This window comes from Anabrus simplex, chromosome 3, assembly GCF_040414725.1.
Source record: "Anabrus simplex isolate iqAnaSimp1 chromosome 3, ASM4041472v1, whole genome shotgun sequence".
NCBI classification, from domain to species: domain Eukaryota; kingdom Metazoa; phylum Arthropoda; class Insecta; order Orthoptera; family Tettigoniidae; genus Anabrus; species Anabrus simplex.
In genome coordinates, this window is record NC_090267.1 from 386,936,817 (window position 1) to 386,997,499 (window position 60,683).

The 60,683-nt window shown below is 42.0% G+C and overlaps 1 long non-coding RNA gene across 1 annotated transcript; it reads right to left on the bottom strand.

The window, feature by feature from the left end:
• Positions 1 to 18,517: 18,517 nt before the first annotated feature.
• Positions 18,518 to 51,687, bottom strand: LOC136866416 (uncharacterized). Its single transcript, XR_010859545.2, has 3 exons — positions 51,563 to 51,687; positions 35,184 to 35,349; positions 18,518 to 18,641 (listed from the first exon to the last, which is right to left on the bottom strand). It is a non-coding gene; the product is annotated as an uncharacterized lncRNA (long non-coding RNA).
• Positions 51,688 to 60,683: the final 8,996 nt, after the last annotated feature.

Below are 60,683 nucleotides of genomic sequence, written 5' to 3' on the forward strand. Positions count from 1 at the left end.
CCAGCCTTCAGATCCAGGCAAATGTCGTTAACCTGGCTGGTAATCGTAGGCTACCCGGGACACCCGGGTAAGAGGCAGGCACTCTACCCCTACACCACAGGTTTGGCAATACATCACTATAATAATAATAATAATAATAATAATAATAATAATAATAATAATAATAATAATAATAATAATAATAATAATAATTGTACCGGTTGGTACACCTCTACGCCGCACTTTTGAATTTTCCGCCTTAAAGTACTCCCCTACAGCAGAAACTCGGAACTTTAAAAACTGAATTATCTCAATAGTTTCTCAGAAGATGTCACTGTGTTAATTTCGAACTGCTTTTGTTTACTAATTATCAAGAAGTGTGGACATTCTCTGATAGATGTCTCTACAAAAACTATGACCATGCACCCTGGTGCGAAGTGGTAGAACTTTATTTGAAGAAATTTTGTATTCATAAGTTTGTTCCTTACTAAATTTCGTTCTTTCATTTGTGGGTTGGCAATATAAATCTTTTCTTTCCGCCAGTTTTGAAGTCAGCCAATCAATAATTTCTGTCATTAATTTTCATCCAATTGTGTCCTTCTCCAATTTTGATGTGTAAATTTTAGTCAGCCAATAAACGCCTGTGGGTGTGTCTTAATTATTCATGAAAGGTCTCGAATCTTCCACGTGGGTAAAAAACTGCTGGTTTTCACGGCTCTTGGCCATTTCAACAACATCTAGCTTAGTGTATGGAAGTATAGCAGGGGGCGGGTAGCGCCTCTTCCTTCGGGCAGCAGCTCTTCAACAAAGGTAATGGCCTTTTAACATATTTATTTCTTGCTAGCTCAGCAGTTGAACCCTCGGGGAAGGTCCGAAAACTTTTCAATGTAACCTACCTGTCTAAAAATGTAACTTAGTGCCGGCTTATGTAAAATTTTCTTATTACTTCAACTGTAAACCGGGGATGAGAGATTGCTTTACCCTCTCGAGCTCCCCTCCATTTTTGATTTGAGGTGACTACGTTTCCATAACCGATTTTCTACTCTTAATGTCTTAAAATTTTCTTATACGAGTCACCTCCCTAGTTTGGGAATAGCCCCTGTATCATCGGCCTAGTGCCCCTTAGGTTTTATAAGGTTTCATGCAGGAGTGCGAGCCACGCCTTCATTCATCTTGGTATTTTGGGCCATTTAATTAATCTGTTCTTTTCCACTGAGGCCCAGTAGGTTGGGTACGAGATACCCCCGTTTCATTTTATGTAAGTGGTGCCTTGATGGCAATTTGTGTAATAGTCTGGTATTGCCTTTAATAGGCTTGAAAAATTGAGAGCGGCTCAGCTCTTTCTTGTGTTTGAAAAGTGCCTCTGGGAGGCTTGGGGTTAAAAGTTGGGAGCAAGTGCTCCTTGAATGAAGGGGTTTTCTGCCCTTTGAATAAATGAGTGTACCTTGGTAATGTTGGGCTAGATGCTCAAGGATTGTGTAACGCACGCTCGAAGCCAGAACTTGTAATGATCCCCTAAAACTTGTGCTGTCGTGCTCTGATTTTGTACCTGATTTTGGCTTGTTGATTTGTTACTTGTTGAATTTTAAAAGTCTATATGAAAATTGTTAAGTTCTGAAAATATAACCTTTATTGAAATTTTAACTCATCTTTCAGCTTTATACTTAGATCCATTCCAGCCCGCACCTTCTTTCACCTCTGCATTCCACGGATAACTACGTACAAATAATAATAATAATAATAATAATAATAATAATAATAATAATAATAATAATAATAATTGTACCGGGCGGTACACCTCCACGCCGCTTATTTAAAATTTGCGCCAATTGAAACTACTCTGCTGGAGGAAGTCTGAACTTTAACTACGGTATTAATTTTCAAGTTTCTCAGAAGATGTCACTACTGGGAAATGTTGTAGTTTCTGAACTGGGTCGTTTTCGACGCATTTTTGTTTCCCTATTGTAAGAAGTGTGAACTTTCTCTTCTAGAGGACACTACTGAAGATCAACAATAGTGCACCCTAGTGCGAAGTGAAAGAACTGGGTTTTTTTTGAGAAATTTTTATTTCAAAAGTTTGTTTCTTGTTAAATTTCTTTCTGTTATTGTTTAAGTTGGCTGTATACCCCTTTCTTTCCCCTTGTTTTGTATTTAGCCAATCCCGAATTTTTAAAATTAATTTCTAACCAATCAGGCGTATCTTCTCCAAAGGGGATATGTTGCTGTACGCTAGCCAATAAAGTGATTGTGGGCGGGTGTTTTCTTCCCTGAAACGCCTCGAACTTTCCGCGAGAGTATATAAACTGCTGATTTTGGGGTCTCTGGGCCACTTCTGTACCATCTTTCAGTGTGTAAAGTACATAGCAGGGGGCGGGAAGCGCCTCTTTCTTCGGGCAGCAGTTCAACAATAAGGTAATGGCCGTATAATAACTTCTTTTCTTGCTAGCTCAGCAGTTTAACTCTCGGGGCGGGTCCGAAGCGTTTCCACCATGTAACTTTCCCTAAAATGTAAAGACACTCTGTATTTATCCTATCTTTTAAACTACATATTGGGATAGAGAGTGCTTAACCCTCTCGAGCTCCCACTCATATTGTTCTGAGGTGAACTTATTTTTCTCAACCGATTCTTCCGTAACAGTAATGTAAATTGTTTCTTTCTTAAGTCACCTCTTTAGTATGGGATTAGCCCTTGTATTAACGGCCTAGTGCCAAGTAGGTTTTAAACAAAGTGTATTAGGAGCGCAAGTTCGCCTTCTCTCAAATTGTTATTTTAGAGGTCATGTAATTAATCTTTTTCTCACTTAATAGACCTCAGTAGGTTGGGTATTTTACCCCTGTGTCTATGTCCTGAGAGGACAACTTGAAGGTGGAGTTTGGTGTGGCCTTTGAGAGGCTTAAAGTTTGAGAGCGAGTGGCTCTTTCTTGAAAATTGAGTGTTGTATGCCTCGAGGAGGCTTTTCTGTGTAATTTGGAGCAAGTGCTCCTGAGAATGAATGGGGTTTTCTGCCCCTCTGTTAAAACTTATTTTGGAGTAAGGTTGGGCTGATTGCCCAAGAATTGTGAAGTCGGGGCGCGAAGCCCAAATCCGGTAAATATTGTAACTATACTTTGTTGCCTTACTACTCTGTATCTGCCATGCTTGTTATTTCTTAATTTTGAAAAGAAAATATAACCTGGTTAAATTTTACATTAACCTTAATTTCGTAGTTTGAGACCCGTTCACGCCCGCACCTTCTTTCACCTCTACCTACCGCAAAAACACGGTAACAAGTGGTAGCAGAGCGTGGTTAAATGGGTCTCAATTTAACCCCTTTTGACGGCTAAACATTGCTTTGATTCAAACTCTAACAATTTTCTCAGTTGCTGGAATTTTTGATCTTTCCTGTTTCAAAATTGTTCTGTCATCATGCCCGGCCCTCGCGATGTTCTCCATCCTAACTATTTGCGCAAGGAGGAGTTGATCTATGAGTTAACTATCAGAAATGTGCAATCTGGAGGCACGGTTGCGATAGACACCAACAAGCTTAGAGAGTCCCTTGATTTGCCCATTTCCATCCCCAATTTGGGAGAGAAAGAAATTGACGACACTCTTTCCACGATCACCGAGAATTCTACTGGGCTAGCATCGGTAGTTAGTTTTTTTGACGAAAATGATCCTTCTCCTAATCAAATTAAGCGTGTGCAAGCCAGGCTATATCATTTTTCAAATAGAGTTAACGATCTGTTGTCTCTGAAGTTGAATGACGTTCAGAGGAAGGAAGCTAGTACGTTGCTTGAAAGTATTTCTGAATTATCTAGCAAGGTCACTCAATTGTTAACTGGGGAAGTTCCTCCCAAAATTGATCAACCCACCACGATGAATGTAGGTAGCGAGGAAGAACCTCCTAAGGGAGAAGCCAATAGGATAACCGTTGCTGCTCAAACTATCTCTGCCCCATTGGACAACGAGTCTGAACGCCGTGCATCGTTGAATAATATACGTTCTGAATTAACTTCCTTGCCACTGAAACCTTTACCTACTATGTCACCCGGGTTTAGCAGCTTGCCTCATTCATTGGCAATGTTGCTCAGAGGTATCTCTAAGTTTTCCGTTAATGCCACCAGTGACGTAATTTCATTTTTAAGATTTTTAGTTGAATTTCAGGATCATGCCCTTGTGTTTTCTCTTTCTCCATGTCAAATTTTGCAAATCATCCATCCTTATGCAATTGGTATTCTCTCTGACAAAATAGTAAGAGAGATAGCTGAACAGTCATCTATTGAAGATTTTCATGCACACTTGCTTGCAAATTTTATTCCTGCCCGCGCGAGGTCATCTCTGATTCAGAAGTACTATTATCGAGTACAGAGATTGGATGAAAATCTGGCTGATTTCATACAAGACATTAAGTTTTATACTAGGGTGTTTGCTCTTCATTTTCCTGAAGATCAGATTGTACAGGCCATTGTAGAAGGAATTTCACCATCCTATAGGTCATATTTGTGTTTTGCGGCGTGCCCGCAAACCTTCTTTGAACTTGAAGCATTGACCGTCTCAGCGGAAGGAGTTAGATACGCCGATTCTTTGCGTGTCGCGAAAGAACCCCCTCCTTATTTTGGTAATCCTCGGCCTCCTCCTCCTCGCCGACCAGTCACACCTCGTAAATGCTATGCTTGCGGGCCGCCCGACCATCTTCGGAACAAGTGCCCATTGCTCAAGTCTAGTGGGACAAGGAATGGAACTGGTTCATCACAAGGCTGTTTTAAATGTGGGGCTTTCTCACATATCGCCAAGAATTGTCCCAATTCGAATAGCACCCCCTCCTGCTCAACTTCAGGTGCAACTTCCAACAACAATCAAAAGTGACTAGTGGCTTCGGCTGAGGCGACTAATCCATCTTCCCGAGGCTCAGCCCCTGGCAAACAGGTCGTAAATTCAGGGAATGTTCAATCTGCAAATCTATCTTTTGAATGCCCCAAAGAGTGTCTTAGGATTGCGGCGGATACCCCCGCACCGGTCCCTTTTCTCAAACTTGAGTTAAATAATGAACCTGTAACAGCTCTTTTAGATTCAGGCAGTGTTTGTTCGATTATTTCGGCTGAATGGTATTCCAAATTGAAATCTGTTTGTAAACTACCTGACTATGTCTCATCTCCTGTTCAATATGTTTCGGCTAATTCATCTCCATTGGAAATCCTAGGTTCCGTAAATGTCAAAATTCGTATTTTTAAATTTACATGGAAAATCAAATTGTTTGTGGCTACGCACCTGTCTTGCCCCATCATATTGGGAGCTGACTTCATTTCTCACACTGGTCTTGTGCTCGATCTTCAGAGTAAGTCGTGCACATTCAAATTTGCGTCCAATTGTAAAATTCCCTTGTTAAAGTGTAATTCTGTATCATGTTCATCTATTTCGCCTACCCAGGATGAGATGTTGTTAGACCTTAGACATCTACCTGAGGAGCAGGCTCATAGTATTCGTAAATTATGTCAGTCATTTCCAGAGGTGTTCTCTGATACTCTTGGTGTTACTGACCTTATTGAATACAAAATTGAGGTCACGGATTCAATTCCTGTCCGTTTTCCACCTTATAGGCTATCTCCACCTAAAATGAAGGCTCTGAAAGAAATCATCGATCAGATGTTGAAGGATGGTATTATTAGGCCCTCTAAGTCGGCGTATTCGTCACCTATTTTTCTAGTCCCGAAACCCCAAGGGGGCTTCAGGCCTGTCATTGATTATAGGGCTCTCAATCGGAAGGTGGTGTTACAATCTGTGCCCCTTCCTGACCTTCATTCTTGTTTTTCATGGTTTCGTAAGGCCAAGTTCTTTACTATCTTGGACCTGAATCAGGCCTACAATCAAATTCCCCTTGCGGAAGAGTCTAAACATCTTACAGCGTTTGCCACGGACTGGAACTTATACGAATACAACCGCGTGCCTTTCGGGCTCCCCACGGGAGCAGCTGTACTCACTAGGCTGCTAGATAGGGTCTTCTCCGACATCAAATTTGAGTACTTGTATCACTACTTGGATGATGTCGTCGTATTTTCGGAGACCTTTGAAGAACATCTAGATCATCTGCGAGAAGTTCTCAATCGCCTTCGTAAGGCTGGGTTAACTGTCAAGTTGTCCAAGGTTGCCTTTGCTAAGCCCTCTATGTCATTCCTAGGGCATATTGTGTCACCCGATGGTGTTGCAGTCGATCATTCTAGAACACAGGCCATCCGTGATTTTAAACCTCCCAAGGACATCAAAGGTATCGCCAGGTTCATTGGTATGGTGAATTTCTTCAGGAAGTTTATTCCTAACTTCGCTAATAGAGCGGCGCCCTTGAACCTTCTTCGTAGGAAAGGCATCAAATTCGAGTGAGGACCTTCTCAACAAGCCGCTTTTGAAGATCTTAAATTAGCTCTCTGTAATGCCCCTGTCCTTGCTATGCCTGATTTCTCAAAGAAATTCATCGTCCAAACCGACGCGTCGTCGTCAGCAGTAGCTGCAGTCCTTCTTCAAGAGACTGAACTAGGGAGGCGACCCATCGCCTATGCATCTAGGACCTTGTCGGCTCAAGAAGCCAAGTATTCCATCTATGAGCTCGAAGGTTTGGCAGTCTTATTTGCCTTAGAAAAGTTCCGTCTCTATCTGGAACATGTCAAATTCTACCTGGAGACAGATAATCAAGCCTTAAGCTGGGTCTTAGGTAGGCCGCGTCGTACTGGTCGTATAGCCCGTTGGGCCATCCGTATTTCTGCCTTCCAATTTGACGTCAGGCATATCCGAGGTACCGAAAATGTTGTCGCTGATGGACTCAGCCGTATGTTTTCCAACGACGTCGAGACCCATGAACCGGTCGACAGTTCATCACCTCCCGAGTCAATACTATCTGATGTTAATGCCATCTTAACAGATGCTCCCATGCTCTTTAGGGATATCGAGAAATACCAACGTGAAGACCCGACGCTGGCTCCGATAATGGAAACCCTTTCCTCTGGGGATCATGTCGTCCCTTATGTTCTGAGGAATGGTGTTTTATGTTGCCCATCAAGGCATGATAAGATGATGAAGGTTGTCGTTCCAGCGGTTCTCGTACCTATGATCTTCAAGTATTATCATGAAACCCCACTAGGAGGGCACCTAGGCATCTTTAAAACTCGTGAGAAGGTTCGTGAAATGTTCATCTGGAAGGGTATGGACGGTGACATCCGTGAACTAGTAAAGGCTTGTAAATCCTGTTTGCTTAGTAAACCAACCATGTCCACCAAGGTAGGCCTTTTGTCTTCTCATGAAGCGTCGCGCCCCATGGAACGCCTGTATTTTGATTATGTAGGACCCTTCCCCCAGTCAAAGGGAAATGCTAACAAGTTCATCTTTGTATGCGTAGATGGTTTTACAAGATTCTCCTGGTTATTTCCGACTAAGCTGGCTACCGCTCAGTCCACCATTACTTGCCTAAATTCTATTTTTGCTTCTTTTGGTCCGTGCCAATATATTGTGTCTGATAATGCTAAGGCGTTCACATCAAATCTTTTTCGTAAATTCTGTTTTGACTTGTCCATCTCTCATGTAACTACTTCTGCTTATTACCCTCAACCATCTCTGGCTGAACGGGTTAATCGTAATCTCAGGTCCGCGCTTATTGCCTATCATCATGAAGATCATTCCAGATGGGACACGTCCCTGCATTGGTTAGCTTTTGCTTTGAATTCGGCGGTTTATGAATCACATAAATTTACTCCAGCTTCTTTGATGTTTAAGTTCGTTCCCAACACGCCGCTCTCTAATCTTTGGTCTCTGAGTGACATTCTACCTGAAACAATAGACCCAAACAACATTAAAGATCTTTAGAAGAAGGCTAAAGCCAATCTTAAAGTCTCTCATGAAAAGGTTAGGGAAAGGTATGATCGTGGACGGAGACCCACCCATTTGAAGGTAGGTGACCAGGTGATGGTCAAGAACTTTGTTCCCGCGGGCAAGCTTGCCCCCAGATTTCATGGGCCGTGTATCATTCTCGATTTCCTCACGCCGGTTACGTTGTTATTAAGTAATCCAGCCACCGAGAGGATATTTAGGGTTCACCTGTCACAGGTGAAACCAGTGTAAATTTTGTGTTAACTTGCTTCATATAATTTGAAAGGAATATGAAGGTTATATTTTGTTTTGAGTTTTCACTCTTAAGGCATTCTGCCCCTCCTATAATATTTTGTTTTATATGTAAGCATTTTTGTAAAACCTTCCCCGATCCGGTAAACTGCCATCCTGTCGTTGCTACGGCCATTACCACGCTCCCGTCTCCTGCCCCACTACACACAGTGGCTTGTACGTGAAATGAATTTCTCCACGCCGCTGGCCCCTCAACCTCACCACAATGAATGTACCCTATTATCATTCTGGTCCAACAAAAATTCTGCCGTCGAGCTTTAATGTTTCAGTGCCCCCGCAGCAGCGCGGCGCCGTACCGCTCCTGAGGCAGGGTACGGGCCCGCCCTTCCCCAGTGAGGCCAACCTGTGTACGGCGAGCCGGAGCCCTCCTCCCGGCCAAGGCTGATGTGCGGCGCACGACCTGCTACTTGCCCGCAGCCTGTATATGCTCACCGCGGGCGCGGCGTGCTTCAACTCCACTACTCCTCTCATAGTGCGGGCGAGCGGTATCTCAGGGTACTTGAGGGGTCCGAGCGGCCTCCTCTGGACATAAGCTGCAGCGGCCGGTCTGGCCATCCAATTTAATCAACTACATGGACATTTACTATCAGCAATTACTACACTTGGGAATTCTACTGCAATATTTGGTGGACTTTGAAAATTTTTCTTCACTTTCAAGTATTAAAAGATTTTCGTCTGAATTCAATTCCTACAAACTTAAAGTCATTAATTCAACGGTTACTACAAGTATTTTGAAACTGGATCAAACCAAATTTAGAAAATTTTTATAAATGCTTCTGCAGTTAATCTCCATATCAACATTATAACTTGGACCTTATTTTCAAACAAAAGTTTATGTTCTTCTGTGTTACCCCTTGGAGGAACTTTTGGGGGGGGGGGGGAGGTCTGTATCGGGCGGTACACCTCCACGCCGCTTATTTAAAATTTGCGCCAATTGAAACTCCTCTGCTGGAGGAAGTCTGAACTTTATCTACGGTATTAATTTTCAAGTTTCTCAGAAGATGTCACTACTGGGAAATGTTGTAGTTTCTGAACTGGGTCGTTTTCGACGCATTTTTGTTTCCCTATTGTAAGAAGTGTGAACTTTCTCTTCTAGAGGACACTACTGAAGATCAACAATAGTGCACCCTAGTGCGAAGTGAAAGAACTGGTTTTTTTTTGAGAAATTTTTATTTCAAAAGTTTGTTTCTTGTTAAATTTCTTTCTGTTATTGTTTAAGTTGGCTGTATACCCCTTTCTTTCCCCTTGTTTTGTATTTAGCCAATCCCGAATTTTTAAAATTAATTTCTAACCAATCAGGCGTATCTTCTCCAAAGGGGATATGTTGCTGTACGCTAGCCAATAAAGTGATTGTGGGCGGGTGTTTTCTTCCCTGAAACGCCTCGAACTTTCCGCGAGAGTATATAAACTGCTGATTTTGGGGTCTCTGGGCCACTTCTGTACCATCTTTCAGTGTGTAAAGTACATAGCAGGGGGCGGGAAGCGCCTCTTTCTTCGGGCAGCAGTTCAACAATAAGGTAATGGCCGTATAATAACTTCTTTTCTTGCTAGCTCAGCAGTTTAACTCTCGGGGCGGGTCCGAAGCGTTTCCACCATGTAACTTTCCCTAAAATGTAAAGACACTCTGTATTTATCCTATCTTTTAAACTACATATTGGGATAGAGAGTGCTTAACCCTCTCGAGCTCCCACTCATATTGTTCTGAGGTGAACTTATTTTTCTCAACCGATTCTTCCGTAACAGTAATGTAAATTGTTTCTTTCTTAAGTCACCTCTTTAGTATGGGATTAGCCCTTGTATTAACGGCCTAGTGCCAAGTAGGTTTTAAACAAAGTGTATTAGGAGCGCAAGTTCGCCTCCTCTCAAATTGTTATTTTAGAGGTCATGTAATTAATCTTTTTCTCACTTAATAGACCTCAGTAGGTTGGGTATTTTACCCCTGTGTCTATGTCCTGAGAGGACAACTTGAAGGTGGAGTTTGGTGTGGCCTTTGAGAGGCTTAAAGTTTGAGAGCGAGTGGCTCTTTCTTGAAAATTGAGTGTTGTATGCCTCGAGGAGGCTTTTCTGTGTAATTTGGAGCAAGTGCTCCTGAGAATGAATGGGGTTTTCTGCCCCTCTGTTAAAACTTATTTTGGAGTAAGGTTGGGCTGATTGCCCAAGAATTGTGAAGTCGGGGCGCGAAGCCCAAATCCGGTAAATATTGTAACTATACTTTGTTGCCTTACTACTCTGTATCTGCCATGCTTGTTATTTCTTAATTTTGAAAAGAAAATATAACCTGGTTAAATTTTACATTAACCTTAATTTCGTAGTTTGAGACCCGTTCACGCCCGCACCTTCTTTCACCTCTACCTACCGCAAAAACACGGTAACAATAATTATAATAATAATAATAATAATAATAATAATAATAATAATAATAATAATAATAATAATAATAATAATAATAATTCCTTCACTATTTCCACACCGTCGTAGGGTCACGGGTGCAAATGGTCTTGCATATGCCGACTTGGCCCAACTTTATGGTCGGTTGCCCTTCCTGGCGCTATCCCTATGTCGAGGGATGTATTGACTATTCCGTATGGTGGTTGGTACTGTTGTGTATGCATGGGGGCAAACAAAAGTACCTCGCCCCTGAGTAGGAGGAATTGACAAGATGCAGCTAAAATGCCGACCTGTCCGGGTATTGAACGCAGAATCCCCTGAATTGAATGTTCGACGCTGACCGTTCAGCCAAAGAACCGGTATAGTAACAATAAGGAGTGGAAGAAGAAGGCAACATCGAAGAAGAAGAAGAAGAAGAAGAAGAAGAATCCTGGCAGGCAAGAAATGCAGTGGACCAAATCTAGATGATCACAACCCAACTACTCTTACGGAACTGAGCCCAGGGCAAAACATCCTCTAAATGAGATAGTAAATCATTTAAGGGAACCTGTTTTCAGTTATCACTAATATAGCTTTCTCCCTCAATAATGTTACGAGGGTAAGAGTTAGTCAAATAGTTTACCATAAGTCAGTATAAGGAACGCTGCTAGTTTCGGCATCGCTCGTTCATATCTGGCACCAGATATGCATTAAAAATACAACGAACCTCACAGGTCTAACGAATTTGTACTTTCAAAAGAAATACCTTCCTACAGGAAATTGATTGTGCCATATTCACCATGTTTATGCCCACATTTCCATCCATCGACATGAGTTTGAACTACGCCGAACTGTTGAGTTATTTCGCCTGCGACAACAATACTTATAAAACGAGAAGGATGACATTGGGAGGATATGGGTGAAGAGCTGGTTGGTCGGTCTTCTAGTACACATTCAAGTCAGGAGACCATGAAAAGTCGTTCCTTTCCAAACTGCGTCAGTGAAGTTTTGTCTGACCCTGTAACAGTTGAGAGGGAAGTTCCTCAGGGCAGTGTTATCGGACCTTTATGTTTTCTTATATATATAAATGACATGAGTAAAGGAGTGGAATCGGAGGTAAGGCTTTCTGCGGATGATGTTATTCTCTATAGAGTGATAAATAAGTTACAAGATTGTGAGCAACTGCAACGTGACCTCGAAAATGTCGTGAGATGGACAGCAGGCAATGGTATGTTGATAAACGGGGTTAAAAGTCAGGTTGTGAGTTTCACAAATAGGAAAAGTCCTCTCAGTTTTAATTACTGCGTTGATGGGGTGAAAGTTCCTTTTGGGGATCATTGTAAGTATCTAGGTGTTAATATAAGGAAAGATCTTCATTGGGGTAATCACATAAATGGGATTGTAAATAAAGGGTACCGATCTCTGCACATGGTTATGAGGGTGTTTAGGGGTTGTAGTAAGGATGTAAAGGAGAGGGCATATAAGTCTCTGGTAAGACCCCAACTAGAGTATGGTTCCAGTGTATGGGACCCTCACCAGGATTACCTGATTCAAGAACTGGAAAAAATCCAAAGAAAAGCAGCTCGATTTGTTCTGAGTGATTTCCGACAAAAGAGTAGCGTTACAAAAATGTTTCAATGTTTGGGTTGGGAAGAATTGAGAGAAAGAAGAAGAGCTGCTCGACTAAGTGGTATGTTCCGAGCTGTCAGCGGAGAGATGGCGTGGAATGACATTAGTAGACGAATAAGTTTGAATGGCGTTTATAAAAGTAGGAAAGATCACAATATGAAGATAAAGTTGGAATTCAAGAGGACAATCTGGGGCAAATATTCATTTATAGGAAGGGGAGTTAGGGATTGGAATAACTTACCAAGGGAGATGTTCAATAAATTTCCAATTTCTTTGAAATCATTTCGGAAAAGGCTAGGAAAGCAACAGATAGGGAATCTGCCACCTGGGCGACTGCCCTAAATGCAGATCAGTATTGATTGAAATGATTTTTTTACACGATCGTGCATTGTTAATGGCAATGTCTTCTCCTAAATTCTCCATTTTTTATGGGACCATGGATTTCGCGAGATCTTCCTTTTTCTTTCTTTCTGTCTTTCTTTCTTTCTTTGATTTTTTTGTTTTTCTCTCAGACCTCTCCTATTCATTGCCAGACATTCGGCTACAAATAAGGCCCCCAGTCGGATGACTGTGTGGAAAGTCTGATTTGGCGCTAAGGAATATACAAAGTATAACTGTTGTTGCGGTATGATTTCATACTTAGGCCTACTTAATTACTTAATAACTTAATTACTTACTTACTTATTCTCTTACTTACTTACTCCTTCGCTCTACGGCCTTCTGAGAACCTTGTCCTCCTTTAAGATAATAGTCCATTCTTCTCTATCTACTGCTCTACTTCTAGCGCTTCCCCGCTTTCCCGCCTGGTCGTTTATTCATTAGATCAGACCAGTTATCACCTATTGGCTTTTCAGTGGTGGATTTTGTACGGCGCGAGGGTGTTAATCGCAAGCTCAAGCCCGAACCTGGAGGAAACTCTTCTGTTAAGGTTACCATATCTTAGCCAAGATACCTCCGTTTTATAGCGCCGGAAACTCGCCCTTGGCCCCTCCACCTTTCAGGAATAGGACATGCTTGAAGCACTAACAGAAAGACCGCCATCTATGCAAATCTCGAGTATTACCAGAGGCACGGACTGGGCATGTGTGAATCCCTGAAGAACAAAATACCAACCTTTAACTCTCTCCATTTATCCAGCCTTGAAACCAGCGCCTAGTAGGATGGGAATACCCTACAGGCGTCTGGGTTATACAGTGAGTTTCTCTCATTGGTTGGCCGGCAAGCACTCCCAGCTTACCTGCCCCCCCCCCCCCCCCCCCCCCCGTTGACTCATCACTTCCCGTTACACAACGCAGCGACAGTACTTCGCACTTCGCAGTTCAGGTTCGTGCTTAGAACGTGTATTAAGTGTTCATCTGTCGCTCCAACTGTTCTCGAGTTGTGAAGTGGTACTTCGGGGTATAATTCTCATAATGCCTCCACATGTGTACTCGGTAGAGAAAAAGGGTATATATGTACGGAAATTATGTGCAAATAGAGTCTGGCAGGGAAGTCGTTAGGCGATTTGTAACACAATTTCGAGGTGTACTCCCTCCACGTAGAGAGACCGTGAGAAATATCAACAAATTGAGATAAACCGGTTCTTTACTCGATAAGAAGCGACGTGTTAAGAGAACATGTCCTTGATGAGGAATAGAACATACGCCTATAAAATCCCTAAGATGCCTTGGACAAGGAACCGGGGTCTCGAATAGCTCAGCGTGGAGAGCTACGAAAATGCTAAATGTGTGTATCCAGGAGGAGAACATTTGCAACGTCTCCTGTCATGTCCTGTCATCATAGCAGCCAACACGTGCAGGTCATGAAGAGGGCAACAAACACCTCGGTTCATGTACTAGAAGAAGAATGCAATGAAACTATTCGCCAAGTACTTCAAAATATAGACAATACTCAGACTCCAGTCGGCATGGAACTACCTCCCCAGCACTCAACAGAGTTCACATCGAACAAGAAATCTACACGGAGAGCCTGTTCAAGTGGGACAGAGTTTACTCACCTCAGTGGCTGTGGCACAGAAATTGAGATCATACAGCACAATATTATGAAAGGCTGCAAGCTGAGGGCCTATCAGGGAAACCCTAGCAACATCTTTGCTGCCATGTAGGAAGCTATTGAAATGATAGTGTTTTCCTTATATTAAATTATTGGTTAAAATATATCAAATTATAATCATTATAAAATATCAAAGCCATTTTGACAGTGCTGATATAATTATTTTATTATTATTATTGATATATACAGTCGTATCAGCACACACGTTTTTAAAACATAACCGGTTTTCGGACACTAAGGTCCATCATCAGTGTTAATATTTAAATTTAATTGTGAAATTGTGAAATTAAATTTAAATATTAACACTGATGATGGACCTTAGTGTCCGAAAACCGGTTATGTTTTAAAAACGTGTGTGCTGATACGACTGTATATATCAATAATAATAATAAAATAAAATATATCATGTATGTTCCAAGCATAATTTGAAATCTACGCAAATTGCATTCTACTTGCGGGACTTTGGCTAATCGGGATCTAATGTTTAAAAATATAGGGTTACACACATTTTCCTAGGCATATCGCGGTTGTAAGGAAGAGGGTTAATACAATCTTGAAATTAAATTGACTGACGAGAAAATGTGATTCGTAGTTTTAGCGTCAGACTGTGTTACTATTAAACACAGCTTTTACCGTTTACGAAATAAACATAATATTCCAGGTTTCTTTGAATTTTTAATGGTTTTAATATATTGTCATTATAGTCAGAGACCTATTTTCCTACATTTCTTATGTTATGGCGTCTTTGGGAATTACATGATGACTATGTATTACAAGTTTTAAAAAAAATAGGTGTTATTAATAAAACCTGCCTCTCATTATTGAGAATTGAATAACCAGTGTTAAGTATTTCAAGACCTGCCTAGTCTAATTTCGATAAATATGAAATGTATTACTCACATTTAAATATGCCTTGACAAAGCGTCGTATATTGGATTCTACCTTTGACATACACATGCCTATAATAACGGCACTCCGATATCGTTTAAGTCCAAGTTTAGCCACCATCGCCATGGGGGTGAGAAGTGGTGAAATTATTACATTTTCTTTTGAAAAATTCAAATGATAATAGACATGTCCTTCAATCAAATGTGTCGTGCGATGTTACCAAGCAACAGTGCTGGCTCTGATGTGAAGTGTTGATGGACAGCCATAATATACTGATCTACGGCCTGTGCGGGTCTCAAGGTACTGTTATTAGGTAACATCACTTCACACAGATTGATACATAACACTATTTCGTTACATACATTGTCGGATGTTAACAAGCTCTGGGACATACTTATGTTTAAAAAAATGTAATTTTAAGAGCAGTTATACGATTAAAAAAAAAGACTGGAATTAACTGCCTACGGGTTGCAAGCCTGCCTCTTATCCGGAGGCCCCCTGTTCGATTCCAGTACAGGTAAGGGAGGGTTGGTTCGAGGACCACTCAACCTACGCGATTACATTTCAGGAGCTATCTGACGGTGAGATGGCGGCCCCAGTCTAGAAAGCCAAGAATAACGGGCGTGAGGATTCGTCGCGCTGACCACACAGATGTCGTAATCTGCAGGCCTTCCGGCTGAGCAGCGGTTGCTTGGTAGGCAATGGCCCTCCCAGCTGTTGCGCCATGGGGTTTTAGTGAGAATAACTAAGCGCCTTCATATCCTCTATTTGCAACTATCTGTGTTGTTTCCTTCGGTAGCACTCTTCTTACCAATAATTCATTAAAGACAGTCTAATCGTCGCCGCTTAGATGTCTCTCTGTTTCATTTACCCTCCCTTATCGGTTCCATGATTTTCCTATGTAACCTAGTCTCCTTCATTCGCATCACATGACCCCACCACCAAAGTCTATTTACACACACTGATTCAATGCACCAAATTTATTTCAATTGTAGCCTTTATCTCTACATTCCGAGTACCCTCTTGCCATTGTCCAATCTATTCGTACCAGCAATCATCTTCCCCATTCCTTCCAGCTTATGAATAAGTTATCCTGAGTCCAACCAGATTTTACTTTTTTCAGTAAAATAAATATTAAAAAATTAAGTCCAGATATTTAGAAACCTTTCTCGTAAATATGGGTACGCACATAACTGAGTGTTTTAATCAACCTATAAGAGTACAGAATACCAGATTCATTCCTGAGAGCGAAGATGTCCGTTCTATCCCACTTAGGGCAGAGTTTACGTTTTACAGAGGCCTTTACTCAGCGAAACTCAGCCTCATCCTCATTAAGGACACGTTCTCTTAACACGTCGCTTCTTATCGAGTAAAGAACCGGTTCATCTCAATTTGTTGATATTTCTCACGGTCTCTCTACGTGGAGGGAGTACACCTCGAAATTGTGTTACAAATCGCCTAACGACTTCCCTGCCAGACTCTATTTGCACATAATTTCCGTACATATATACCCTTTTTCTCTACCGTGTACACATGTGGAGGCATTATGAGAATTATACCCCGAAGTACCACTTCACAAATCGAGAACAGTTGGAGCGACAGATGAACACTTAATACACGTTCGAAGCACGAACCTGAACTGCGAAGTGTGAAGTACTGTCGCTGCGTTGTGTAACGGGAAGTGATGAGTCAACGGGGGGCAGGTAATCTGGGAGTGCTTGCCGGCCAACCAAAGAGAGAAACTCACTGTATAACCCAGATGCCTGTAGGGTATTCCCATCCTACTAGGCGCTGGTTTCAAGGCTTGATAAATGGAGAGAGTTAAAGGTTGGTATTTTGTTCTTCAGGGATTCACACATGCCCAGTCCGTGCCTCTGGTAATAGCCTACTCGAGATTTGCATAGATGGCGGTCTTTCTGTTAGTGCTTCAAGCATGTCCTATTCCTGAAAGGTCACTGATCATTCTAATCGTAGTCTGCATATCGACTGTATGAGGTATTTTTCCGAACACTCTCCTATTAGTAGGTCTACGTACACAGGTAGCAATGATACGAAAATTGAGAAAATTGTGGATTAATCTCTCGGTGTTAAAATGTGAGTATGTTAAGAACATAAGAGTTGTTTCTTCAGAATCGCATAGGAAACTCCAGAGTTAATTTCCCTCGTGATAATCTGAGAAGCACGAATGTCACCATGGTATCATCTCAGTTCATGGCGTGCTTTAAGGAACAATATCGAGCGTTGCTGTCATGGTTGCACGTTGCTGCTCCCAACGCTGCCGGCGGTTATTGTATTGAACGAGAGGAATATAGCATGGGGGAGTGAAAACGTTTGTCCGTTTTGGTGAAAATTTTAGTGGTGCCTATGAGGCATGCAGTTAGCACGGCAGTATTCTAATACGGGTCTCTCATATAAAATAAGACCGCCAAAGTGGCGTCTTTACTCTCGGATTTGTAAGCTGAAAATTGGGAGGAGGGCGAATAGTTCTTGAACTTGCAAGCAGCCTGCAGGTGTTCGACCTGGCAAGCATCAGTCGCCCGTCTGAATCTCAGCTGTTAACATGGAGAGACAGTTATCATTGCAACACCATATTTTCGTATGTAAAATATTTTGTTTCGTCTTAATGGTAGTGTGAAGTCATAACTCTCGGTACTGGTCTGCAGAAAATCCCAATAGTGTTTATGAAATCCCGCATTATGACACGAAGACTGGCGTTTGATGTGCTGTTAGTGCAAGACGGATAATTGTGGCTATGTTTTTAGAGACGACAGTAAATGCAGATAAGTACCAAGATGACATTTTGACGCCGTTCTCCCATCAATTAACGGACGAAGAAAAATCGCATTGGATGGTTTCAACAAGATTCAGCCCCTGCTCATACAGCAGAAGATTTCCTTCTTACAATCTCGGAAGTGTTTGCAGTCAGAGTGATCAGCGCTGATCTATTGCCCCCTCGTTCCCCAGATATAACAGTGTGTAATTTGTTTTATTTGTGGGGTAAAATAAAGCAAAAAGCGTATGGAATAAATGTTCACACATAGGAGGAACCGAAAGAAAACATAAGAATGAAATCAGGAACACTGCAGTGGAAAAACACACTCGCGCGTCAGCCAGAATGTGGTTACCAGGTACAGTGCCTGTATAACACAGGAAGGACGATATTTCCAGCATCTTTTATGATGTAAGATTTCGTGTAAGATTGTATACACGCTTAAAGCAGGACGGGTAAGTTCGTCTGAGGCAGCTGCCGTAGCGCAGAGTACAGACACCGTGGGTTTGGTCTTAGTTTATTTGAGAAACTGTGTAGAGCACTGTTAAATCATCTAACATATAGAGTGCTGAGTGTCTTGGTTTCGACCGAAGCACGACTGGAAATTGAATCTCGGAACAGAGTTCCAGAGACTACATTATATTACATTCTATTCACTTTAATAGATATGGGTGGACAAATATATAACCTTCAGTTCCAATAAGGATTTATTCAAACAGGAATATACACAAATGTTATATCATAATTCATGTTGCAATAATGTGCTGATTTAGATGTATTCTGCTGTACTTGCGCAGTAGTGGTTCAAAACACCTGAAAAAGAAGAACGACAACTTATCAGTCAAGAACTATTTTACTTGTTATTCATATTATGTATATTATGCACACGCTTTAAGTAAAGATAACTGAAGTTACTGAATAATAGCTTAATGAGAATTATGTGTGTCCTTAAACACAAAGATATTCGTAACAAAGATTGTAAGGTTGATGGGAGAGAAGGTGTAATGAATCGGCTTAGGTGGATGGGGTGTGAAGTAAACGAAGACAGGTAGATTATCTGAAGCATCAAACGAAGATACAAGAAACTTAGAACGACGTAGGAGACGATGGTGAAATCGTACATCTACGTAAGTGGTATAGAAGCAGAAAATGCCACAGACTCAAAGATCTTTGGGACCAAATATTGAAAGGAAATACTGTGTGACTGATACGAACTATTGTGGTATAAACTGGATATTGATCGTATCTATTTTCAGTATTCAAAATAATTGACCGGGCGAGTTGCCCGTGCGGTTAGGAGCGCGCAGCTGTGGGCTCGCATCCGGGAGATAGAGGGTTCGAATCCCATTGTCGATAACCCTGAAGATGATTTTGCGTGGTTACCCAATTTCACACCAAGCAAAAGCTGAGGCTGTACCCTATTCAAGGCCACGTCCGCTACCTTCCTCCTCCTATCCCCTTCCTGTCCCATCTTCGCCATAATATATATTTGTATCGGTGCGACTAAAGCAATATCTAAATATATGAAAATAATTGTCTTTTCAGCTTCTCTCACAATATATTTTAAAATTTTCTGACTATTTGCTTTACACGGAACCAACACAAAGAGGTCTTATGGGGGCGATGGGGAAGGGAAGGGATAAGATTACGAAGGGAGTAACCGTGATCTTAAAATTTTACAGCCTGGTGTGAAAATGAGAAGCCACGGGAGAATCATATTCTGAGCTGCCGAAAATGGGATTCGAATCCACTAGCTCCAGGAAACGAACTAACTGTTACACGACCAGAACAAGACAGCCAAAAGGGGAACAGCACCGATTTTCAGAAAGGTGGATGTATCGTCAAAAGAAATGAATGGGGTACAAATGAAAGAGTCTCTATGTCTTGTTAACCTAATACCATCGTGATCGGAAGAGAACGAGAGTGGAAGTAGAGAGGCTGGAGAGGAAGAATGAAAGCAGCGAGACTAGCACAAGTAGATGGAAGCAGTGTTGCACTCAGCTAAGTGTCCTGTGGTCACCAAGGCATACCTCCAAGTTGAGAGCCACTGACGGTTCACTGCATTGTTGCGTGGATCTCAGATCAGTGCTTTTGGCTTACTCTTATTATTATTATTATTATTATTATTATTATTATTATTATTATTATTATTATTATTATTATTATTCTATCGATTTTGGCTAGCTGTGGACCACGTAAATAACTCCTCATGATTTAAACTTTCTTTGGCGCCAGTACTCCTTCATCCTCCTGCTTGCTGCTTCTTTTCTTTCAGCCGTCCATTGTTGTTTCTTCTTGGTCGCTGTTTCTGGCTCTAGGAAACCCTTAAATGTGTGTAACTTGTTTCTGAAGGTGGTTCTATTGTGGATGTCTTGATGTGTGATGTTCATTTCTTGCAAATCCTTCTTCGTGTTAACAAACCATTTTTCATAAGAGCTGCCTTTCCTATTGGGCTTATTGAAGTGGTTAAAGATTTTCTTGGCAAGTCTGTTATCAGGCATTCTTGAAATATGTCCAAAAAATTTAACTCTTCGCTTTCGAATGACATCTGAAATCCTACTGCATGTTTTATATATTTCTTTGTTACTGCGTAATCGATATGTGTCCGTACATTTCTTTGGACCGAGGATTTTTCTTAGAATCTTTCTTTCCTTCTTCTCGATTTCTTCAATGTCTTTCCTGGTTGTTAATCCCAGGCATTCTGAAGCATATAAGCACTCTGGTTGAATTACTGCCTGATAGTGGCGTAGTTTTGTCCTAATAGAGATCGCTTTCTTGTTATATGTGTTTTTTGTAAGGTGGAATGCAAGCTCCATTTTTCTGGCTCTCTCGCGGTTTGCTTCTTTATCAAGCCCATTAGGTTGTATAATCTCACCAAGGTATTTGAATTTAACAACTTTATCTATCTTATCATTGTTTGTTGTTACTATGTATCTTGGGGCTTCTTTAATGTTGGTCATGAAATGTGTCTTTTCAAATGATATCTGCAGGCCAGTTTTCATTGCTACCTCTTTTAAAGTGTTAACTTGTATTATCGCCGATTCAATATTTTCTGATAACAGTACAAGATCGTCAGCAAATGCTAAGCAGTTGATAGTGATGTTCTCTTTCTTGTATCCTATCCTTATTTGGTCTTTAATGCCTTTTTCTGCGAGTTCTTTTTCCCATTCTTTGATGACTTTATCCAGGACACAATTGAACAGCAGTGGGGATAGGCAATCTCCTTGCCTTACACCTGTCTTGATTTCAAAGGGTTCAGATATCTCTCCCATAAACTTAACCTTTGAGTATGTGTTTGTTAAGGTCTCCTTTATTAGTTGTAATGTCTTGTTATCTGTACCCATTTCTCTAAGGATGTTAAACAATGTGCTCCTATCAACTGAATCATATGCTTTTCGAAAGTCAACAAAAACTGCTACATACTTCTTGCCCCTGGCAACTCTGTCCTTCAGTATTGTCTTGAGGTTCCAAATTTGTTCCACACATGATCGTCCCTTCCGAAAGCCTCCCTGGTATTCGCCGATTTTGTGTTCAACTTGTTGTTCTAATCTTGATAGCAATGCCATAGATAGTATCTTGTATGTCTCTTGAAGGAGTGAGATGCCTCTGTAATTGCTGACATCTGTCCTGTCCCCTTTCTTGTGTAGTGGGTGTATTAAGGCTAATTTCCAATCATCAGGAATCTTACAAGTGTTCCAGATTTCTTGCATTAACTGGCATAGGTTCTTGATCATTTGGAGGCTCACATGCTTCCATAGTTCACTCGTTATTGAGTCTTCACCAGCTGCTTTGTTGTTCTTAAGCTTCTTGATTAGATTTGTGATTTCTGTTTCATCTGGCGGTGTGGAGTCTGGGTTCTGTTGAGTATGTTCTGTGGCGAGCTTCTCCTCTGGAACTGGGCAGTTAAGTAGCTGTTTAAAGTATTCTGCTAACAGTTGGCAATTTTCTTCATTGTTTGTTGCGATGGTGCCATCCTCTTTCTTGAAACACAAGCTCGGTGGTTGGTATTTAGAAATACTCCTCTTAAATGTCTTGTAAAAGTCCCTCGTGTTATTCTTTTGGAAGTTTTGTTCTATAGCAGCCAGTTGTTCTTTCTCAAATTTTCTTTTTTCTCCTCTTATGATTTTTGCTGTTGATTTTCTTTGTTCTTTGAAGCTGTTGTAATCTTCCTCTTTCTTTGATGAGTACCACTTCTTCCATCTTTGTAGTCTGAGTGATATTGCCTGTTCACATCTTTCATTCCACCATGGATGTTTTCGTGTTTTCTTGAGTAATGCTGTTTCTTTGGCTGCTCCTATCATGGTCTGCTGCATTTGCTTCCATTCAGTTGTTTCAATGTTCGTCAGTTCTTGGTACTTGTTGCTGTTCTGTTTCAGCTTTTGAGTGTCGAATCTTAGTACTCTGTTGTTTGTGCGTTTCTTCTTGCTGCTGGGAATAAACTTTATCTTGATGATTGTTAAATAGTGATCTGTTTCTATGTTGGCTCCTTTCTTAACTTTAACATTCATGATTTCTTTTTGACTTCTATGGGAGATTGCAACGTGATCAATTTGATATTCTCCTAATAGTTTGTTTGGTGATGCCCACGTCGTTTGTTTCCTAGGAAGCTTCTTGAAATGAGTGGACATCAGTTTCAAATTAAAGTTCCTACAGAACTCTATAAGTCTTTGCCCATTTCTGTTGGTTCTTCTATGAGCTGGGAAATCCCCCACTATTCTCTTGTAGACTTTTTGTCGTCCTACCTGTGCGTTGAAATCCCCAAGTAGTATTTTCACATGATTATCAGGTATTTCTGATGTCACCAATTCTAATTCTTCCCAAAAATCATCTACCTTTTGTGGGTTAGTTCGATTGTCGTCATTAATTGGCGCATGAGCATTAATGAGGGTGTATATTTTCTTTGCATACTTAATGGTTAGTAGTGAGAGCCTTCCATTTGGAGACTGGAAGTCTATAACCGAATTTAGAATCTTTTTATTGATTACAAATGCTGTTCCTAAGTGTGGCATATTCTTCATGATCCTTATGCCAACCTTGCCTTTCAGGATTCTATAGTTGCTTGATTCCATCGCGATGTCATCCACGAATCTTGTTTCTTGAAGTGCCATGATCAGAATATTTTGCTGGTCCATTACGTCTGTAAGTTGTTTAAGTTTTCCTGTTTTTAGGAGTGAATTTATGTTAAGCGTGCCAAAAAAGTGTTTCCGTTTAGGTTTTAATTTTGTTGTATTCAGTCTGGATGTGTCTGATGGCAATGGGTTTCCTAGATGCTCCGACTCATCTATGCATGGTGGTTTGGGCTCTCCAGAATCCGATGGCCCAAATGCACTGCTTGTAGCAGTGGTGGATTTCCTCTTGAGGCTGCCACCTGGAGTAGTTTCCGTAAGAAATGTTTCCATCATGCGAGTTAATGGGAGTTGTTGGGGGAGCCGTCCGGGGTCAGCTCATGATACCACTAAAGTTGTAAGCCTTAGGGTTGCTCCTTTCCAGCAGATGTATCTGGATTGTAGCTCAACTGTCGGGGATAGATTATTCTTCACCTTCAACACCATTGAGGTTATTGAGGGTATTCTATTTCTGTGAAAGCTGTTGATCGCCTTCTTCGTCTGTAACCCAGACAGGGGCCCTTACAGGGTGCTATCATCCGGAGCCAGATGAACCCTGGTTTTTTTACGAGGTGTTACTCCTCCCCCTCCTCCTTCTTCATCACTTGCGAGATTATTATTATTATTATTATTATTATTATTATTATTATTATTATTATTATTATTATTATTAATAACAAATACATTGCAACGGGGAAATATCCCGGTGGTAATGTTACGATAATAAAGTATAGTTAAAACATAATTAAAAACACAACATCAACAACAACAAAACTACAGCAACAAAACTTAAAACAAGCAATTACGTGGAAAGAAAATACGACAAGAAATGCCACTAGTTTAACATTGTAAATCCACCATCATCATATGCAATTTCACACACAGCTTAAGTATTTCCAGTGCTTAACACCACGGCTAACAATACTATAGGCTGAACTTACTACTAGCTAAAGTAATTACCCAGCGAAAACAATAACAACAAGAATACAGCAAACAATTACATGGAAATAAAATATTACAAGAAATACTACTATTTTAACATTCTAAATCCAGCATCATCATATTCACCGACTGGAAGCGGTAGTGGCGTGGTGTGAGGGATACCATACCATTTTGATAAACATTGGTACATTATTGGACAGGGTTTGGAATTAAGCTCACTCCCTTCCTGACATACGCACCGCACAAAATATTTGCACTTGAATGGCAACACATCTCCCTTAAATAGGATTATATTAAATTTCCATTTTTAATAAATTTCCCATTAGTAAATTGAATGTTGCTTTCATCCCGCGACGTTTCTTGAGAGCAAGTGAATGAATACCAAACCTATGAGCAAACTGCGGAAATGCTAGTTAAATATAGTAAAAACTTCCTTACTTACAAATATTTGGTTAAATTTAAGAGCATTTTCATTTCCTGATCGATTTCTGATACTACTAATAACCTTAATACCCATTAGACATACAATCTTCTGATTTCTCCTGATTGGTGTTAAGAGGGGAGGACGATCAACTGTACATCCTCTTAACCTGGCACAGGAGGCGAGCTTACTAGGAACGGAAGCGGGTGCGTGGTGATATTTTCCCTCAGCCATGGAATAAATGAAGATAATCATCTTTATTGTACATTGTATATTTAATTGGTTAAGTAAAGCTTTCTATATTTGTTTTCATAATAATTATTGCAGCTTTACAATATTTTAGTTACAAATATAGGGTATTGTACATTTTTAATGTGTATCACGAACATCTCTTCCACGTGTTACTATTTTGCGCATTTTTGCCGATTTGAGATTGTATAATGAACAACATTTGTATAGTGTTTTCAGGGAAAAACAAATACTATGCTTCCATTGCCGAATTTACTGTTTGAATACCTGCCGGCAAAAACGTTGTAACCCTCACTTTTCTAGAATACTGGGTTTCCATACATAAACGATGTATGCGGTCAGAGTGAGGCATGTAGGAAGTTATGTCGGCAAACATGTACGTTAAGCGCCTTTTTTCTTTTGTTTAAGTTTCGCCACGGCTCGTGCGGGTGCAGAAACATTGTATCAATGGAGGAGGAATGTCGTGTGTCGCTAAGTCCTAGTGTGTGCAACGATATTAATAGGGGAAGAAAACGCAAAATTAAATATAGTAAATGGAAGAGGAATGAAAAGAAATACAAGCGGAATTCAGGGCAACCATATTTGGCCCACAATAACAAATCAGCTCCTGGGAAAATCCCTGCTGAACAGGCGGGTAAAAAAATGTTGTAAACCAATGGAAGAAAGCCTATTATAATAATCTTGGAAGGACTACCCAGCCTGTATTAAGACCCATTGCCTGTATCTGCGGAAGAGAAAACTAATCTGCTAGACATGTGTCGATACATTCCTAAAAAATATCGACATTTTTATGAGAACCTAAACACAAAGTGAACTGACAATTATTAATAAGGAAAGCGCACAAACGTGCAGAGAGTTAAGGTTCATTTTTCTTTGCTATATTCCATTAGTGATTTAGTTCGCTTGTGGCACTCGCTGAAGTGGTAGCGCTTACAGGCCTTCCCGCAGAGGCTGCATACACACTCTGGTGAGAGTTCGTGGAAACCGTTTCTTGTGCATAGCTTATGGTGGAAACCGTGCACCGCGAGCCTTGTTATGGCGCTTCGTAAATTCTTGTTTGGTCCCGTCCAGTTCCGATCTAGCATCGCATCCGTTGCGTAGAATTCGGGCCAGATATCCGCTCTCTTGTTTTGTCTGTCCCGAAGTAGGTCCGACTCTTGTTTCGTCGCTGGCAGCTGTTGACTGAACCTCAAGTCTTCTATGACGAAGCTCGTTTTTGCAAGTTCGTATGCTAGCCTTGAAGGGGCGTATTTTGTTATTCCCAAAGTTCTCTTTAGGTATCTTGCTTTCACACACTCAAGGGTCGAGAGGTCTCTAGCTGTTGTCAGGTTGTTCCATATGAGCTCAATGCCACAGGTCAGAATAGGCATTACCTTTGCATAGAAAAGTGTTAATGCGGTGTCTAGTGCTAGTCTTGTCAGATTTTTAATGTCGTAAATGGCTTTTATGGCGGCGGCTGCCCTCTCCCGTATGTGAATTTTGTAGGATGTTCCCGATGGCTGTAGGGTGATGGCTCGGTACTTGAAGGAGTTCACGATCTTTAACTCTTCCGCTCCGTAGTATATTTTGTCTTGTGCAGAGGTTCTTCCTCCTGAAGATCATTTGCACTGTCTTGTTGGTATTCAGCTGGAATTGGTTGTTTTCGACCCATTCCTGGAGCCGGTCTACAGTGTCTTGCTGGGCCTCCCTGTCGTGCGAGCCTAAAACGATGTCATCTGCGTAGAGGTACATTTTCACTGAGTCGTTTTGTACTGTAGGATGTCTGTGACGTCTGACATGACGATGTTGAATAGGGTTGGGCTAATCGGGTCTCCTTATAAAACGCCGTTAGTCTGTACTATGTTTCTGAGGTCGTCACGCCGTCTTTGATTATGATTTTGTTGTAGGTGAGCAGGGTTTTGATAGCAGCTGTTGTTGGGTTATCCTTTCCTGACATACTTTCAAGTTTCTTCATGAGTATTTGTTTGTTCAGCAGGTGAAAGGCTTTTGTGAAATCTACGAAGACTGTGTAGAATTTCCTCGACGAGTGTCTTAGTGCGTCATGTATATCTTCTAGGAGGTGCGTGAAGGGTTCCTTTTCTCTTCCTGAATCCGAACTGTATTTCCGCCATTACGGCATCTGTTAGTTAGTAGAGTCTGTTCGTCAGGATTTTGGAAAATATCTTGAAGATGTTGTTCTCAATTGCAATTCCTCTGTATCCGTTGAGGTCGCCTATGTCACCTTTGCCCTTGTATAACAAGATGATGTTCGACTTCCTCCAATCCTCTGGTATTTTTCCTGATGTGAGGCATTTGTTAAACAACATCGTCCACAGCTGGACGAGTTGTTCAAGAGTTTCTATGAGGTTTTCGTTGTTGAACACCTCATCTGGTCCTGCTGCTTTTCCTCTTTTAGATTCTAGGATGGCTTGTCTTACTTCGTCCTCGGTTATTGGTTCAGATTCAATGGTGTATGTCTCTTCGCTTTCGTTTGCTTGTCCTAAGTTGTTCTTGTTGTAAAACTGAATGAAGTTCTGTTCCCAAACATTCATCGGGATTCCTGTCCGACTCGTTGGCTGAATGGTCAGCGTACTGACCTTCGGTTCAGAGGGTCCCGGGTTCGATTCCCGGCCGGGTCGGAGATTTTAACCTTAATTGGTTAATTCCAATGGCACGGGGGCTGGCTGTATGTGTTGTCTTCATCATCATTTCATTCTCATCACGACGCGCAGGTCACCTACGGGTGTCAAATAGAAAGACCTGCACCTGGCGAGCCGAAACCTTCCTGGGATATCCCGGCACTAAAAGCCATACGACATTTCATCGGGATTCCTGCCACTCCTGCTCTGCTTTTCTTTTTGATCGCTATAAAGGGGTCCTTTAGGGCTTCTTCTGCTTGTCTTTGTGCATCTGCTTCCGTGTGATTTGCTATTTTGAGCAGGTTTAGCTTCTTGTATTCTTTCCTCTTTTGTGCATATGCTTTCAGGTTGTCTGGTGTATTTGTGTGTTTCGCTCTGTGGAGGAGGTGTAGGGCTTCCTTTCTGGTGTGGCAGCATTCTGCGCCAAACCAGGGCTGTGCTATTCTTGTTTTCTTCAGCAACTGTGCACTAGGTATATACAACAGAATGAAGTGCAGTGCAGATTGGAACAGTCCTTTTTCTATTAGGCTTGGAACGTTTCCTAGGAGTTCCTTTCCCTTTTCTAATGCGTCATTGTTCAGTTTCCTTGAGATATTCTGTGTATGGGAGGTTTTCGGCAATGTTCCTGATATGGCAAATATGGTGCAGACTGGTAGGTATTTTTTCAGTGGAGCGACTGTTGATCGTTCCAGCACTTCTTGTGATTGTATTTTAATGTGTTTTAATGTGAAGTGACAATGTAATGTTTATTCATCATTGCAAAACATTCTCGCAACAATATTGCTGGTGTTCAGTGAACTCTGTTAAACAATGGGAAGCTCTAACAACAGGCAATGCAAATTAAAATTCTGGTTTCTGCTTCATTATTTGTATGCAGAATGAAAACAATAAATGATATTCAGTAGTATAAACGTTGTAACCCGCAAAAATGTGCAACTTCCGTTACAGTTACAAGCTTTTTGCACGGACGTCCAACGATCATCTCGTATATCTTTGTTTTAAAATCGAACATCGTCAAAATTATTATGCATTAATAAGTAGTAAACTCTTTTAAACTATTTGTCAATGGCAGAATAAGCATTCACAAACAATTCGCTTGTATATTTGTTTTTCTTCTCTCCTGAAAAATTTGCATTTTGAGGGTTAAAACGTTTTTGCCGGCAGGTATTCGTCCGTGCTTGTCCTCTGGCACCTGGTAGAAGTCTCACGAGATCCCTATCGCTAGTTTTATGAGTCGTGTTTCTGCAGTGTTAATCCCACGTACATTCCCTTTGTGTAGGGGTCTATTGTGTAACACTTGGTCAGAATTAGGACCAATGGGCTCCGTTTCAATTCCAGAAAGCTCGTTTTCACTATTTTGTTCAATCTTTTCAACATTATCACTGCAGCTGTCAATTATATCACCTATATCCTCACCTGCTTCTTCCTCTCTGTTCATCACCTTTTCCATTTGATCTATACACTGTGACAGTTTCCGCGCGTTCTCGTCACCCACAGTTCAATATATTCAATTATAGTCAATATATTTACAGTATTCAACAACGTCAGAAATACTAACGTAACGAGGCGCACGGTGAGGGAAAATCTCACTGAACTGCAAGGATTACAAGACCGCACCGCAAACGAAAATAACGAACCTTCAGCAACTTGCAACAGTTACAGACTGATGCGGAAAATAATGAACTCAGAATACCTAGAAGCAGTGGCGCCTCGTGACAAAATTTTTAGGGTGTTCACAACAACATTTTTGTTAATGTCTCAAATCAGCCAAAAAGTAACACTTCACTAAAAGTTCCTAGTAGGGTTGCTTTTTCACAAATAATATGGTAGAACACCTGTGACTGAGGATAAATTTTATACTATACTAATCTGTTAGAGTAGAACAAAAGTAAAATTCACAATAACTTTACTACACTGCGAATATTGAAGGATGCGAGTACTATTCTTGTGTGTTTCTTTTAAAATAGCACGAAGTTCACCTGGGTGTAAGTGTAGAACTAAACCAAACCTCATGGCCTACCAACCGACCGTTGGTCAGCCCGGTGTTCTGCAGATTACGAGGTGTTGTGTGGTCAGCACGACGAATCCTCTCGGCCGTTATTCTTGACCGGGAGAGTTGGCCGTGCGGTTAGGAGCGCGCAGCTGTGAGCTTGCAACAGGGAGAGAGTGGGTTCGAACCCAACTGTCGTCAGCCCTGAATATGGTTTTACGTGGTTTTCCGTTTTCACACCAGGCAAATGCTGGTGCTGTACCTTACTGAAGGTCACGGCCGCTTCCTTCCCATTACTAGGCCTTTCCTATCCCATCGTCGCCATAAGACATATCTGTGTCGGTGCGACGTAAAGCAAATAGCAAAAAGCGTTATTCTTGGCTTTCTAGACCTGGGCCGCCATCTCACCGTCAGATTAGCTCCTCAATTGTAATCACGTAGGCTGAGTGGACCACGAACCAGCCCTCAAATCCAGGTAAAAATTCCTTACCTGTCCGGAAATCGAACCCGGGGAATCCGGTTAAGAGGCAGGCGCGCTATTCCTACACCACTGAAGAACAAAAGTAAAATTCATAATAACTTTACTGCACTGCGAACATTGAAGGACGCGAGCACTATTGTTGGTTTTTAAATAGCACGAAGTTCACCTGGGTATGACGAGTAGCATAGAAATAATGTGTACCGCATTTACCGGTCAATTTTCAAAAAAAATAATTGTCTCCGAATTGACCCCAATAGCCTCCACATTATCTCGATTAATCAGGGTTCTACTGTATCACATGTTAATTATTCTCGTCTTGGGAAATGATAGACAACACTACCGTAGGGAATTCAACACTCGCGTTTTTGTGTGCATGAGAATTTTCACGTTTATTTATTTTTGCACTCAAAAGATCAAGGTCTGTGCACCCAGAAGAATTCCATACACTTCTTTCTTTGTTGAACAATAAAAAGGACGAACAATAAAGCGCGTCCCTAGATCTACATCCACAGAGCCACTTGCGTGTTTCGTACGCTTCTCTCTTAAATTTACGCCTGTACTCGCGTTTGTCAGTTTTTGTTACTTTTTCTATAATCAAATCTGGTCTACGCGATCCAAGCCTTTTAATTTCTAACTTACCCTGATAGGTTAATATTTCGCTGGTTAAAATTTCCTGAACTGAATTCATTTCCTCTTACACAAAGAATACCATGCTTACAAACCATACAAACAGAGAAGCAAAACACAACACTCAAATAAATTTCACTTGAAAAGATTTTCCAGTCACAAGGTAAAGCAAACTTCTTCCCGCGATTACCAACAGCTGTTCACAATGAGCTAGAAAATGCCTGTTCAGAATCACTAGCGAAATCTGCCGGTAAGGTAATGCAACAGTAGCTCCTGGGAGGCTGTGGCCAACCGTAATAGGGGAGGTGGCGTACACTTGTGGTCGACTGTAATACTGCCACTGGTTTGAGGGTGGCTCTAGACGGCAAGGCACCTACCTTACCGTGCTCCTCGCTAATGGGAATATCAGTGCATAAACCATGACGTCATATGTTTTGCGCATGCGTATAGTCTTCAGCACAATAGAGCATTATGCAGTTTGCTCGCTGCACTAACAGTCAAAACGAACAACTGTGGGTGTAACGGAGCTTCGATATAAGTCTAACACTTTCGATCGATTGTCTAAATCAGGTCGAAAGAAAGAAAAGTTTTAAATTATCCATGAATGTGTAAGGATGTATTAAAACTGGGTGTTCACGTGCTCACGTGCTCCTGAGAGCCACCGTCACTGCCTAGAACGATAGACACTTGTGCAAAACCATTACGCAGTGGAATCTGACGAAATCAAGGAATGAAGGATTCCCTCACCACCCGCCCGGTGACAGGTTAAAAAAGAATCACAACCATAAACATGCTGGGAAACAACAAAAAGAGTGAAAAACCTAAGAGTATGGAAATATATTACTCTCGGTATAATGTCATATTTAATTTCTGCAATTATAGAATATAAGAAAATGTTTAATAATATCTGCTTATATGACGTATTAGCTTAAAATGAAGACAACTTCGGGATTAGAATTCGAATCACTCCCACCTCACTCCAAGTGTGTTGAGAGATGCATTGACTCTACTAAGCCGGAAAACAGACGAGAAAGTCTAACTGAACATGTTGAACTGACTGTCTTCCGAGATATCTTCTAGGAAAATATTAGAGGCACATGAGTCCACTTTACAATGCCCAGAACGCTCTCCATCAGTCAGGTCATAAACTTTACACCGAAAAGCCATAATATCATGACCACCTACCTAATACGATACAGGACCACGTTTATCCCGCAAAACCGCGGTCGATTCACCTAGGTGGCGGCATCCTGGATCATTTGTTACGAAAAGCGTAACAGCAGGTCCTCCAGTTGGTGTACAGTGCTGGGCAATGGTAATGGTGATGTGCCACAAACCAGCTTATCCAAGTCCAATCACGTCATTATGGCAAATTCACTATCACGTACCAGTCCTTCACAGTCCTAGCAGTGTAGTAAGTTGTACTGGAAGTAGCCGTCACCATCAGAACGGAATACTGTTGACATGTACGGATGGACTTGGTTTCCAACAACGTCCAAATCCCGACATGTCGCATGCGTAGCAGTATTCGATGAACTGTGTGCTGGTAAACATTGGCTTGATTTTCACTGGTGTACCTGTTGGTGATTTCTCGAACTGTGGTCCATAGGTCACTTCGAACAATGCGCAACAGCCTCCGCTGACCTCTAGCATCCATGATCGGTGTCGACATATGGCTGGACGACGCTTCGTTGTTTGCGCAACGTTGCACCATTTTCGATACGTGCTCACAAAAGCGGCACATAAGCCACGCCGTTACACAGATACTGGTAAGAAGGTCCCGTACCATCACAACTTCCCCTGTATCAAACACGAAGAGATCCTCGGATTTCCCCATTCTGATGCCGTAGACGCCACTAACAGCCAGACTGTAGACCTTCCCTAAATATTCCATGCTACCAGCACGTCACGTATTACTCTCCCCGCTCCATCCTCTCTAAATATTCTGGTTTGGGGTGGTGATAATGGAATGGTTCATCGCTGTATAAACCTAGTCAAGTATAGACAACAGGGAAATTAAAATGAAACCATATTAGGACAACTCACTGACAAGTCCATGTGAGAAGAGGGAGAGCAATAAAAATAGGAATCTATGGCAAACATTAAAGCACAAAGAGACGACGATGATCTCCACATCTTATCAATCACACTCCTGTTCTCAAATAGATGAGCTCTCTCCACATCAAACGCAGTTCATCTTTTCTCTACCCTCATATATTCCTGTCTTCATCCGTCTTTCATTTTATGCAGTACATCCAAGATGACGATTGAAAATCTGTCAGTCCTTCAGTGAGTATTGATTCCCACACTCCTGATGAAGAAACGCAACCATAAATGAGCGAATCGGTGCTTGAGAAGAAATGGATGTGGGCCCTTTAAGGCTCTCATATTGGAAGTATGGATAAGGGACTACGGTGCACCAAGCTGTACCTGGCATTCTTCCACTTACTCTTGCCAGGTCAGTCACTTTTATTATTCCTGGGATAGATTTGGAGAGAATGCATTTTGATGACGACAAAGTCGTAAAATGTGGATATTTTTCTCGGTCACTTATGATTCCATGTTTAGTCCTTGACACTCTTCCTGTTGTTTCCGCTTCTCACACTGGCGTGTCACTGTTTATATCCTATGATGTGTTCCTTTTATGTCTCCACCTTTCTATGTGCGACTTAGTTTATCATTTGTTTGAACCTTTCCATTATACATGCACACGAGACTCAAAAATGGTTCTGGAGGATTGCTTCTTTTAAGGATTTTGGATTCGAAAAACTTTTGTACGTTCTTCAGAGTTCTCTTTTCGCCTCTTAAAGTTTCAATCGTCCACCGCGGTAGAGTAGCGGGTTCGATTGCCGGTACTGTCACAAATGTTACGATTGGCAGGAGGGCTGGTATGTGGTTAGAAAGGTACATGAACCATGTCGGATCGAGTTTGCTTTACGAGACTAATGTTTGCTTTATAGTTGAAGGTGGACCCGTTCGGTACTTTTAAATTTCAGGTGTGCTGTTACTCAGGGAAATTCTGTTCCTGTTTGGTGTGTTGGTTTACATTTCAGTTTTCTAGGAAACATTTTTGTTTATTTCCTTCAAATTTTAAATCCATTCATTGGATCAGTGGTAGAGGGTCGACCTCCAGATTCGAAGATCGTGGATTCAAATCAGATATAGGAAGTCGGACGTTTGAAGGGCTGAATAAATGTCCATTCGGCTCGCCATGTCGTACAGTATCGTCACGTACAAGATCTCTGGTGACACATTTTATATTTACCAGACTAAATTAATTAAAACTCAACTTTAAATCACCAACAGAGTTCTGATTCTCTGCCACCTGGTGGGGTAAAACGGAACATTGAAATGAGCATGCAGGCAACTTGAATAGAGTCAAATCAATCAAATAATTCGGATCACAATATCGGAAAATTTAGATATAGTTTTTTGTGGTTTACCATTTTCATTTGAGGCAAATGCGTGTCTACGGTCGCCCCTTTTCCTATCCTAGCAGGGCCTAAAACCGCTAACTGCCAGTGTGACGGTAAACACTAACGAAAGTAAAAGTAGGCACTGAAGCTTCCCGGCTTGACCAATAATTTAACACTGATCTGTGAGGTCTGACATAGGAATACTCAGTCAGCCTCGCGAAAACAACTGAGCTCCTACCCTCAGTTATGGTAAAAATATTCTTCCATAACTTTTCAATTCATCTCTATGTGATTGCCAGGGTTGTATCTAAATGTGGGACATTCTCCTCGCAGGTGGGTCATAATCAACTAAGTTACTAGGGCTCGGAAATTTATGACCTAGAGAATTTTCGGTTTCGTCGTCCACCGAGAGCCTTTTTCAACTTACCGAACACATAATAATTGCATGGCGCTAAATAGAGACTGTAGGAAGGTGTTACCACTCCTACTTGAATCGCTGAAGCAGTTCGGAAGTTTGACGGGCCGTGTGAGGTGTTGCGTTATCGTGCAATTTTCCATGCGATTATCATGTGTTCGGTAAGATAGAAAAAAGTGAGGAGGTGAAAACAGCTGTCTCCGGGAATTTACATAGAGCTGGAGGTGATTTCTACGCATCCGGAATCGAAAAGGTGGTTGGCCGTTCCGAAAAATATTTACAGTCTCTTAGGGACTATGCGGGAAATTGAGCTTACCTTGTATGTTGTCATAACCGTGTTGGCTAAGTGTAGGTGGTTTTGTAAATGGCCAAAACGTGGAAGTGTAACTTACGTTTTGATTCGCCCTCGAACTCTAGGTACATTAAAACTTTATACATTAGCATATCCCTGAGATGCAGTTGTCACTCCCTTTTCGTAAAGCAGGACCAAACAATTATATTATATTATTATATTTTATATATATATATATATACTACAGTATTTTGAAATCCTTCGTTTCAAACTCAACGCAGATAACACGTACCTTGCTGAAAACAACGCTTCAGTTTAAACAAAAATTCTAAAATATAACCAAATATGAGCTTATATTAATAAAATCACCAAACTATGACCACAACAGTAAAAAGGGCCGAAAATTGCATTTACATGCAACGTAAAATTGCTTTAAATGGGGTCAGAGACCCTCCACTCACAATTATTTTTCAGAGTTATGTTAAAATGACATCAGGGAAGAAATGACTCTTCCATAGCATCCGAACCTTATTAATTACAATAGTATTGCACAACGACTACATGGGCTTTAAGACAGAACATAAATGAAATAATTACACAGGGTTATTGAATTTCTTTTACAAGCCATTGAAACCAAAAACAACCGCAGTAACATAATAGAAGTTGCCCAAGCCGAAATTGGAGTAATGTTCAGAAGAAAAGCTAAGGTAAAAACCTTTTGGTAAATTGCTATGCTTGTTATGACTGAAATTGTTTAAATATGCCATCAAATTAAATAATGAAATAATATTCTACCTGCCTGAAAGGTTCCCATTTCTGACGATTACATCAGATCACTGACTAGCGTCCTCCAAGCCCACTTAGTCCACCTGGTCTAGATATCCATGTTCATCTAGTCCTCCATACCAAGGCCGGGCAGCACCTGAAAATGGATATCCTTCGTCTTCTTGTCCATCTGCGTTACCCTAAAGAACATATGCAATATTTATATATTTATACACTTTACAACAGGGTGTGATTTGAATTACACAAGACTCCTCAAAAGATATAGTTCAAAAACACGCACATCAAGATTGCAATAGGTAAATATATATACACACAAAGGGATTATCCAATCCTATCACCTGCCATTCTATATGTCGTTGGTAATATCGGCACGCCATCTTGTTTCTACTCCACAATTTTCTGGAAGCTTCTGGACTCTACTAGTGTCATCATGAGTCAGCCGGCGACACCTCCAGCAGGGTCTCCAGAACATTCTGAACCGAATATGGAACAGGAACCCCAGCCGAAGTAAGCTCGCAGTATTCAAAATGTGGAATCGCCAACTCCAGCAGGCGACAGGAAAAAAGTCTGTGCCCCACCGGATTCTATCAGTTCTGACTCGGTCTACACTTCGCCTAGTGAACTTGTGGACGTTTCTGAGAGTGCCTCGGTGTCAGGCATTCAGCAGTTATTGGGCAGGAATATTGTGGCAGATTTCCATCTTCCACCACGTTCACCACCCTCGCCGCCGCCTCCAGCTAATCCTTACATGCCTCCTCATACGAAGAGTTTCGCCACTGTGGCGAAAAATCCGGCCCTGGCACCGCACATCCGGCAATGAAGTGTTGCTTACCCACCACCGCTTCCACATGCTCCTTTCTATGTATTACGGGTAATGAACATTGATCCAGCAAAGGCCAATACTCGAGCGATTTATCAGTTGCTCACCAGATTCACCCCCAACTACTGGGACTACTCGTGATGGTTACTTCAATATTAAAACCAGCAAGCCGTTTTATAACCACCTAGTGACGGCTATTGGGGTGGCACAGTTTGGCTCACACACTCGAGCCACTAACCTTACACAACAGCAGCCAGCCCGACGCCCACCGCCGCCGTCTCGCCCAACTCCTATCATGTCCGTGGTCGCCTACGAAGTGGATCGCGACTGGACGGATGATGAAGTGGCTGATCAACTACAGCTCGAGGGCCACCGAATCTTCAAAGTCATCCGTATCCGCAACGAGAGGGGACCTACATCACTCATTAGGATTTTGTCTAAGGAGGCGACCACTCTGGACGTCCTTCTTCGAGATGGCGCTGTTATCTATGGTCGTCGCCACCGGGTGGAGCCATCCCGCTCGGCGCCGCCGCAGAGGATTCGATGCGACAGGTGCCACCGGTATGATCATCTGCCCGGCACCCCATGCATTCAGCACCAGGTATGCGCCATATGCAGTCAGGACCATCCTACGTCCAGTTGTTCAAATAGGGCTCAACCCAAGTCTATTAATTGCTTCCTCCCTCACCCGGCTTTTTCCTATAAATGCAAGGCTAAACCTAACGTTGATCCTTCTCAGCCTGAATCCGTCGTACCTGTCATTTCTCAAGACGTCCCTACCCCTATTACCAATACCGCCCTTCTGCCCCCAAGTTCTGTAAACATCATCCTCTTTGTTGCGATGGTGCTTCAGAACGTCCTTCCTTTTAACCGACCCCACGTCCTTACCCAGATCCAACTGGCCGCGCGATTGGTGTTTAATACCCATCTAGATGTGGCTTATTCGGGGAATAAAATGCATTTTGCATTTTTCCCCTGAATGCAGTTACCTTGATTAGCTAGTGGTTATCAAGGCATATTTTGCTAATATCCGCTCAGTCTCCGCCAATCGCGCCCCATTGGATATGTACGACCCCGATGTTTTTATTCTAAATGAAACTTTTTTGACTCCTTAACTCCATCCTCATTTCTCTCAATATAATCTTTATCGCGCTGATGACCTCGCTGCAGCTCGTGGAGTGGTTGCTATTGGGGTTAAAAAACATATTACCACCAAACAGCATTTTTATCACTTGAAACCTTTCTACCTAATAATTCATCTCTGATCTTTGTTACTCTTTACCTAACCCCTCGTACACCGCCCCCTCTTGATTTTCTTACGTATGTTGATAATACTTTTCAAAATTACGTTTCTGTTGCTGATATTAATATCCATTCTTATACTGTAACTCAAACTACCGCTTTTCAGAATCTACTTTCTCACCTTCGAGGCGTACAGATCCCCTTCCCTTTCCCTACCCGTCCGATTTCTAACACCTAGTTCCAAAACCCCCTCCTACGCGACGATATTCACAAACGAATTGGACAAATTATCGACAAACTATAACTGATTTATTAACTGACTGTCCCCTTCCTACGTCCTTGCCTGATCTCTTTTCTCTAATCGATAGGGTAGAACAAGCTCTTATTCAGGCAGACCAACTTCACATCCCTCGCCATTCCTACCACCCTACCAAACCCCCCATACCTCCTAAAGTCCTCTCTTTACTTAAACTTTCTCATGATCTGTTTCATTCTTATGTTCGAAATCGGGACCCCAATACCTTACGACATCGTCAGACACATCGTCACACCCGCTCTTACATTAAAGCTATTAAGCACAAACATTGGACGACTGTTTGTACCGACCTCTCTAACTTACATGACTCTCGAACTTCCTGGACCACTTTCCGACGCTTGACGCATACCCGTCCTCCTCTTCCTACTTATCCGATCCGTACTTCTTCTACTCCTCTTCTGACTGATAAAGATAAAGCTGATGCCTTTGCTGTTCATTACACCACCATTTTTCCTCCTTCTACCCACCCTCTTCATGAACATCCTGATGAACCTACCATTTATCAGTACTACCAACCTACTCTCCCTCACTTACAGCCCTCTTTTTCTCCATTTTCCTACTGTAGATGACACTCCTATTACCCCTAATGAAATTCTAGACTTTCTCCGTAATCGCCCACAGCCCCTGGTAGTGATCGTATTACATATCGGCATATTCGCGAAGCCCCCATGCTCTTAATTCACCTTCTTTCTAGCATCTACACCACTATGCTTTACACTGGTGTTTATCTTTGACACTGGGGTAAAGCCACTATTTTACTTTTCCTTAAACCTAACAAACCTCCGTCAGACCTTCGCTCCTACCGTCCCTTTTCCCTTCTAGTAGTTCTCTCTAAAATCTTTGAAGGTATTCTCACTCGGCGGATGTCCCAATATTTACATTCTTTACATCGTATTCCTTCCTCTCCAGCTGGTTTTCGCCCTCACTTCTGTACTCAGGACCATCTTTTTCATATCACTTCTTCTCTCGCTACGTATCTCCCAACCCATAGACCAGCCGCATTAATGTGTGTGGACGTCGATAAGGCCTTTGATAGTGTGTGGCATCCAGGCCTCACCGAGATCGATAGCTGCAGTCACTTAAGTGCGGCCAGTATCCAGTATTCGGGAGATAGTAGGTTCGAACCCCACTGTCGGCAGCCCTGAAGATGGTTTTCCGTGGTTTCCCATTTTCACACCGGTTAAATGCTGGGGCTGTACCTTAATTAAGGCCACGGCCGCTTCCTTCCCAGTCCTAGCTATTTCCTGTCCCATCGTCGCCATAAGACATATCTGTGTCGGTGCGACGTAAAGCCAATAGCAATAGCATCCAGGCCTCTTCTATAAACTCAGCCATTTACCGTTGCCTACCACTGTTCTTCGCCTTCTTTATAACTATCTCCATTCCCGTAGCGCTGATATAGTCATCCGTGGCACCCACACTTCTACTTTACCTATCACCTCGGGTCTTGCCCAAGGTTCCCCTCTTTCCCCTCTCCTCTATTCCCTGTTTATGTATGACATTCCCCACCCCTCTATTCCCCTACGTCTATATCAATATGCGGACGACCTTGCTGTTTTAGCTCTTTGCCCCATCTATACTTCCCTACAATCTAAGCTCCAACAATATCTGAATACTTTGGAATGTTGGCTCAATTCTTGGCATTTATCCGTTAATCCTAGTAAAACCCAATTTATGTTATTCCGTTCCAAATCCCGCACCTGTCGTCCCTCTAACAAAGTCCATCTAACAATGTATTATCAACCTCTCACCGAAACTAACCAACTAACGTACTTGGGCATAAAATTTCAAAATAACCTTCAATGGACTCTACATCTTTCTTCAATACATGGTAAAGTTTTAAGTCGTTTCCGTGCCCTCCGCTCCCTTACGGGTCATTCCTGGGGATTATAACCCGCCCAAATCCTACGTGTCTACCTTGTTTTTATCCGCCCAGTTGTCACTTATGCCTCCCTAACCTGGATTAACACCCATCCCTTAGACTACTATAATTTATTAAAATATGACCGACACGCACTTCGCATAGCTCATCGACTGACTTATGATACTCCCTCTGTCAATTTTTATACCATTGTATACTTTTCCTACTATCCTTACACATCTCCATTCCCTCCGTTTCACTTATCTTACAAACGGTATTCGTTACAATAATCCACTTATTACAGAAGTACTTCCCCTATCTCTCCCTATTCTCCATGACACTCGAACCCCTCCTCATGCTCATCTTTTTCCCACCCCTTATTAATTTCCAACCACCCCGCTCTCCACCGCTCTATGTGGTTTCATACATTTATTTTTCTCATGTTGTCATTTCTGTATGCTCCTGGCTGAGGTGGTACATCACCTCCCACCGACATACGAGTATATCTACGGCACCGCAAGTGCCATCTGTGAACTGTGTGTTTCCAGTGCAGTATTAGTGCTCAAGCTCCTTTTTCGCAGTGTTGTTCCTTACTTCGTTCTTCCCCTGTTAAATTCTGTTTTTCGTTAAGTGCCCTTAATGGTGTTGATTAAGTTTTCTAATACGTGTTTTCACTTCAAACCTTTCAACACGTTTACTTCACAGTGGCGGCTTGTGGTATCTGAAGCTGAGAGTTGCACCGACACTTCCAGTGTCACATAACCAGAAACTCTGTTGTCGTTAAGTAATGAAGTACATTGCTACTAACACTGTAATATGCCTGGCAATTACAACTCAGGAAAGAAGAGGCTAATTATACACTTAACTACAGTTCCTCTTAATAATAATGTTATTGGCATTACGTACCACAAACTACTTTCTACGGTTTTCGGAGACGCCGAGGTGCCGGAGTTCCTTTTTGATGCCTGTAAATCCACTGAAACGAGGCTGACGTATTTGAGCACCTTCAAATACCACCGGACTGAGCCAGGATCGAATCTGCCACGTTGTGGTCAGAAGGTCAGCGCCTCAACCGTCTGAGCCACTCAGCCTCGCACAGTTACTTTTGCCTCACTTGAATTGAAAATTTGGCGTCCTGATTTTCATTGAAGCAGGATTTTGGTAATATCGTTGGTGGTCTAGTATGGCGTGGAGAAGAAATTACTCAGCAAGTTGGCCGTGCGGTTAAGGCCGCGTGGCTTTGAGCTTGCATTCGGGGTATAGTGGGTTCGAATATACCACTGTTGGAAGCCCTGAAGATGGTTTTCCGCGGTTTCCCATTTTCACATCAGGCAAATCCTATGGCTGTACCTTACTTAAAGCCACTGTCGCTTCCTTACAACTCCTAGCCCTTTCCTATCCCATCGTCGTTGTAAGACCTATCTGCATATCTCAAATATTATTACAATATTTATAAGTCCACCTGTTCAATACAATACTTGTAGACCTATCTGCGTCGGTGTAACGTAAATTAAATTTGTAAATTTCAAAAATGGAAATGAACATGTTAAGTTTATTAAACTAAACCATTAGAAGAAAAGACGACAAATGAAGTGCAAAATTATTGGGAGTTGTGCAACCCTGCAACAGTACCACGCACCGCCCCTGTTACTTCATCTGTGTACTGACTTATTACCCATATTCGTTGTATTCTCTTAACTTTTATATATGTTCTTTCTGTTGCTGTAAAGGTCAATCCAAGTCAGTATTGCGCTGTCTAGTCCAGTGGTCAAGATGGCAACTAATACGGGAACTAAGAAGAAACTAGAAAATCAAAATAAGCAGCAGGGAACCGAGAAAGAACCAGGCGCTCTCGCTGCGGGATATGATCCAACGAGGTGTGAAACTCCGCCACCAGGGGATTCATCAGCCTTCGCCTCATCCAGCCTCATCCAGGGAAGACGAAACTATTCGAATGCCGCGGAGGAAAATCGACAGGGACTCGCCAAGCCCAGAGGATAGAAAACGCAGAGCTATTCAACGAGAGCCAAGTGTATTAACGGGGAATACATACACCCCGTTCTCCAATGAACACCCATCACCAAGCGGCATGTCGCCGCTTAATATCAATAAAACTGACATTACGGCTACATTCCATCCACCAGCTGAAAACCGCTCACCAGGCTTTATGCCTCTATCTACCCTGAGCTACGCAGAAGCTGCCCGGAACCCGGCACTACCAAATCAAGTAAGGCTTCGAAGTGGAACTGCTACGGGTACAGGAATACCAACTCAATTATATATAATTAAATTAAAGCATTTGGACCCCGACAAAAACCAGCCAAAGGTCATCCACTCCATAATAACAAGATTCCTACCGAACGTGCAGAAGGAATATAATCTGGAAATACAAAGAAGTAAGGAATACTATAACATCAAGACTTCCAGGCTATTCTACTCCATTCTGGTCAACTCTATTGGACTACAATACTTCGGCAAGCACACCATAGCTCAAAATATGGCCGTACAACCTAGGCGCAATGCACCATCTACGCGCCCAGCGCCCACATTATCAGTTGTGGCATACGGTGTTGAACGTAGCTACTCAGAGGACGAGGTTGCAGACCAACTACAACAAGGCCTGCAGGAACGACAGAGGACCAACATCACTAATTCGAATCCTGTCACGTGACACCTCAACCCTGGACCAGCTGCTACGGAATGGCGCCCTCATCTACGCCAAACGGCACCGTGTGGAGCCGTCAAGGTCGTCCCCGCCGCAACGTAGACGCTGTGAACGCTGCCAAGGATACGACCATCCACCCAACCAGACGTGTTTCCGAGACCAAGAGTGCGCCATCTGCAGTGGTAATCACTCATCAGCTAGCGGCACTAACAAGGCTTCACCGAAGTGTAGTACATGCCAGGAAAACCGCCCAACTTTTTCCGCCAAATGTAGGGGCAACCCTCAACCCTTCCCATCCCAACCTGAAACCATTTTACCCATAACATCCATTGACCTACCCACCCCAACCTTTACCTCTACTCTCTCTCAACCCTCCACGGAGAACATCCTCAGATTCATCACCCTAGTCCTACAGAATGTTCTACCTTTCCAACGTGCCCATGTACTCGATCAGATTCACTTAGCGGCTCGGTTGGTATTCCAGACTCATCTGTATGCCACGTATTCAGGATCTAAAATGCACTGCACATTCTTCCCACTAAACCCAACTCCACTACTTTAAAAAGTGAAAATCTACTATGGTAATATATGCTCATTAAGAACCAACCGACCGCTCATTGAACTACAGATCGACCAACACAACCCGGATGTCATAATCTTTAATGAAACGTTTCTAACTAAAAAACAAAAACCACAAATAAAAAATCACACACTCTACCGCTCCGACCGCCCTAACAGGGGCCGTGGAGGGGTAGCAATTAGTGTACACAAATCAATTCCATCAAAAATACACTACCATCAATTACAAGAATACCAAACAGAAAGCCTAATAATTGAAGTAACTATCGGCAATCAGAATATCGCAATAGCTACCATTTACACTCCTCCAGGGTCACCCCACCTAAAGAATTTGTAGAATATATTAACCAAAATTTTACAACCTATTTAATTATGGCAGACTTTAACGTCACATCATATGATAGCGCTCAAAAAAGAATTTACGAACAAATTCTGCATGACATCCGGGGAGTAGACATCCCTTTCCCTTCCCCCACACGACCTATACCCAGTAACACCCCTGACATCATAATCCTTTCACCAACACTAGCAAACAATAGTGATATACTGTACTCATGCTACCATCTATCGGAAGTGATCATATACCATGCATACTAACACTACCTAACATACGAACCAACCCATTTCAACATAACCAACGACCCCCACCAGTACGAAAATACAACCGCACAGATTGGTCAGCCTACAGACAAACTATCACAGACATGATCCAAAATATTACTACACCGACAAACCAAGAAGAACTACACAACACAATAAAACTACTGGAAACAGCCTTAACCACTGCAGACCAACTACGCATACCTCGCCATACATCACACCCCTCAAAACCACCACTCCCACCTAGAGCCCTGCAACTACTACAATATTCACATGACCTATACAAAGCCTACCTTCGAACACGAGACCCCAACACTCTTCGGGTACACAGAACAACACTACGACACGCACGATCATTTATCAAAGCCATTAAACGAAAAGCCTGGAATAATACTTGTAACGAACTATCCAATACAACCGACGAACGTAAATACTGGACTAAATTGAAACAAATCACACAAACTAAAAAATCATCTCCTCACTATCCAATAATACACAACAACTCCGCACCCAATAACCCAAAAACAAAAGCTGATCTCTTCGAAGACTACTACAGACAAGTCTTTTCACCCTCTACCGACCCTAATTTCTACCATCCAGATCACGAAACAATAACCGAATACACAGACATCACTAAAGCACCATTACACACCACGATCGACCCCCCTCCACATATAGAGTAGCAACACCCTCTCAACACACCAATCACAGTACAAGACATACACAAGCTTTTAAAATACAAAAAGAACACTGCACCTGGCCTCGACCAAATTACGTATAGACATATTAAAGAAGCACCACTCCTTTTTCTTCAAATACTATGCAATATATACAACATTATAATACAAACAGATTCTTTTCCACCCCACTGGGGACAGGCGAAAATCCTACTATTCTTAAAGCCTAACAAACTAACTTCCCAGATAACTTCATACCGTCCAATAAGCTTGCTACCAGTACTAAATAAAATTTTAGAAATCATTCTAGCCCGTAGAATCTATTCCTTCTTAAATTCCCTCCAACTTATTCCACAATCACAAGTAGGTTTCCGCCCACAACATTCTACACAAGATTACCTCTTTCATATTTCAGTATCTCTTACAACATATCTCCCACCTAAGAAACGAGCCGCATTAATCAGTTTAGACGTAGAAAAAGCATTCGACAAAGTATGGATCTCAGGACTCATTTTTAAATTCCGACATCTACCACTACCTATCACAATCATCCGTTTCCTAGCCAACTTCCTCCACCGACATAGTGCTCAAATAACCATCCACAACACCCTATCATATAAATTTCCCTTATTAGCTGGAGTACCACAAGGCAGCCCTCTAAGCCCCCTATTATACGTCCTGTACTGTATAGACATTCCCCTCACTCCCACTCAAACTATATCAATTCGCAGATGACACGGCAATCCTCGCCCTTGGATCCAATAACCGCTCCCTTCAATCACGAATACAACCCTATCTTCACCAACTCGAACAATGGCTAAATCTTTGGCAAATCAAAATTAACGTTAACAAAACTCAATTCATAGTTTTTAGAAACGATAACCGTAGATAACGACCCACTAACAAAATACACCTCACACTTAATAATCAACCGCATACAGAAAACTCAACCCTGAAATACCTAGGTATCACGTTCCAAAACAATCTAAAATGGAATGTACACTTTAATAATATCTATAAAAAGGCATACAGCAGGTTCGACCTCTTACGCTCGTTGAAAGGCCAAACCTGGGGACTAAAAGCCAACCAAATTATAAACACTTATAAAGTCTTCGTCCGATATCGTAACCTATGCCTCCCTAACCTGGATCGCAGCCCATCCCATACACTACCAAGACACACTAAAACTAGACCGATACGCCATTCGACTCGCGCACATCCTCGGACCTAAAACTCGAATAGAAGCAATAAACGAAATATACACATTTCCTACCATGCGCACCTACCTCCATTCCCTCAGATTACAATACCTTAAAAATGCTAAATCCCGCAACCTCCCACAAACCACCGAAGCCATCAACCTATCCCCGCTAGCTCAATCCTTCTTAAACCAACAGGCAACACCCGCTACTACCTACCTATTTCCAACCCCCGCCATCGCCCGAAATTAAACACCGATTAAAAAGTACAACAAACCACTCCAGATGGCGCAAAAAGGGCAAAGGCCTCACAAAAACCCTTACATTGGCAACATATAATACTGACTGGAAGGCGACACCATCGCCATCACTTAAAGAACAAACACACCAACTAAAATAAACACCCAGCTACTCAACACACAAAAAATAATAAATTATATCCTTACACACAAACAACACACTATACTAATATAAAATGTAACATCAACACATACACAACCATAATAATTGTTTAATATCAAATACAGCAAGAAAAATAACTCAAAAACTGAAAATGAAAAGTATTATTACAGTGAAATTGATTAGAATATACACATGTCACACAAACAACACACTACATGACTACCAAATGTAACAACAACACATAACACAACTAGAAAATGTTAAATAATAAAACATCAAACATCAAAATGAAAAGTAAAGGACGATGAATTGATTGGAATATATGACACTACGATAATTACACTCTTTAAAATGTCACAAATACACAAAACAAAATTAAAAATGTTAAACAGCATCAAGAAAGAACTCACAGTGGAAAGTGAAATAATATAAATAATGTGAAAAGTGAAATTAATTAAGTGAAATTAATATACTAATAATAGCCAATTCATCAAGAGCAAAAACTCTAAGAAGATAACATAATACAACATAAAATGTAAATATTATAATTATGTATCCCAAAAAGCTTCAATAAACGGGGGATAAAAGGGGAAAAGCCGGGCGGGCGCGGTGCGGGACTCACACTGTCTGACGCCTTGTTGAGAAACCCACACGCCAGTAAACACCCCAGCAAAAACATAAAGCACGTGTGCCATAGCACACTCTCAATAATAAACAAAATTCCCATAACCAACCCATTCTCTGGCCAAAGAGTCCCTAGTTGGACTGGTGGCCCGCTCCCAATCTGGGAGAGTGAAATAACGATCGGATGATGATGCTGATCTGTAAAGGTTTACGCTGGGCTCTATACCAGTTTAACATTTTTATTTCCATTTTATATATATGTATACAGGTATGCACAATGCATACTCCTATATTTACATATTTTACCACTTTTTCTTTGTACATCTATGGCCTAAGAGCCGCCCGTTTGGCTGATGGCCCGCCTAACCCATGCAGAGTAGATCTCGGACCACAAGTGGCTATGGCTGGCCCGTGGTCCAGTAGCTCTATACTCTGACCGGCCAATCGAGCAGAGGAGGGGTGGCCACGGCTCTACCGTGGCTCTACGCCTCAGCATTCGGGAGACGGGACAGGGCTGCACCTCACGGCTGGCCCCAACCGTCGGCAGTCCTTAGAATGGTTTTCCGTGGTTTTTCATTCCCCTCAACTAAGCCGAATGCCGGGACAGTTCCTTGTATAGGCCACGGCCTCCAACCCCCTCCCCTTCTCCGAGCACCTCCCTCACCGTAACAAATCTTTCGGCCCGAGAGACGGCGTCACAGTCTAAGGGGCCCGCCTCCACTTTCAGGGGAGGAATGAAAACATGTTAGTAGTAGTACTATCCAGTCCTGTGAGAAATAAGTGGGACTGGATTGTACACCCCAAAATCATACACAGAAGTTACCTATGAACATTTGCCCTACGGTTGGTCGTATATACCCGTCGTCCTGTGTTAATTTTTGTAATGGCAACAATACTGCCATACGTCGAAGACGAATGGCAGTAGAACAGACAAAGCACGCCTCAACTAACAATAAACAGTCAGGGTAATGTTACTGCTATTGGTTGATATAAAACATCACCTTTTTTTTTCTTCCGGCTTGGCAGTATTAGGGCATTCGAGGCTTAGGCTTTCATCCTCCCTTTCTGATTCTCTTTTCCCTCATTCTTCGTGTGATATAGCCGTCAAACTTGGCAGGCTTAATACGGTAACAGTAATATAAAGTCGAGAATAGCGCATTATTGTAGCTCGTGCGGTAAAGCTGAAACAGATGACCACTCTTCACAGATATGTATTTACGACTGTCTTCCAGGCGGCAGAATCTCCATCAGTTGTCTATCTCGTCTTTTCTAAAATGCAGAACTTGGAAACGTATTGAACAATTCCGTTGATAAATGATTCCAGTCTCTAATTCCTAAAAGAGAATATTTACTCCAATTTGTCCACTTGAATTCAATCTTTGCCTACATACTAGCTGACGACAACCCACTTAATAGGGTTATCTGTACAGTACATCCGGCCGTTTTCTCTATACAGGGTGGTCATAAACAACGTGAACCGAATATAATCCCATGCTACAAGGTTACTAAAAGGGAAAGAACATTTAAGACTGACAACAGAGTTCAGAATTAATAAGTTACAAATTTTTAGTCACCCGATTCGTATAGAACAGGAGGATTTCGAGGGTAACCACTCGAACTACATTAAATTTGATTAATTTCCCAGTGTGGCATACAATTTTAAGTCAAAAACTGTATAGAAGGCCATACATTACTCAAAATTTAAAAGAAATAATTTGATATCTCGCTCCATTGTAATTGTATCAGGTGATGAAATTAGCCAATCAGATTGCTTCACGAACGGATTCAAATGGGCTTTGTGAGGCAGTGTTGTTTAATCTGCACTTGTCTTAGACCGTTGTTTTGCACCACCCTTTATAATACAGAAAACATACATACGTAAACATGCGTAAACTGAAAGAAAAAGTGCATCGAACAAATCCTCACACACTGGAGGAACTGGAAAAGAAAACCCATTACGAATGAAATGAAAAACATCACAGTGGCTAAACTCACTCGCGTCAGCCAGAATATGGTCACCAGGTATAATGCCTGTATAACCCAGAATATGGTCACCAGGTATAATGCCTGTATAACCCAGAATATGGTCACCAGGTATAATGCCTGTATAACCCAGAATATGGTCACCAGGTATAATGCCTGTATAACCCAGAATATGGTCACCAGGTATAATGCCTGTATAACCCAGAAAGGACGACAATTTCAGCATCTTTGATAAGGTAATATTTCATATAAGAGTGTGTATACGCTTAAAGTAGGGGTGGCCGCGCGGGTCATCCTGAGTTCGGCTGAGGCAACTACCATAGCGCAGAGTACAAACCTCGTGCTTTCGTTCCAGCTTTATAAGAGGGACCCTGTACAGTGAACTTTACACCACCTCATAAACTTAAAGTCTATTTTAAGTACAGTTCAGACATGAAAACTAAATTCTCGGAACAAACCTGTGTCTCATACAACTTGCCAAGAATCCGACAGATATACTGCGTGGGGCAATCCACAGCCGTATTCCTTGGCTTCATCAAGGGTGTACGCAAAGATCCCAGTAGATCTCGTGGATCTCTCTACTGACGATGAGACCTCGTTGATTTATGAGAAATCAATATCTTTTTTTTTTTTCGTTAGTTCTGCGGTCTGTTGTTGAATTTCGAACTTCTAACTAATTCTACTACACACCTCAATCGATAGTCTGTTTCTATAGTACATCTCAGACAATGTAACTTTATTTTATATTTCAGTTTTTCCTAGAAGTCATCAGAGCAGACCAGAGCTAGTTGTATTAACTAGCCAATCACAGACAGCCATTCATGAATGTATGGCCTTCTAATTATTTGCCGAGTCTCCTGGTGGTTACAACACATCAACTGTGTAAAAACTGTATGCCTCCATATGAAGCGCTCAAACAATAAACTAAAGGAAACATTCAGAACTTTCCGGACAACCCCCATTATTATTATTATTATTATTATTATTATTATTATTATTATCATTATTATTATTATTATTATTATTGCAGGGTATTCTGTGGTCAGCAGAATAAAGGAAGGAAGGAAGGAAGGAAGGAAGGAAGCGTGTGTGGTGAATGGCTGGAGAGTGAACAAATTAGACTACAAGTTACCCTAATAAGATTCGAGAAACATTATTTCTTTCTTTTCAGATTGATTAAAATAATTTTTGCCAGTGAATAATAGTCAACAAAGAGCATAGGTGCTCAACAAAATGATAGTTAACAATATAACTGGATTTCGTCAGCTCTGAATACATGGAAAAAAGCTCGAAAGCTGTAAACTATTACAATAATTAGCGTATAGCTTCAAACAAGTACAAACATATGGGAAGGAATTTCCATCTCTTATCTAATAGACTAGAGGAGCGTATTATCTCTTTATCGGTACAATCAGCAGAGTACAAATTCGTACTTACAAAGTTTATCCACTATTTAAATGGAATTACTTAGTGGAAAAGAGAGCACTCTTAATTGAACATTTACTACCCGGTGCCACATACCACCAAGAATGCCTGTGTTGGGCAATACCATAAATTATTTAAAGTCAACGTTACCCTCAACAAACAAGTACATGAAGAGGCATATGACCCATACTACGCGACCACTAAAAATGAGAAAAGGAGATTTTACTAAAGGCCGAATTAAAAGAGAAAATGCAGGCGAAAAACAAGCACTCCGAAAAATACAAGGAAGAAAACCCTAGCGGGCTTAAGGCCCAAAGAAACAGGTGCTAATCCCATGCTACAAGGTGACTAAAAGGAGAAGAACATTTAAGACTGACAACAGATTTCAGAATTAAGAAGCTACACATTCTTAGTCACCCAATTCGAATAGAACAGGAGGATTCCGAGAGTAACCACTCATGCTATCTTACATTTGATTATTTTTTTCAGTGGGGAATACAATTTTAAGTCCTATAACTGTGCAGAAGGACCTACGTTACTCGAAATTGAAAATCCTAACTATTACATTCTACACGAAAAACCGCTGAAGTCTTCCCCGTACTTCACACGACGGAACAGTCAATATTTTACATCAATTCTGCCACACCCTTTTCTCTGGACCTCTTTCAGACCGTGACCCTAGCCTCCTCAGCTCGTACGGCAGCCGCGCTCAATCCTCCTTCAATACGCACATAGTACCGCACTAGGTAGAGAAGACGCGGGGCCCAAAAATCGCTTCCTTATTAACGGAGGAAGGGAGAAACATTTAGATCCTTAAAATATAAGGATATGATTGGTCGCCCACAAGTTACAAAGCAGGTCCATGGTTGGTGAATAATTTAACTTTCTAGCTTTTGATAGGCTGGTAGAATGGAACGAGGTATCAGGGGTATAGTAGACAACTTTGTAAACACAAAATATAACATCAGTGTAACGACAGGTTAACCAACTTCATCATTCAAACTTTCTCGCAATTTTAGTTTGGGCTTGACCCTCCAGAGTTCATTCCAGCATCTACTTTATAGCCATCTAACGATCGGCGGAAAAGCTTTGACAACAGTTCAAAAGTTCTGAGTTGCTATCAGAGATGGGCATAAAAGATAATGCGAACAGAACAAACAGGCATAATAATAATAATAATAATAATAATAATAATAATAATAATAATAATAATAATAATCCCTTTACCCTCAAGGATTGGTTTTATCCTCGCACTCAGAGAGGGATCCCATATCTACCATCTCAAGAACAGTGTCCTGGAGCGTGAGAAATTGGGTCAGGGCCATACAACTTGGGAAGAGGACGAATATCTCGCCCAGGCGGCCTCACCTGCCGCGCCGAACAGCGGTCTTGCGGTGGGTGGGGATGGGGGGGAGATGGGAAGGAATAGACAAGGAAGAGGGAAGGAAGCGGCCGTGTTCTTAAGTTAGATACCGTCCCGACATTTGCCTGGAGAAGTGGAAAACCACGGTAAAACTCTTCGAGGATGGCTGAGGTAGGACTCGAACTCCCTCTACTCAGTTGATCTCCCGCGGCTGGTTGGACCCCGTTCCAGCCCTCGTACCAATTTTCAAATTTGTGACAGTGTCGGGAATTGAACCCGTGTCTCCGGGTGCGGCAGCTAATCACACTAACCACTACACTACAGAGACGTGCCAATAATAATAATGTGTTTTCGTCCCAATTTTACGGTTTAGGGAGACGCTAAGATGACAGAATTTTGAGCACGTTTATAAACCGCTTGAATGAGCCGAGATAGAACCTGGCAGCCGTGAGTCAGTCAGAATGCCAGCGCTCAACCTTAGGCCTATTATTATGCTTCTTGAAAGAACAAAATGTTCGTTTACGTAACAAGTCAAGAAACGGAAATAATTAACAGAAATATCGCTTGTTTGTGTACACATAATTTCTCTCCTTTAGATTTTACATTACTTTCCCTGAAAATGTGTATGTAACTTACTTGACTGGCATAGGAAGTCACACAGATGGTGGCCAATATTACTAGGAGAAGCAGAGCACGATACATGTTGATAAACAATGTCTGAGGACTATGACGAACTAAAATTGAGTAGCCTTTAAATACTTGTTGGTTATCCGCTTAAGGAAGATACTGTAAGGTGAGTAACCCTGATAAGGTAAACTGCCCAATTGCCGTAAAAAGTCGCCCTGCAATTAAAACTATTGTGCCAAGGTAACGTTGTGCAATGATTACCCACCAAACTGACGTCAGTAACATTTATCCTAAGTGTAATCATTTGTCGTTTAGAGAAAGTCTATTACACAAGTGAGTAATTTCCGAGCTCTAGTAATTATCAGTAGGCTGTGAACGTAACTGCGCAGAAGTATAGCGTGATGTTATAATGAAGATGTAGTATCTAGGAGTAAATAATTTCTATCGATATTCAATAATTCAATTACGATATTTTGTTTCGATATGTTTGTGGTATCGATACTAACTTATCATACTGCCGACATGAAAATGATCGTTAGAAAAAATTAAAGAGTAGTGGTATTAACCGAGCGATGCGTACAAATTTATAACTAAGAAGAGTTAACTTCATGAGTAGCTGATTGGCGTATAAGAGAGACACGATTTTTTTATATATGTATATATACACTGACTGACAGAGCAAATGCAACACCAAGAAGGAGTGGTCAGAACTTTATGCCAATTGCAGGGTAGACTGACGTCACTGAGGTATGCTCATGATGTGAAATGCGCCGCTGTGCTGCGCACGTAGCGAACGATAAATGGGACACGGCGTTGGCGAATGGCCCACTTCGTACCGTGATTTCTCAGCCGACAGTCATTGTAGAACGTGTTGTCGTGTGCCACAGGACACGTGTATAGCTAAGAATGCCAGGCCGCCGTCAACGGAGGCATTTCCAGAAGACAGATGACTTTACGAGGGGTATGTGGATCGGGCTGAGAAGGGCAGGTTGGTCGCTTCGTCAAATCGCAGCCGATACCCATAGGGATGTGTCCACGGTGCAGCGCCTGTGGCGAAGATGATTGGCGCAGGGACATGTGGCACGTGCGAGGGGTCCAGGCGCAGCCCGAGTGACGTCAGCACGCGAGGATCGGCGCATCCGCCGCCAAGCGGTGGCAGCCCCGCACGCCACGTCAACCGCCATTCTTCAGCATGTGCAAGACACTCTGGCTGTTCCAATATCGACCAGAACAATATCCCGTCGATTGGTTGAAGGAGGCCTGCACTCCCGGCGTCCGCTCAGAAGACTACCATTGACTCCACAGCATAGACGTGCACGTCTGGCATGGTACCGGGCTAGAGCGACTTGGATGAGGGAATGGCGGAACGTCGTGTTCTCCGATGAGTCACGCTTCTGTTCTGTCAGTGATAGTCACCGCAGACGAATGTGGCGTCGGCATGGAGAAAGGTCAAATCCGGCAGTAACTGTGGAGCGCCCTACCGCTAGACAACGCGGCATCATGGTTTGGGGCGCTATTGCGTATGATTCCACGTCACCTCTAGTGCGTACTCAAGGCACGTTAAATGCCAACCGCTACGTGCAGCATGTGCTGCGGCCGGTGGCACTCCTGTACCTTCAGGGGCTGCCTAATGCTCTGTTTCAGCAGGATAATGCCCGCCCACACACTGCTCGCATCTCCCAACAGGCTCTACGAGGTGTACAGATGCTTCCGTGGCCAGCGTGCTCTCCGGATCTCTCACCAATCGAACACGTGTGGGATCTCATTGGACGCCGTTTGCAAACTCTGCCCCAGCCTCGTACGGACGACCAACTGTGGCAAATGCTTGACAGAGAATGAAGAACCATCCCTCAGGACACCATCCGCACTCTTATTGACTCTGTACCTCGACGTGTTTCTGCGTGCATCGCCGCTCGCGGTGGTCCTACATCCTACTGAGTCGATGCCGTGCGCATTGTGTAACCTGCATATCGGTTTGAAATAAACATCAATTATTCGTCCGTGCCGTCTCTGTTTTTTCCCCAACTTTCATCCCTTTCGAACCACTCCTCCTTGGTGTTGCATTTGCTCTGTCAGTCAGTGTAAATATATAAAGAATCTAGATGATGATTAGTTTGGATTCAGGAAAGGAGTAGGAACGAGAGCAGCTATTATAGCACTTAAAACCATCTTGGAGAAAAGACTAGAGCTTAACATAAATACATATATAGCTTTTGTATACCTGGAAAAAACATTTGACCGAGCTCGATAGCTGCAGTCGCTTAAGTGCGGCCAGTATCCAGTATTCGTGAGATAGTAGCTTCGAATCCCACTGTCGGCAGCCCTGAAGATGGTTTTCCGTGGTTTCCCATTTTCACACCAGACAAATGCTGGAGCTGTACCTTAATTAAGGCCACAGCCGCTTCCTCCCCAGTCCTGACACAGATAGGTCTTATGGCGACGATGGGATAGGAAAGGCCTAGGAGTTGGAAGGAAGCGGCTGTGGCGTTAATTAAGGTACAGCCCCAGCATTTTCATGGTGTGAAAATGGGAAACCACGGAAAACCATCTTCAGGGCTGCCGACAGTATGATTCGAACCCACTATCTCCCGGATGCAAGCTGACAGTCGCGCGCCCCTAACCATTCGGCCAACTTGCGCGGTGCTCAGTAACATGACGGGTACTTCAACATCTAAGAACTTTTATGATTTCAATTACATTTTTACCTGTTTATTTTTGTAAGTTGCTTTAAGCCGCACTAACACAGATAGGTCTTATGGCGGCGCCTGTTCTTTCAAATACCCTTTTCAATTTATCTCATAAATCTGGGTTTTACTGTCTTTTCAACTAAATATTTTATTTATATACATAAACCATGTTGCATTAAAATGAATACTACTCATTTCATTGAAGTAGGTCTTACCTACAATACAATTTTAATATAAATGAAGTCTACCTACCACAGGCCAGTCTTTCCTTCCGTATAATTTCAGGTCTCCTAACAAAAAAAGTTTTTTTTTTTTTTTTGCAAGTAAACATTCCTCCTTCAAAAATAATATAAATGTATTTCTGCTAATTTTTATTTCGTCGTTCATCAGGGCGATAAAACTGTCCTTCTAATCCTTTGCGTTTTCATATAGGTTGATCACACTGTTTCTTGTATTCTTCCTCCCCTCATACCAGATTATAGCCATCCCAGATCGTTTATCGTGGAGCATGTAATTACAGAGTTTACGGCACGGAACTGAAGTGTGAGAACAAATGTGAACATTTTATGTCGGAAATGACGGATACGGAAAGGGAAAGAGCAGTCACGTCCCGGATATGTATGAACTGGCCTCTGGTCTAGATCGGTGATTTCCAGACATTGCCCATGGCGTCACCTTACTGAACTATAACATTTTGTGCGACACCCTACTCCTCAAATCATAGTATCTCACATATTAATAGGCTGCTTATGCACCCTTCATAGTATGAATACAAGGAACACGTCTATCTTTTTCTACCCTACTGGGCGAGTTAGCCGTGCGGTTAGAAGTGCGCTGCTGTCGGCTTGCATCCGGCAGATACTGGGTTCGTGTCCCACTGTCGGCAGCCCTGAAGATGGGGTTCCATGGTTCCCCATTTTCACGTCATGCAAATGCTGGGGTTGTACCTCAATTAAGGCCACAGCCGCTTCTTTCCCTCTCCTAGACATTTTCTATTCCATCATTGCCATAAGACCTATCTGTGTCGGTGCGATATAAACAAGTTGTAAAAAAAATTCTACCTAAACTTTTTCTCAATTTACGAAGTTACAGTCCCCGACTCACCCGGAAATTGAACCTGTGTCCCTCTGAAGCGAAGGCTAATATGCCGGCGATTCAGCCAAAGAGCCGTACTATGACCCGTACATATTTCCATTATGATTTACATTTCCTGCGATGTAAATATTTTGTTTTCATTTGATTGTTTGTTGTACCCTGTTGTTGTTATATCACACACCGGTATGATTTAATTTAAATTAATTCTTACACTGCCGGGCTGAGTGGTTCAGACGGTTGAGGGCCGGCCTTCTGACCCCAACTTGGCAGGTTCGGTCCTTCCTCAGGCCGGTGTTATTTGAAGGTGCTGAAATATGTCATCCTCGTGTCGGTAGATTAAATGGCACGGAAAAGAACACCTTCGGGACTAAATTCCTGTACCTCTGCGTCTCCGAAGCCCGTAAAAGTAATTAGTGGAACGTAAAGCCAACAACATTATTATTAATTATTATACTACTGCATGCAGCGTTGCCACCGGAACATCTCCCTACTGAAATGTACTTGCTAATAATAATAATAATAATAATAATAATAATAATAATAATAATAATAATAAAAATAATACCGAGCTCGATAGCTGCAGTCGCTTAAGTGCGGCCAGTATCCAGTACTCGGGAGATATTAGGTTCGAACCCCACTATCGGCAGCCCTAAATATGGTTTTCCGTGGTTTCCCATTTTCACACCAGGCAAATGCTGCGGCTGTACCATAATTAAGGCCACGGCCGCTTCCCTCCCACTCCTAGGCCTTTCCTATCCCATCGTCGCCATAAGACCTATCCGTGTCGGTGCGACGTAAAACAACTAGCAAACGAAACTCTGCAAGTCCAGTTATTAGGAGAGGATGCACAAGCATCTTGCTTTTTGAGCATTGATTGTGAGTTAAAAACTGTATCATGTCCGCTTGGAGCAGTGGACCGACCGTTGCAGCTTCTTAGGTGTAAGAACAGGTGATGTAGTGCCATCAGCACACTGCAGTTCAGTTCTGCTTGTTACATGCTAAAAGATAGGAACGAAGAATAGTCAAGTTGAAGAGAAACCCGTCAAAGTGTGTTGAAAGTCCATGTAACCAAAGTATTGTAGCCAAGTATTGTACAGAGTAAAGAGCGCTAAGGACAGTACACAGTCTTGCTTCAATCCATGTGTGATAGGGAAAACACCAGATATTCCTTTTCAGATGGAGAAGCTGTCTAAACATGCCAATATGCAGTAATGTAACCAGGTGAGCAAAGCATTCCGGGCAACCGAAGTGCCTCAATATCTCCCACATAGCACTTCTCGAGACAGAACCGAAAGCCTAGTCCATATCATGGAACACTGACTAGAGATCTTTCTCATCATGTTTCCTGGAATTTCTGTTCTCAGAATAGCATATCAACTGTGCCTCTTTAGGTACGCAAACCATACTGAAACTCAGGAAGAATCTTCTCAGAGTAGAGATGAAGACTGTTATGGGAAATCCTTGCAAGAAATTTGGCAGCTGTGGACAGCAAGTATGTATCACGAGTGTTGAAAATAGTTGTAACAATCGTCACCATAGCGTAAGCACATCAATTGCTTAAGGACTGAGGCAAAGTTATGGGAGGTGCACGACTAAGTTCACTGCGTTTCTACCGATGACTCAGCTAGAAGAGTGGACATCGTAGCCATCAATAAGAAAGAGAAAAAAGCGATGGTGTTAGATCGTACCATTTGCTTCGAGAGGAACCTGCAACAGGCTCAGGGGTTTAATATGGAAAAGCAAGCAATTTATACGCCATGTCTGCCATATCTGCCAAAAAAGCCCACTTCACTTAACGCCCTTGAAAGGGCCTTGGCCTGCCCAGCGACCGCTGCTCAGCCCGAAGTCCTGCAGATTACGAGGGTTCGTGTGGTCAGCACGACGCATCCTCTCGGCCGTTATTCTAGGCTTACGAGACCGGGGCCGCCATCTCACCGTCAGATAGCTCCCCAATTTTAATCACGTACGCTGAGTGGACCTTGAACCAGCCCTCAGTCAAGAGAAAAATCCCTGACCTAGCCGGGAATCGAACCCGAGGCCTCCTGGCCAGAGGCAGACAGGCTACTCCTACACCACGGGGCCATATCTACCAGGCAAATATAATATTCCTCCTATTCAATGGGTTGTCAGAGCCCTCCTGTTTGGATCCAGAGGTACCATGCCGAACAACACAGCCAATACCCTTCAATATTTCTGTTTATGACACAGAGAAAATCTGATTTTATATAAGGTATTGTCTGCAAAATTATACAGATTTATACGTAAAATCTTAATCTCCTTACATTGAATTTTCAAAAAATAGAAAATTATTTCATTATTATCATTATATACCGTACTGTAAGTTATGTATTCTGGACCTGTATGGTTACCCTCGCTGGAGGACGGATGATTTTTTGTAATAAATCTTACTAATAAATGTCTCCAGATTTAGTTTAAATTTGGCAATTAACTTAGGAAAGCAATTTTATTTATTTAAGGTGCATTTGTTGTATATATAGTTTTACTGAATCATCTATAATTGGGTAAATAACATGTTGATTATAAATACAACTATCTATCTATCTATCTATCTATCCATCTATCCACTTATCTATCGATCTATCTATCTATCTATCTATCAATAATCCAAATTGCTCGATCAAGAAGGCTTCGAAATAAGAAAAGTTAATCTTACAAAGTAAAGGAATTTAAGTATGCTGATTTCTTTGACCTTCGACAAATGACAAAACACCTAATGAAGTATGGGTTCAAGGATGGCAATGGTGATGTTATCAACTGACTGAAAGCATGCAGGTTTTTTAAGTTGAAAAGGATTTTGCAGTACAAGTACGGCCATTCTGACCAGTACCACTCAATCAGAGTTCTTGGAAAGGGAAGACTACCCACTTGCCCAAAATAATTGCCCAAAACACATAGACATCCATTGTCTATTAGCACGGCAAATGATAGTTTAGGACTTACCTTAGGACTTACCTTATCCTTGCAGGTCCACGTTACATCGGGTGCTTCAGATACAGCCTACTTCACAGTAGAATGGGTGATATACCCGGTCCGTTGTAGGAGATTATATTGTGAAGCGCGAAACGGCTACACGCAACACCGAGAAGTTAGAGAAGTTGCCGTGTGTTGCAGGAACAGTAGACTAAGCGGGAACTCAATTTCCCGAATCGCCGCGAGGGGGATCCCTGCATTGTTCTGAATCCACACAGTTCTATCACCTAAACATTCAGCGAAGTCACATGCATAGTAATGGAACGGCCACGGTATACGAATGACGAACTTGTGAATATACTGCTCATATTTGCAGAGTGTCATTGCATTGTCATTCACCGCTATATCCAGATATAGAACGTCTAGGTCACCGTTTGTTCCAGAATGCAGAAGAGAAACTACGCTTCATGAGGCAACATGTCAAAGGGAAACGGAGGAACTGAATATGGCGAGAGAATCTGTTGCAGCAAAACCTTCTGCAAGTACTAGAGTTGTGGCACCCATTTTGAAAATACAACATATCAAGAGTGTACGAGGTTATTAAACATAATAATATTTATGTAGTGAAGCCGTTCAAAATGCATCGTGCACAGCAACGGAATGACCATGCCTGTCGCAAGACTTCCTGCGAGTGGATCGTAGATCAGAGGAGTAGCAGGACATCTGATCATAAATTACGTTGTTCTTTAAATTCCGTGAGTTACTTCCGTAATGTCTCGTGGTGTTATGGTTTACCAGGGCACGCCTCGTCATCGCCCGATTTGAACGCCACGGAATTTTTACGAGGCTAATTGTACGATCAAATTTATGCGACATGGTTTTCAGACTGGACTGAGTCTGTGCATCAACATCGTATATTAACAGTAACTGTTACGCTGCTAACGTTAACAATAATGCAAGAAAGCTTGTTGAGTAGAGTAACATTGTATGCGGTACAGGAAGCGGGCTATTTTGAACATTATTTCCGGTTAAACCTGCGAAAACAATAACGTTTGTTGAAATTTTTCTTCTGTCCTTTCTCTTCCAATGTACCAGCTTGATTTTGCAACCCAAAGCACTACACAGACACGGATTATATATCTGATTCATCCTGTACATGAAGAAAACAACAAGGATACACATAAGGTAAAATTTAATTTAATGGCGTGTGACCTCCGAAAAAGCCTGGTGCAGGTCACTCTACTTGACGCTGTATATGAGTATGGGGCTCCAGACTAAAATGATTTCTAATGTTGAAGGCATCGTAAACACCCAACAATCGAGCCAGGCGAATTAACCAATTAAGGTTAAAATCCCCGACTTATGTGGGAATCGAATACATCACCTCTGGACCAAAGAATTCTCGGAAGTTATTCTCGGCTTTCTAGACGGGGCCCGCGATCTAACCTTCCGATATTCCTCAATTGTACTCACGTAGTCTGAGTGGGCCTCAAACCAGCTCTCAAATCCAAGTATAATCCCCGACCTGGCCAGGAATCAAACCCGGGCCTCCAGCCGTGAGCCATTTGCATTGCCCTTAGATCATAGAACCAGCGCATTGAATATACAGTGTTCAAAAGAGATATTTTGTCACTTTATATATATGCATACCTCCAAGATATGAATACATTTTGTTATGTAAACAAAAACGCAATGTAACCGAACATTCTTCCTTGTAACAATTAAAATTTAAATAATATAAAACATTCTTTGGATACTCAGTGCACGAAATCGTTGCACAACGTGTCTTAAACAAAGTGGTCCCTGGTTATACACGAAAATTGCTACGTGGTAATTAAGCATTTTAATAAGGCGTATAGCCAACCCTCGCATGGATAACTGTTTCACAACACCTTGTCGTGCGTCTGACAAGGCACCGCGCGTTTACTTGATGCAGACTCTTCGAAAAGGGCGTCTTCAAGGGCTTTTAATATTTTGGGTGGTGGTTTTCCCGCTCGGATACGTTTCTCCAGTTTGACTTGTTCCATAGGATTCAATTCTAACTTCTAGATGGTCACTCTATTCGTAACAACTGTTGCTCTTGCAGGAATCTTGGAACGCTGTTGGCATCACACGCTCTAGCATTATCATGCAGGAATACTGCGTTTTCTCAAAGTTGCCTCACGTGAAGAATTACATGTGGCACAACGATTTCATCAATGAACTGTCCAGCACTTAAGGATCTATCGCGAATGATCAGGAGATTAGATTTTGTGTCAGGCTTATTCTTGCTCACACCATAACAGATCCTGTTCCATTAGCACCAGTAGATTGTACAGCTGCCAGATGATATCGCTCTCAACGTCTTCTCTAGACTCGCGGTCGACGATCTGAATGATTCGACAAGAAATGGGATTAATCTGAAAACAGCACAGGAT